Here is a 72,089-nt window from a genome sequence, read left to right as displayed (position 1 = left end):
CCTTTTTCCTTAAGTAGCAATTGTAGAAACAACAAGTAAGCTGTCTCGACCCCAAAATCTCAACGAGATTCAGCAGCAAAGGGGCAGGAACGCGAACTAATGCTCGACTTCAACAAACCTTGAATCGACAACCTCACTTTCACGACATCGATGATGAACTCTCTCGAAATTGCATTACAAACAAATACCAAAATCTTCGTCCACCTGCTGCGAACTCAAATCCAACGACCTTCGGATGGAACTCGAACCGAAAACCAACGATAGTACCTCGACGAACGGCTGAAACGAAAACTCGGACAATGACCTCCGACGAACTCGAAGCTCGCCGGAAAGAGATGCTAAACGAGCTTGAGTTGATAAAACTTACTAGCTGTTTTGTTTCATGGGTGGCTATGGAGGGTGGTCGTTTGTGAGGTGAAGCTTCACCGGAGATGGCAGCTTCGCGGTGAACGGAGGCCCGGCGACAACAACTGTTGGTTTGGTGTCTTTAATGGCTGAAAAAGGCATTGGGGTGTGAAGGAGACGACGAAGTCAGGGGGTGGGTCGCCGATCTCTTTTGTGCAATGGCCGAAGCTTTTTTCTCTTCAGGGATGCTGGTTCTCCTTTCTCATGAAGAAGAAGACCTCTAGGGTTCTTTTGTGTGCTGCTGTGTGTTCTCGGTGTTTCATGGTGGTTTCAATCCATGGCTGCTTGTGGGTCCGTTATGAAGAAAATGTCCGTGGAAGGGGGGGGGGTTGTCGAAGAAGACGACGTAAAGGGGGGTCGTACTGCGCAGCTTCTCAGCTTTTCGTTCAGCCTTTTTTCGTTCTTTTTTTTTCTCCTTTTGATTTTTTAAGCACTTATTTATAGGTAGAGTCTAGGTCTAGGTGTATCTTTGTGTATTTTGCCCATTAGTCCCTAGGTATTTTTTGTTAAGTCCTTAGGGTTTTCTTTATTTATTTTTTATTCCAAAGAAGAGTCTAGAAGGGTCCCTAGGCTTAATGGACTAATCCGAATTGGGCCAAGAATTGAGTTCTAAAACTCTTAAAATTATGATCCAACACCTTAATTGACTCATTTTAAAGTAAGATAAAAATACTACACAATCCAAATCTAATCCTAATTAATTAAACTAAACATGAAACTATTTTTGTGTTTTCGAAATTATGTAAAGATAAAAATAAGGTACCATTTTTATATATTATACTTTATATTTTTTTTAAACAAATTATGAAAAATACATAAACTAAAATATATTTTTTGTGACTTTCATTTTTCTTGTAACAAAATAAAGTAAAAGAGTCAAAATGAGTTGAAATAGCCATATTAGGCGTAAAATAAATATTTACACGCTAAAATATATAAAATCTTGGGGAGGGTCAAAAATTACATGTCTACAGGTCGCCTGCTTCTTATCGCATTGTGGGGATTGACCTCTTAAGCGTCTTTTTTCTCTTTTTGTTGTTAGGCTGAAGAGCTTCGAGGAGGTCGAGGACTCCTACTCCTGCGTTCCGCCAAGTGAGTACTACGACAGGATCTGCTCTTGCTGCGACTGTGGACAAGCCTACCCAACCAACCACTTCTGCTTGGCCTCCAGCTTTGACTAGTCGACCGTCGGTGCTCTCAACAACAAAGACTTCGGCTTTTCCCATGGTGTACTTAATAGACGAATCATCGCCGAGTGAGGAACACCTGATTCCTCGTAAAAGGAGGTCGGCGGATGTGGGTAATGGGACCATCCGAGCAGTGGATTCTTCAAGGGATGATCATGAGCCGACCACTGCCATGTTTGAAACTGACGCTGGCCCGCCGTCTGAAGTTCCTCTATCAACGGGGGTCGTGGAAGGCATGCCTTTTCCTGAGGCTGGGGTTGGAGTTGGCGGGTCACATATGGAAGTCAGAGGCATTGTACTGAGAGTTGAGCCATCGTCCTCGAGGCCAGTCGACGTTCCCACCACAACTGCCTATGAGAGAGGCGAAGGGGTTACCGAGGGCAGCTATGAGACGGGGTCCCGTCTAGATTCTGACGAGATCCAGATGTCGAGCGAGGAGTTTACTCGCGTTGAGGTTAGGTTAGATGGGTCCTCGAAGACCATCATGGTTCCTATGGTTCGGGACTTATTGGTGAATACAAAGGCCGTAGTTCCCTCCTTAGGTCCCCTTTGCTCCGATGTGGAGGGCAGGACCCTCGAGATGTTAGAGGATGGTGCCCTGTCATCGGGCATTTCATGCCTCGCCCTTAGTGTAAGTTTTTCGACCTTTCTAATTTTCGTGCCTTGCACTCTACTCTTTGATTTGACTGATTTTCTTCTTCTTTTCCTCCTTTCTTTTCAGACCATTATTCTGGAGATTGAGAGTGCTCGCCGAGAAGAGAGGTGCAAAACCATTTTTAAGAAGATGGAGAGGAAATACCTCGAATATCGTACCAAGTACCGCGAGATCTGTAGGCGGTTTTGGCGAGAGTGGCAACTTCCAAGCCATCAGGGACGAGCTAAAGCAGAAAGATAACGAGTTGATGAGGGTTATCGAAAAGTGCAACGTCCTCGATGGGGCGTTGAGGGACAAAGAAGAGGAGCTCGAAGTAATCAAGGGAGTTGAGGCACAATGTGCGAACCTTCAGGCCCAAGTGGTTTCTCTCCGAGCCGAGCTCGAGCAATGCTTAGTTAAGGCCGATGCTTTGAGTGGTGAAGTTGCCGAGAAGACGATGGATTTGGAGAAGTACGAGTTGGCTCGGTTGGCGGCGTTAACAAAAGTGGAGGCTTTGGAGGACGCAATCCGTGTTCTTTAATCTGAGTGGGCAAACAATTTAAAGATGGCCAGTCTCAGAGAAGAGCGGCTCGGAGAGCAAATAGGGGGGCTAGAAAAAGTGGTCTCGAACCTTGGCAACCAAATCGTCGTTCTTGAGGCCGAGAAGACGTAATTGGTTGCTCAACCATCCTCTTTTCACACTTCTGCTTATCCTGATGTTCTGCGAGATTTATATGAGAAGTGGATACACGCCGAGGCCCAGCTGGATATATTCATAGATTTGATGACGGCGGGGAAAGTTCTTGAGGCCGATTTTGAGGATGCTCGTACTAAGGCGCGTGCAGCTCGGATCGCCTGCAGTTATTACCTTGCTACACCGGGGGACGACAATGGCGAGGAAGATTTTGATGGGATTGAGCAGGGCGTGTGGTACGTGGACAAATATCCTGATAGTGATTGCGATGGTGGAGATGGCATTACTGGGTTAGGTCGCGAGTAATTATTCTTTTTATTTGTAATATTTGTGCACACTTTTGTGGGAGTCTGTCTAGCCCTTGTAAAGAATATTTTTGAAGCATTAAACGCTATTTTCGTTGCTTGTATCTGATTTATTCCTCTGTTTGGTCTTGTATGCTTCTCTCTTTTGTTTTATTGTTTGGTTGCCTTAACCATAAAAAAATTGGTTTTGGTCATGGCCGGGGCCGATAGGTGTTAATTATAATGAGGTCGAATGTGAGTTGATTCAAGCAAGGTCGAATTCCACTTTAGTTAATTCTAATAAGGCCGAATGTGAGTTAATTCGAGCGAGGTCAAATGTCACTTTAGTTAGAAGTTGAACGTTACTTTAGTTAATTCGAGCGAGGTCAAAAGTGTTAATTCGAGCGAAGTCAAATGTGTTAATTTGAGCGAGGTCGAATGTGAGTTAATTCGAGCAAGGTCGAATGTGAATTAATTCGAACGAGGTCGAATGTCACTTTAGTTTATTCGAACGAGGTCGAATGTGAGTTAATTGCGGCCGGATTCCGAGTAGATATTGAGGCGATGTTGCTCTTGCCAAAACATGGACAAATTTCATACACTTGTGTTTTGCTCATATATTTGGAGAAATTTACATGTTTTTCATGCCGGCATTCCAGTCCCTATTTATCCAGTACCTTCATTGGGCTACCTGGAAACGTGTTGAGAGGTTGAGTAATGAATTGACTGCCCGGTGTCCTTTTTCCGTTTGTATTTCAACTAGAAGCATCCCCCTTGTCGTCTCGTTAAAAACCTCCTTGAGAAAATCCAATTGGGACAAAACCCAAGTGAGGAAAAATGAGTACGACTTAGAGGACGTTTTTTCTTAAAAGTTGAAGTACTTAAGATGAGCGACGTTCTAGTTGTTTGGAAGTAATTTTCCTTTTATTGTTTCTAGTTGAAACGACTCTTTATTTGCTGCTATCGTGATTTTGTACCTTCCCAATTTGTTCCTAGTTTGCCTTTCCGTGGGTCTTTACTTGCTTGTGTTTTGGCCTTGAACACGTAGTCCCCGACTTTGAGTGGTATTACTTTTGCCTTTTTGTCATCCCTCCGCTCCTCGGCTTCGTCGAGCTCTTGCCTTCTGCTTTCGTAGTTCCTCGGCCCGCTCTCATGGGAATATCTCATACTAGGCTCTCCTACTTCGACTGGTATTACTGCATCGGTCCCATAGGCTAATGAGTAGGACGTCTCTCTTGGCATTGTGCAGTAGGCCCAAAGTACTTCTGGCAATAGCTCCGGCCATGGTCCTTTGGTGTCCTCAAGCTTTTTCTTCATGATTATCAGTATTAATTTATTATAGGACTCCGTTTACCCGTTGCTCACGGGGTGATATGGCATGGAGAGTATTCTTTTGATATGCCACTTCTCGAAGAACACGATGACCTTTTTTCCAACAAATTGGGGTCCATTATCGCAACTGATCTCTTTAGAGTGGCCGAAGCAGCACACAATGTTTTTCCATATGAAGTCGATCACTTCTTGTTCGCGTATCTGGGAAAATGCTCCTACTTCTTCCCATTTAGAAAAATAGTTAGTTAAAACCAAAAGGAATCGTACGGTACCTTGCCTCGCGGGGAGGGGGCCGTCGATGTCCATTCCCCACTTGATGAAAGGCCATGGCGAAGTGACTGAGTGGAGATGCTCGACCGCTTGATGGATCATTGGGGCGTATTTTTTACATTGCTCTCACTTTTTCACGAAGTCAGTGGCCTTTTTTTTCATAGTAGGCCAGTAGTTATCGGCTCATATGAGGCATCTGACCAGAGCTCGCTTGACGGAATGGGCCCCGCGGTGGCCTTTGTTGACTTCCTCTAGGACACGCCACATTTGATTTGGGCCTAAACATTTCGCTAGGGGGCCGCCAAACATCCTCCTGTATAGGCTGTTTTGAATGATACTATATCCCGTCGCTTGCATCCGAAGCTTCTTGGCTTCCTTTTTATCATCTAGGAGTACGCCATCCTGCAAGTATGAAACAAAACGGTTGCGCTAGTCCCAAGTCAAATTTATAGTCCTTACCTTGACTTGATCTATCAATGAGTGGAGGAGGGTGACCACGTTTCCTTCTCCGGTTATGTTTTTAGTGGCTACCGCTAATTTGGCGAGACTATCTACTTTGATGTTTTGTGCCCAAGGGATCTGGTCGAGCCGGTATTCATCAAACTCGGGCAGCAGCTTACAGATCTCGGTCTGGTATTTTTGCAACCTTTGTTCTTTGATTTGGAAAGTCCCTGTGACTTGGTTGACGACGAGTTAAGAGTCTCAACGTAGTGTTACCCGTCTCGCCCCGTATTTGAGTGCTAGCTTCAATCCTGCAATCACGACCTCATACTTGGCCTCATTGTTAGTCATATCCGGCCATCTTATGGACTAACAAATCACTTTGCCAGTCGGGACTTCAAGCACAAGTCCTACTACAGAACCCGATGCATTAGAGCGTCGTCTATGTACAAAATCCATAGATCTTGCATTTGTGGAGAAGCATGGGCGACCTCTTTTCTTCGGGCATTATATTTGCACTGAAGTCGGCGACGAAGTCATCAAAGGCTTTTGATTTCATTGTCGTTCACGGTTCATATGTGATATCATGCTCACTTAATCCTATGGCCCACTTCTCTAATCTGCCCGATAGCTCGAGCTTATGTAAAATGCTTCTCAAAGGGAAAGTTGTGACTATCGAAATGTCGTGGCACTAAAAATAGGGTCTAAGCTTTTGTGAAGCTACGACCAAATCCAGGGCTAAGTTTTTGAGGTAGGGGTACCTCGTCTCGGCATCGACTAAGGTTTTGCTAATGCAATAGATTGGAGATTGTGAACCTTTATCTTCTCGGACTAGGACCGCACTCACTGCCACTTCAGATACGGCAAGGTAGATGAGGAGGTGATCCCCAAGTTCTGCTTTAGAGAGTAACAACGATGATGACAGGTAAGCCTTTAACTCCTTCAGGGCTTGGATGCACTCCGAGGTCCACTGAAGACCGTTGTCTTTCTTTAGTACGCCAAAGAACTTGTGGCTTCTATTGGATGACCGTGAGATGAATCTTGACAGGGCGACGATACAACCAATCAGCCTTTGAACTTCTTTTTTGCTGGTTAAGTATTCTGGTATTCCTTCTATGGCTTTGATTTGGTCGGGGTTGACCTTGATGCCTCGTTGTGATACTAGGAATCCTAAGAATTTTTCCGAGGCCACGCCGAATGCACACTTTTTAGAGTTTAGCTTCGTGTCGTACCGTTTGAGTATTTCGTATGCTTCTTTCAAATGGTCGATGTGATTTTCTTTCCTTTTGGACTTGACTAACATATCGTCTATGTAAATTTCCATGGTCTTGCCGAGTTGATTTTTGAACATTTTGGTCACCAACCTTTGGTATGTCGCCCCACATTTTTAGTCCAACGGGCATAACTCTGTAGCAGTACGTTCCTTGGTGGGTGATGAAGGTAGTCTTCTCCTGATCCTCCTATTCCATGAGGATCTGATTGTAGCCCAACTAGGCGTCTAAGAAGCTCAGCAGTTCATGCCCGGTCGTCGCGTCAATAAGCTGGTCGATATGAGGTAGTGGGAATGAATCTTTGGGACACGCCTTGTTTAAATCTGTAAAGTCCACGCACATTTACCACTTTTCGTTCTTCTTTTTCACCATGACCACATTGGTAAGCCATTGGGGGTATTTTGATTCCCTAATGGAACTATTTTCCAGTAATTTTTGACCTCCTCGCGGACTACATCATTTATGGCGGAATTGAATTTTTGCCTAACCTGTATCAGTGGGGGTGGAATGGGTCGACGTTCAATTTATGTGTGGCAATCTCTTTTGGGATACTTGGCATATCTGCATGGGAAAAAGCGAACAAGTCTGCGTTAGCAGTTTAGAATTGACAGAATTTACCTGGATCTTGAAGTCTGCAGCCGACGTAGGCTTTCTTGGCATATCTGCATCGAGGTCTTCTATGGTATATCCCACAACCTTCACTATTTCAGATCTTTGATGACGTCCTCTTTTTCTTCATAGCTCGACCTTGGCCCGGTTAATTGCTATGCCTTTTTTGCTTTTCCCTTCATTTGTTGGGTAGTTGTACAATCTAGGGCGATATGGTAGCACTCTCAAGATGTGCGTTGTTCTCCCTGTATGTTGAATATTCCCCACGGGGTTGGAAATTTGATGACTTGGTATAAGTTGGAGGGAATGGCCCTCATGGCATGTATCCAAGGTCGTCCTATTATGGTATTGTATGCGGTATCCTGATCTATGATATGGAATGTGGTTTCCAAGATGACGCCGCCGGCCAGGACGGGGAGTGTGATTTCTCCAGATGTTCGTTCAACTGCATTGTTAAAACCAGTTAACGCAATGCAGCGTGGCATTATCTTATCCTCGAGGATGGATAATGCACACGCCGCTTCCATCGTCCACCATAATGCGTATTACATCTGTATCTAATAATTGTAAAGTTATAACAAGGGTGTCATAGTGAGGGAAACTTAAACCGTGAGTATCCAGCTTATCGAAGATGATAATTTCTTCGAGTTTGTCATACCATTCATGAGTGATCGACCGCTTGATATTGTAGGTTGTGGTGAATTTTACGATGTTGATCGATGCGTTATCGCCGCCTCCGATGATCATTTGAATGGTGCGATTTGGGGAAGGTGTTTTTGGCGGTCCCTGGTGTTGTTCACGTCCTCGGGCAAAGTTGGTCCTTCCTCGGTCGCTCAGAAATTCTTTCAAGTGCCCTTGGTGAAGCATGTTAAACAACTTCCTACCTTATAGCGATACAATCCTCAGTTTTGTGACCTCGCTCTTGTTAGAACTCGTAAAGGGCGTTTGACTTTATGGTGCTTGGGTCCGACCTCATCTTTTACGGCCACTTCACCTTCGGTCCGAGCTTCTCCAATACGTACATTATTTCTGAAGCCGACATACAAAAATTGTGAGTGGATAATAAAGGGGGCACACCTCTCTCATTCCATTGAGTCCCTGTCCTTGGCCTAGATGAGCTTTCTTCGTGGCGGGAGGGGGGCATGATGGTGCTTCTGACATACGGCTAATGCCTTCCTCGATTGGGTCGTGGAGCTGATAGATCCCTCATAGCATCGTTTCTTCCATCATTCCTAGGCTCGGCCTGTACCAAGGTCAACTGATGGGTCAGCCTATTCAGTTCATCTACATCAGCACGGACCTCGATATAGTAGACATTGTGTATTTCGTCCCAAGTGGTTAGAGAACACTTCATAAGTCGACTTAACAATTTTCTGGTCGCCCTTGAACCATTCCTGTTCAGCCCGTTTTGGAAAGCTACTATAGCCATGCCCTCTGATACATTTGGCAATGTCATCCGTACTCGGTTGAAACGGGCGAGAAAGTCCCTTAATCCTTCTCTGAGCGATGTTTGATGGCAAATATATCGTTCACTCTTGCCTCCGCCTTTTTGGCCCTAGCATGGGCCATTACAAACTTGCCGGCCATATCTTCGAACGTTTCGATAGAGCGCACAGGCAGTTTTGAGTACCAAGTCAATGCTCCTCCAATGAGGGTCTCACCGAACTTTTTCAACAAAATGGAGGATACTTGTTCTTTGGCGATATCATTTCCTTTTACCGCCATAACATAGTGAGTCACATGGTCCTCGAGGTCGGTTGTGCCGTCGTATATGCGGGGCAGCTTCATCACTGTAGGGTTGTTCAACAAACCGACCACCATCTCTTTTCGGCAAGAGTTTTAGGGCACCCGACATTTTGTCGACTCTTTCTTGGTGCTCTCTCATTTGATCCTGAAGGATTTTGTTTTCATTTTCCATTTCTTCCATCTTCCTCAGATTGGATGTGAGGGTGTCGTCACCTGCGTTATTAACATTATGAGTGATATCTGTTATTGGAGGGTGAGGGCCGTGCTGCTCGGCTATTACTGGTGTAATGCAAGTCCTTGTATTTTCTATAGCCGCCTCATGGGCGGGCTTATCGAGGATGCTGGTCAGCGTATTTGTCAGCCACGCCTCAAGTAATTTTTTCACTACTGGTGGTGCCTCTTCCATTGTGGACGTGGAAGCTCATTTGTCGCATGACGCCGTGATACTGCCGTGTGGAATGGGAGATCTGCCTCGCCTAGGAGAGATGTTAGGCGTTATGTCTTCGCCTTCTATTTCAATAACCTCATTGATGGTGTTTAAGAGGTTGGTGGCGAGATTGGTTTTGCCTTCATTCTTTCTTCTCTATTACCTGCCATATTAGATCTGTGTGTACAAGGAAGTGGGAGTTTTGATTTTTCTTTTTGGAACCGCGCTAGTTATAGATCTAAAAGAAACTAAAAATTTAGCTAGAAAATTCTCAGAGATGGCGCCAAATTGTTTGACCAAAAATTACAAACCCTTGGTTAAACTAATTAATTTTGTGTAATGAGGGGTTAAACTCAATTAATGATAATAGTCTCAGATCTATAATTGGTGGTCATAAATAATAAAAGGGCAGTAGTGAGAGGAAATTAAATATGGTGTGCATTCAATGTCCCAATATGATTAATGATGATGGACTATCGATCAATAAATAACATTAAAGTAAATAAGGAGAAGAATTCACCCAATATTGAATGAGGTGGATAATTCCTTCTTCTGACAAGGATGAATGATAGATAAATACTAGAATATTGGGACCCTTCTCGGATCTGATGGAAAAGTGTGGAATAATAGACAATCGAATCTCTTTAGAAAGGTAATGCTTGTATTTTATCTAGATAGAGCCTACTTTTCAACGAGTTGTTCTTATCAGAGAATATTACTTGTCTTTTACCTTTCTCTCTATCTATTTATATGAGACATATCCCTAATCAACCCTAAAAATACAAGTACAGAAATATTCAATGGAATATTCTCCTAAAAGATCCTATTACAAAACTAGTTGTTACTATTGCTCCTGACATTTGATCTCGGCCATCATTAGTTGTCCGACTATGAAAATTATGTACTAGTCTACCTCGACCAAATTACTTTTCGTAATACCTCTTCATGTTAAATTTCTTGAGGCAGATTTTGGCCATACACACTTGGAGAAATATGTAGAAATAAGGTTTTGATAATATTGTTTTAAAAAATTCAGTCTTTGGTTGAACGCTTATGACAGCGTGTCTTAAAGATTCTACAATATCTATTGCAATCCGAAACAGTAAAATCTTGGATTATCGCGAGAACAGACGCTGTGAGTAGTATAGAGTAATAAGATAGAAGAATGGTAGGCGGTCCTGATGTGTATTTTCGGAAAAGGAGGTTCTATTTGGAGAGGATATTTAGTATACTATTTTTGCCAAGCCGTCTGGCAATGTACAAAGATTTTGAATATTTGAAACAAGAGTTGCAGATTACTTCAGTAATTTGCAGCTACAGTAGAAGTATGGTTCCTCTTCAGTTGTCATCTATCATTTTACAATCTTCAAATATGTCCCCAAGTAACCGGTGTAAGGAATAAATTTTGTAGCCTAAAGTCAAATTTTATGAGAGGCCTTAACTTTTTGTTTTAAAAGAATTATCATTTTTTTATTTGAAATCTATTTCTATAGTTTTTTTTATGTAAAGTTATTAATAATTTTCTTATAATTAATTGCTTCTAATTAGTCTTTCTCAATTGGTAATATTGTTCATCCATTTAACCTTTCTTGACACAACTGTTGATCTTAGGTTAGATTTATCAATTTTAATTTAGAATTTGTTTTTTCCGTTGAAGCAACACTAACATGAATTATTAACATTATTCTATAAGTAATATAGTCATTTGGAAAAGAATCAATTTTTTTATTTGATTGAGTATATCAATTAAACTATTATCTTCTAATTGTACTATTTTTCTTAACACTTTTAATTCAAATAATGAATTTAAACCATCAATATCAGATTGATTATTATGCTTAAGGACCATTACATTAAGGCAATATTTTTTCAAATTTTTCTCATCTAGTGATCTCAATTTTTTACCGCTAAATAGAAAATTAAAAATATTTTAATATGCTTCGAATTGCTTAAATCTATTTTGAAGTATAAAAAAATGTCTTATCTACCATGTATAAATAATAATAATAATAATAAAAAACTCTAAAAGACTCTCCGAGAGATTTTGAGATTTCATTATAAACATTTTTATTAAATTATTTGTTCCTATATGTCATATATTTCTTACGAAATTCGCATTTGATATTTATTTCAAATGCAATTTTCTTGGTAACAATCATAGCATTTGCAAATTATTCTTCTCTATATTTATTAAAAAAAAATCAAACCTATTTTATTTCACATAATTTTTTTTAAAACTTATATATAGCCTGTTAGCTGTAAAAAAAAAATAGGAAAGAGAGGAGTAAGCAATTTGAGATGGTCATACATAGGAAAGAGAGGAGTAAGCAATTACAAAGAGAGGAGTAAGGTGAGGTTAAATATTGTAGATTAAAACCTTGTTGAGTCTTAAATAGATTGTGAGCAAATTAGTCCAAGCTTTTGTGGTTGAAGATAATAGGGTAATAAGTTAAGCACCTTGTATTGGTTCGCATCGTTAAACCACTCTTAATTATTTATTTCTTTTAGTTCCAATGCGTAGATTTAAGATTTAACAGTAAGAACTCCAGTACTTCTACTATCTAGATACAAGGAGCTAGCACATACCCAACATAAAATGAGAAAATTATGTTTGAGATGGTCATACATATATAGGTGTGCAAAGGTGGTATATAAAAGTGTTCAAATGGAATTTGGTATATCTAAAATACATGGAGGAAGCTGCCTCAAAACACTGAAATCCACCTACTTTTCAGTGGAAAATAAAGTTCAATCTAAGAGAAAGATTTATATGAGCGAGACCTATTAATTGAGATTAGGGGTGTACAAAAGAAACCAACAAATCGCACCAACTCGATAATTCGAGTTAAATCGGAAAAAAAAATCCGACTATGATTTGGTTTGATTTGATTTGGTGTTGGAAAAAAAAACCCGACCATAATTGGTTTGGTTTGGTTTGGTTTAGTTTTAACTAAATAAAGTCAAACCGAAATCAAACCAATCCGACATTACATATATAGAAATTTAAGATATATTTAATATATATAAATATACTTATTGTGATGTAATTTATAAATATTTCTTAAAAATTTTCATAATTTTATTTTTTAAGGTATTATTTCAAGGTTGGACTTAGAACTTTTGTATGCTCCAATAAGTTTTATAGCCATTAATATTAGTAAATTAAATAATGCTAACAAAAGCCCAAAATAAAATCAAATCAATACTAATGCTAACAAAAGACATTCAATTTAACATTACGAACGAGAATGTATTGAATATCTATTTTTTGTTTTGCAATAATTTAGATGAAAATGCATAACTTTTTTTTATTTTTCTTTAGCATTTAGTCATGTAATTAATACTCCCTTATTAGTCTATTTAATTTATTTTAGCATGACTTAGTACTTTTAGATTATATTTAATTTTATTATGGCTTTTTAATTAACAATATTTATATTACATAATTTTATTGTCTTTATTGTTGAATATTTTAGGATAATGTCATGACACATCTCATTGGTTTGGTTTGGTCTTTAGATTTAATAACCCGACACAATTGGTTTGGTTTGGTCATTGTAAAATCCGAACCAACCCGACCTATGTACATCCCTAATTGAGATTATGTGTCACGTGCATAATTCGCATACACTTTTAGACCTCGTGCTCTCTAGGGGCAATAGGCCTATCCGAAACTTATATGCCTGTAAAAGATAAAGAAACTTTTACTTATATTTAGTACTAGGTAGTGATAGCACATGCCACGGGCCCAATAATTTAGAAGCTGAATCTTTTATTTTTGATCAACTTTATTTTGCAAAAATTGAAGCATTTAAGTAACTATCAGATCAAATAACAATAGTACGTAACTGATAATACTAATTGATGGATACTATTGTCATGATCCTAGACCCGGACCCGATCGTGATGGACCTCTCGTGAAGACAAGACCGGCCGACACGTTATCAATTCATTTTTTAAGCAATTAAGTAATAAAACTAAGTTTTAATTATAATCATAAATCCCAAAATAAGGTAAATAAATATAGTTTGCGGAAAAAGACATAGCCCTACATCGGGGTGTCACCAGTCATGAACATCTAAAATAATATTACAAGTCTGAACGAGTCTACTCCACTATTACATAACTAAAACAGAAGGAAATAAGATAGAGGGAGAAGAACTAGGCAGCGAATCGCCAGACAGCTACCTAGTGAATCTTCGGAATCTGCTGGACAACTCTCAACCCTCGCCAGTAGGACCTGATGCGCCTGAATCTGCACACGGGGTGCAGGGAGTAAAACGAGTACTCCAACTCATTGAGTAATAATAATAAATGCAGACTGAGTAATACGAAACCACGTAAAGGCAAGTCAACATGCTATAAAGAAGCAATAAAAACAATGAAGCAATAAAAATATGTGAAGTCACTTTAGCTCAGTTTAAACTTATTAAAAATTCCTTTTTAACAATTAAGCAAGTAAGTGACAAGCAACTAGAAAAGGTAAACACATAAAGAACCACCCCTCGGCACAATGTCAACAAAAATCCGCCCCTCGGGCAATATCATAAACAACGCCAGCCCCTCGGGCTATATCTCACATCACAGTAGGTATCTGCGCTCACTGGGAGTGTGCAGACTCCTGGAGGGGCCCCTTACGGCCCAAGCGCAATATCAAGCCATCTCGTGGCATAATCACATAGGCTCTCGGCCTCATATAAACAAGCCACCTCGTGGCGTACAAATCTCAGGCCCTCGACCTCATAGTCATAATTAGTGTTTTCTCACAACATAGGCCCTCGGCCTTACTCAGTCAAAATCTCACAAGCCACTCGGCAACAGTAAAACATGATGCTCAGCCCAAAATATCATTTAAAATATCATTTTAAGTGTTAAAGCAGAGTAGACATGACTGAGTTATGAAAACGGTAGAATATAGCATGACTGAGTACAAATATAAAGTCAAAATAGTGAAAAAATATCAGTAAAAATCTCCTAAGGGTCCAAATAGTTGACACGAGGCCCAAATATGGCATTCAACCCAAAACATGATGAAAGCAAATAGTTTTCAAACAAATACGCGGTAAAATATTCATCCGGGATGGACTAAGTCACAATCCCCAACGGTGCTCGACCCCGCGCTCGTCATCTAGCGTGTGAGTCACCTCAATATAGCACCACAATGTGTAATCCGGGGTTTTATATCCTCAGGACAACATTTACAATCATTAATCACCTCAATCCGGTCCAAACTCTAGCCCGCGATGCCTTTGCCCCTCGAATCGGCCTCAACTCGCGCCGAATCTATCCAAAATCAGAATCACGACGTCAAATATGCTAAGGGAACGAAGCTAATGCGAAAATAATCAATTTACAGCACAAATCCCGAAATTACTAAAACCCGACCCCCGAACCCACGTCTCGGAATTCGATAAAATTTACATCAATAGATTCCTCATCTCCCCACGAGTTCATACATATCAAAAGTCTAGGTCTCCAATACCAAACCCTAATTTTCCCAATTTTATCCCTTAATCTTTAATAATACCATGATTAACCAATGAAAAAATGATCATAAACTCAAGTAATGAAGCTTAGGGAACTTACCCAACTGATTCTCTTCGATTTACCCTTAAATTCACTGCCCTAGCTTGATTCCCGTCTTCAAAAATGGAGAACTTAGCCAAAAATTTGCGAAGGAAACATTTATACTTCTGGTCCAGGGACTCCGCATCTGCGGCCCTTTTACCGCTTTTGCGGTATCGCTTTTGCGGTCAATGAACCGCTTCTGCAGTTTTTCGCTTAAGTCCTAAATTCCACATCTGCGATGCACACTCCGCACATGCGCCATCATAGATGCGGTTACCCAACTGCTTCTACAGTCATAGCCTTCCTAGCCTCATTCTGCATCTGCGGCTCCTTTCCGCATCTGCGGGGGTCGCACCTGCGGCCTCCAATCGCAGATGCGGTTATGACAGCATTCTACAACTTCTGCTGCCATCTCAAATTTCCATTCTTTCCGACAACCACCCGAAATTACCTCGAGGCCCCTCGGACCTCAACCAAAGGCATAAACAAGTGACATACCACCATCCAAACTTGTACCAATCTTCAAAATACCTCAAACAACATCGAATCAACCAAAACACATTGGATTCAAGCCGAAGTTTCCAAAATCTTCCGAATTACGCTTTTGATCAAAAACTATACCAAAGCATATCTGAATGACCTGAAATTTTGCACACACATCCCAAATGACACAATGGAACTACTGAGACTCCCGAAATTCCATTCCGACTCCTATATCAAAATCTCACCTATCAATCAAAAAACGCCAAAAATCCAATTTCGCCAATTCAAGCCTAAATCTACTCCGGACCTCCAAAACACATTCCGATCACGCTTCTAAGTCCCAAATAACCTCCCGAAGCTATCTGAACCATCAGAACTCACATCCGAGTCCTCTAACACATGTCAATATCCGGTTGACTTTTCCAACTTAAGCTTCCTCAAAAGAGACTAGGTGTCTCAAACCTTACCAAATCCTTTTCGAACCTGAACCGAACCAACTCGATCATATATAGAACCGATAATCAAAGCAATAAGAAGCAAAAATGGGGAAAACGGAGCGGTAACTCATGAGACGGCTGGCCGGGTCATCACATCCCCCCTTAAACAAACGTTCCTCCTCGAACAAGTCAAGAAACATACCTGAAGCCTCAAACAGGTGAGGATATCTGCTTCGCATCTCCCACTCAGTCTGCCAGGTAGCCTCCTCCACTGACCGACCTCTCCACTGCACTTTCACTGAAATTATATCCTTTGAGCTCAACTTTCGAACCTGACGACCCAAAATAGCTACTGGCTCCACATCATAAGTCAAATCATCATCTAACTGAACCGTACTAAAATCCAGAACATAAGACGGATCCTCAATATACTTCCGGAGCATAGAAACATGAAATACCGGATGCACACTCGACAAGCTGGGTGGCAAAGCAAGCTCATAAGCCACTTCCCCAATCCTCCGAAGCACCTCAAAAAGCCCAATGAACCGAGGACTCAATTTACCCTTCTTCCCAAACCTCATAACACCCTTCATGGGCGAGACCTTCAACAGAACCTTCTCACCAACCATGTAGGACACATCCCGAACCTTCCTATCAGCATAACTCTTTTGTCTCGACTACACTGTACGAAGCCTCTCATGGATCACCTTCACTTTCTCTAAAGCATCCTGCACCAAGTCTGTCCCCAATAGCCTAGCCTCACCCGGCTCAGACCAACCAACTGGAGATCTACACTGCCTCCCATACAAAGCCTCATATGGAGCCATCTGAATACTCGACTGGTAGCTATTGTTATAAGCAAACTCTGCGAGCGGTAGAAACTGATCCCATGACCCTTCGAAATTGATGACACAAGCACACAACATTTCCTCCAATATCTGAATGGTACGCTTGAACCGCCCGTCCGTCTGAGGGTGAAAAGATGTGCTCAACTCAACCTGAGTACCCAACTCTCACTGTACAGACCTCCAAAATTGCGATGTAAACTGAGTGCCCCTATCTGAAATGATGGAAACTAGGACACCATGCAAACGAACAATCTCCCGTATATAGATCCCTGCCAACCGCTCTGAAGAATAGGTAGTACATACAGGAATGAAGTGCGCGGACTTGGTCAGCCGATCCACGATCACCCAAATAGCATTGAACTTCTTCAAAGTCCGCGGAAGTCCCACTACAAAATCCATAATGATCCTCTCCCACTTCCACTCTGGAATATCCATCTGCTGAAGCAAGCCATCCGTTCTCTGATGCTCGTATTTCACCTACTGACAATTGAGACACTGAGCTACTAATCCCACAATGTCTTTCTTCATTCTCCTCCACCAATAATGCTGTCTCAGATCCTGATACATCTTTGTGGCACCTGGATGAATGGAATATTGCGAGCTATATGCCTCATCCAGAATCAACTCCTGAAGCCCATCCACATTGGGCATACAAATCCGGTCCTACATCCTCAACACCCCATCATCGCCAATAGTCACATCTCTAGCATCATCGTGCTGAACTATGTCCTTAAGGACAAGCAAATGTGGATCATCATACTGGCGCTCTCTGATGCAATCATATAAGGAAGACCGAGAAACCACACAAGTCAATATCCGATTGGGCTCCGAAATATCCAATCTCATGAACCGATTGGCCAAGGCCTGAACATCAATTGCAAGAGGTATCCCCCTAACTAGAATATATGCCAAACTCCCCATACTCACTGCCTTTCGGCTCAAAGCATCGGCTACCACATTGGCCTTCCCCGGATGGTACAAGATAGTAATATCATAATTCTTTAGCAACTCCAACCATCTCCGTTGCCTCAAATTGAAATCCTTCTGTTTGAACAAGTGATGGAGGCTACGATGATTATTAAACACCTCACAAGACACGCCATACAAATAATGCCTCCAAATCTTCAGCGCGTGAACTATGGCAGCCAACTCCAAATCATGAACAAGGTATTTCTTCTCATGGGGCTTCAACCGACTTGAAACATAAGCAATAACTCTACCCCCCGCATCAATACGCACCCAATACCAACTCTCGAAGAATCACAATACACGGTATAAAAACCTGAAGCTGATGGAAAAACTAACACTGGAGCTGTGGTCAAGGCTGTCTTGAGCTTCTGAAAGCTCTCCTCACACTAATCCGACCATACAAATGAAACACCCTTCTAAGTCAACTTGGTCAAGGGAGATGTGATAGATGAGAATCCCTGAACAAACCGGCGATAATAACCCGCCAAACCAAGAAAGCTGCGAATCTCTATGGCTGAGGACGGTCTGGGCCAACTCTGAACCGCCTCTATCTTCTTCGGATCAACCTGAATATCCTCGTTGGACACCACGTGCCCCAAGAAAGCCACTGAACTAAGCCAAAACTCACACTTGGAGAATTTTGCATAAAGCTTCTCCTCCTTCAATCTCTATAACACAACTCTCAAATACTTTGTGTGCTCCTCCTGACTACGCGAATACACCAGAATATCATCAATGAAGACTATGACAAACGAGTCGAAATAAGGCCGGAACACGCTGTTCATCAAATGCATGAACTCTGTTAGGGCATTGGTCAGCCCAAAAGACATCACCAAGAACTCATAATAACCATATCAGGTCCTGAAAGCTGTCTTAAGAATATCCGAGTCCCTGATCTTCAACTGGTGATAACCTGAACGGAGATCAATCTTAGAGAACACTCTCGCTCCCTGAAGCTGGTCGAATAAATCATCAATGCGAGGCAAAGGATACTTGTTCTTTACTATTACTTTGTTCAACTACCTATAATCAATGCACATCCTCATAGTGCCATCCTTCTTCACAAATAGAACCACCGCACCCCAAGGTGAAATACTAGGCCGAATGAACCCCTTATCAAGGAGTTCCTGAAGCTGCTCCTTTAACTCCTTCAGCTCCGCTGGTGCCATACGATACAGCGGAATAGAAATGGGCTGAGTGCCCGGCACTAGGTCAATACCAAAGTCAATGTCCCTATCCGGCGGCATGCCCGACAGGTCAGTAGGAAACACATAGGGAAAATCCCTCATAACAGGAACATAATCAATATTGGGAGTCTCTGCACCGACATCCCTCACAAAGGCTAGATACGCAAGGCAACCCTTCCCAACCATACGCTGGGCCTTCAAGAATGAAATAACCCTACTGGGAACATAATCAGTCAAACCTCGCCACTCAATCCGTGGCACACCCGGTATAGCCAATGTCATTGTCTTAGCATGACAGTCCAGGATAGCACGACACGGAGATAACCAGTCCATGCCCAAAGTGACATCGAAGTCTACCATACATAATAACAATAGATCCTCTCGAGTCTCCAGACCCTCAATAGTCACCACACACGACCGATACACACGGTCTACAACAACAGTATCACCCACCAGAGTAGATACATGAACTGAAACAAGGGACTCACGGGGCATATCCAAATAACGAGCAAAGTATGATGACACATAAGAAAAGGTGGAACCGGGATCAAATAATATAGAGGCATCTAGCAGACTGAAACAATACCTGTAATAACAACATCAGAAGCAATAGATAGGGTCTAGCTGGAAGTGCATAAAAATGGGCCTGACCACCACCTGATCGACTTCCCCCTCTAGGGCGACCCCTAGCTGACTGAATTCCACCCCTAGCTAGCTGGGTGGGTGATGGTGAAGTAACTGGCGCTGAAGTCGATGGCTGACTCCTCTACTAAGATGAACCCGTAAGGCGACGAGGACACTGCCTCCACGTATGATCCATCTCTATACACTCATAACAACTCTCAGGTGCTGGAGATGGGGACTGAAGGGAATCCCTAGCACCAGAATGACTAGCAGATGCACCTGGCATAGAAGAGCCCTGAACTGATGGAGCACGGGACAAACTCTAAGCTGGAAGGGCACTAAGTGATGACTGGCCCTGATGAGAACTGTGAGAACATGACCCAATAACGCCCCACAATAACCTGGGCAACCTGGCTGAGCATGCCTGAACGGACGGCCTCTGCTGTGCTGAAACTGACCTCTTGAAGGAGCACCACTATAACTACCAGATCCTCGAGGCCTCTTGGCCTCCCTCTCCTGACGACGAACTGACTCAATCTCTCGAGCAATGTCTACAACCTCCTCAAAAGTAGAACCAGTCATCCTCTCTCTGGCCATAAGAATACGAAGCTGATAAATGAGGCCATCAATAAACCTCCTAATCCTATCTCTATCTGTCAGAACCAACCAAATAGCATGACGAGCTAACTCGGAGAACCTCATCTCATACTGCACAGTCATCTCTCCCTGACGCAACAACTCAAACTGCCTGCGCAGCTCCTCTCTACGAGATTGCGGCATATACTTCTCCAGAAAGAGAACGAAGAACTGCTGCCAGGTAAGGGGTGCTGCTCTAACAGGCCTACGTCTCTCAAAAGCCTCCCACCAAGTGAAGGCAGCTCTATAAAACTGATAAGTAGTGAAAGCGACCCCGTTGGTCTCTATAATACCCGCTGTACGAAGCATCCTCTGACACTTATCCAAGAAACCTTGGGCATCCTCGCCCTCTGCACCACTAAAAGTCGGAGGCTGAAGTCTGCAAAACCTCTACAACCTACGTTGCTCGTCCTCTAGCATGGCAGGAACTACATAGTCTTGAGCAGCTGCAACCGGCTGGGCTGGATATACCCCCGGTGTTTGAAGTCCCTGCATGACCTGCTCAGGTGTGCGAGCGGCAGGATTCTGATTCCTCCCCCGACCTGAGAAATAGCTGCGACTGTAGTAACTAAGACCGCTTGAGCTATGCCAGTGCATACTGATAGAATCTGAGCCAAGGCCTCCTGAAGACCCGGAATCACAATGGGCATGACTGGTGCCTGAGCTGGAGCGTCCACAACTGGGACCAATCCTGAACTGGGGCGGCTGGTGGATCTGCAAGTGCTGCCCTAGCTGCTGTACGGGCCACACCCCTGCCCCTACCGCGACCACGACCGCGTACTCGGCCTCTAGTGGCCACAGTTGGTGGTCATCCATCCTGATCGGTAGCGCGTGTCCTCACCATATGTGAGAGAATAGAATAATAGAAGTTTAGCTCTCGGATCAACAAATTCGCACGACAAGAATTTCAAGAATGTGAAGCTTTTCCTAAAGGTTCTTCAGCCTCTCAAGGATAAATACAGATGTCTCCATACTAATTCGTGAAACTCTACTAAACCTGCTCATGACTCGTGAGACCTATGTAACCTAGGCTCTGATACCAACTTGTCACGACCCTAGACCCAAACCCGGTCATGATGGCGCCTCTCGTGAAGACAAGGTCAGCCGACACGTTCCCAATTAATTTTTTAAGCAATTAAGTAATAAAACTAAGTTTTAATCATAATCATAAATCCCAAAATAAGGTAAATAATATAGTTTGCGGAAAAAAGATATAGCCCGACATAGGGTGTCACCAGTCATGAGCATCTAAAATAATACTACAAGTATGAACAAGTCTACTCCATTATTACATAACTAAAACAGAAGGAAATAAGATAGAGGGGGAAGCATTGGGCTGCGAATCGCTAGGCAGCTACCTAGTGAATCTCTGAAATTTGCTGGACAGTTCTCAACCCTCATAAGCAGGACCTGATGCGCCTGAATCTGTACACGGGGTGCAGGGAGTAAAGTGAGTACTCCAACTCAGTGAGTAATAATAATAAATGCAGACTGAGTAATAAGAAACCATGCAAAGGCACGTCAACAGGCTATAAAGAAGCAGTAAAAGCTAGTAAAAACAATGAAGCAATAAAAATATGTGAAGTCACTTTATCTTAGTTTAAACTTCTTAAAAATGCCTTTTTAACAATTAAGCAAGTAAGTGACAGACAACTAGCAAAGGTAAACTCATAAAGAACCGCCCCTCGGCACAATGTCAACAAAAAACCGCTCCTCGGGCAATATCATAAACAATACCAGCCCCTCGGTCTATATCTCACATAACAATGGGTACCCGCGCTCACTAGGGGTGTGCAGACTCCTGGAGGGGCCCCTTACGGCCCAAGCGCAATATCAAGCCATCTCGTGGCATAATTGTATAAGCTCTCGGCCTCATATCAACAAGCCACCTCGTGGCGTACAAATCTCAGGCCCTCGACCTCATAGTCATAATCAGTATTTCCTTACAACATAGGCTCTCGGCCTTACTCAGTTAGAACCTCACAAGCCACTCGGGCAACAGTAAAATATGAAGCTCAGCCCAAAATATCATTTAAAATATCATTTTAAGTGTTAAAGTAGAGTAGACATGGCTGAGTTATGAAAACAGTAGAATATACCATGACTGAGTACAAGTATAAAATCAAATCAGTGAGAAAATATCAGTAAAAATCCCCTAAGAGTCCAAATAGTTGGCACGAGGCCCAAATATGGCATTCATCCCAAAACATGATGATAACAAATAATTTTCAATCAAATACGCGGTAAAACAGTCATTCGAGATGGACTAAGTCATAATCCCCAATGGTGCGCGACCCCACGCTCATCATCTAGCGTGTGAGTCACCTCAATATAGCACCACGATGTGCAATCCGGGGTTTCATACCCTCAGGACAACATTTACAATCATTACTCACCTCAATCCGGTACAAACTCTAGCCCGCGATGCCTTTGCCCCTCGAATCGGCCTCAACTCGCGCCAAATCTATCCAAAATCAGAATCACGACGTTAAATATGCTAAGGGAATGAAGCCCATGCGAAAATTATCAGTTTACAACACAAATCCCGAAATTACCAAAACCCAACCCCCGAGCGCACGTCTCGGAATTCGATAAAATTTACATCAATAGATTTTTTATCTCCTCACGAGTTCGTACATATCAGAAGTCCCAAAATCCGACACCAAATGGCCCCTCAAATCCTCAAGTCTAGGCTCCAATACCAAGCCATAGTTTTCCCAATTTTAACCCTTAATCTCCACTAATATCATGATTAACCAATAGAAAAATGATCATAAACTCAAGTAATAAAGCTTAGGGAACTTACACAACTGATTCTCTTCGATTTACCCTTGAATTCACTGTCCCAGCTCACTTCCCGTCTTCAAAAATGGAGAACTTAGCCAAAAATTCGCGAAGGAAACTTTTTATACTTCTGGACCAGGGATTCCGCATCTGCAGCCGTTTTACTGCTTTTGCGGTCAATGAACCGCTTCTGTGATTTTTCACTTAAGTCTTAAATTCCGCATCTGCGATGCACACTCCGCACCTGCGCCATCGTAGGTGTGATTACACAACCGCTTCTGCGGTCACAACCTTCCTAGCCTCATTCCGCTTCTGCGACTCCTTTCCGCATCTGCGGGGGCCTCATTCTGCTTCTGCGACTCCTTTCCGCATCTGCGGGGGTCGCACCTGCGGCCTCCAACCGCAGATGCGATTATGATATCACTCTACAACTTCAGCTGCCATCTCAAATTGCCATTCTTTTCGACAACTACCCGAAATCACCCAGAGGCCCCCGGGACCTCAACCAAAGGCACAAACAAGTCACATACCACCATCCAAACTTGTACCAATCTTCAAAATACCTCAAACAACATCGAATCAACCAAAACACATCGGATTCAAGCCTAAGTTTACAAAATCTTCCGAATTATGCTTTTGATCAAAAAGTATATCAAACCACGTCTGAATGACCTGAAATTTTTCACACACATCCCAAATGACACAACGGAACTACTGCAACTCCCGAAATTCCATTCCGACCCTTATATCAAAATCTCACCTATCAACTGGAAAACGCCAAAAATCCAATTTCGTCAATTCAAGCCTAAATCTACTTCGGACCTCCAAAACACACTTCGATCACGTTCCTAAGTTCCAAATCACCTCCCGAAGCTATCCGAACCATCAGAACTCACATCCGAGCCCTCTAACACGTAAGTCAACATCCGATTGACTTTTCTAACTTAAGCTTCCTCAAAAGAGACTAAGTGTCTCAAACTTTACCAAATCCTTTCTGAACTCGAGCCAACCAACCCGATTACATATAGAATTGATAAACAAAACAATAAGAAGCAGAAATGGAAAAAACAGAGCGGTAACTCATGAGACGGCTGGCCTGATCGTCACAACTATTTACATCCATATAGAAACAAAATATCCATTCTTGGATGTTGCATGGTTGAAGATGACAAATTCTTTACATCAATGAGAATATTATTTACATAGAGACAACATGTGATGCATTCATAATGCTATGATCAGTTTTCTTTGCAGTCTTCGATGATAACGGCAGTGTAGACACCTGTAGAAGCAATAAATAATGATGTGTGAGAATGTCTCAAATATTGAATATGATGGCAACTTCCAAGAAATTCAGTCCTCGAACCAATTGCTTCCATTAAATCCGTCAAACCAGTTGGGAGGCCACGAACTTACCACCAAAAGAGGCAGCTATCAGTATCTAACAGTTCAACTCTTTGTACATATTTGATTTTCTATGCACATACATTACCATTTGTTGTTCCTGAAAATACATCAAACCCAAATTTCTGTAGTTCTAGTCCACCATAAGGCTATAAGCACTCTACCTATATATTTTTTATGAAATGTGGAAATTAAGTAGTTGTTTTCAAAGTCGACTTCCATCTGCATTTGCTCGACTTGTTATACATGGCATTCTTAACTAAATTAAACACCTGAAAAATATGTGCTCAGATATAACCAGAATAGAAGTCTTTTTTTCCTTTTGAAAAGTAAATGGTTGTGGGGTGAGAGAGACTTTATCTCTCAATCTTAGAATTACTCTTTACACAAACCAAAATACGTTAATACAAATTAAGTCATGAAAAAAAATGAGGATCATATCTTCTATGTTGTGCACATTGATCTTTTCAGAACGGTAGAGAAACAAAGAGAAGAAAATATTATTACTTAAACATGAAGAAAAGATAACTGTCTGGCAAAGATCTCTTAAGTTATATTATTTTTTCTTGCAGCCAATTCTTCATGAGTAATATAACAATGTGCCCGAAACGAATAGGTACCATCCACTTCTTTTATATTTATATACAATATTCACTAAAACACAGTTAATAAAATATCATGACCAAATATATGAAAAATAAAGTAACAGAAAAAAAACTTCTAACAGTTTACTGAGGAAACGAAAAGATCATTTCTTGCCTCTTAATATGAGTCATCCACAATTCCCAATCAACCAGATCATGCATCTTAATGACATCGGTGTTGCATAAACCTTTGAACGGATTCATATCCGGCACTAACATATAATAAAACAACATAATTTCAGAAATTACATATCATCAAGAAAAAACCAAAATATTTGATTTATAGTTTTATATCATGGAAATAGAGAGCGACAAGCAAGGAAACCAAGTTCCCTCACCGTATAATACGACAGTACCAATTTATACCAGTGCACGTACTTTTCCTCAGTATATGCATCAATATCAGCACCTCCTTCAGCCGCACACATAAAATTTTGCAAGTAGCTCTAATATTACAGCGAAAAAAGAATTCAGAAGGCAAAAATACAACACATAAATTGCATACTCCTCACTGCCTGTTAGGTCCCTGAACCCCAGATAATTGGCAATTTCGCATAAGGGACGTTTGCATTACATTGCATCTTGTCACTACCTCCTTTGGCCTATGTCGACATTTAGGTCAAGAACTTTCTTCTTGGATCAATTTCATTATATTTAAGACACTAAATGATAAAACATAAAAAGTACCACTTAAACATATCTCACTTCAATTTGTGTTCTATCCCGAAGGTCAGAAATGTGAACCATTCATTTGTCTGACATACTCTTCTATAAGCTATGAGGTTGATATTCCAATACATGTGAAACCAATAAGTATCCATCAGCTTGTCTCATAAACTAAAATTTTGATACCCCAATCAACGAAATACATGACCATCCATTAAAATTTAAAGCACCTACAAAACTTCTAATAGTTACCTAGGAAGTGAGAAGTTCATCTCTTACCTATCAAATATGAGCTACCTATTATCCATAGTAGCTCCCTCTTCTTCTTGAGTTTCACAGGAGAGACCAACTCTCCAACTCTTGCATGATTAGAACTTCACCTTTTCTAGCTCCTCATTCAACAACTCCTCACACCTAATTTCATGAAGAACTGCAAAAGTTCTCTACAGTAACTGTACTGGGAAAAAACTGTGTCTGAATATTGAAGATAACGTGTCATGACACGTGGACTGGTCAAAAGGTCAAAACGTAATAAATAGCCAAGAGGCACGGGCGACAACAGATATGGGGAAAAGAAAGCAACATAGGTGTGGACCGTTACTAAAGTAGGTACGAGTCTCGTACCTATTCGAGTCATTTAAAGATCAAAGATCGGAAAAAGTTGAAGATACGAATCTGATGACGTAAAAGAATCTAAATACAACATTAAATATCAAATACATTAGAGAATCTGAATTAAATAGAAATGATTGTGTAGCGTTTCTTTTAAATGTCATTTATTGCTCATAATTGCCTCATTAAGACAAAGACATTACATCTTCTGCTAGAATCAACTATAAAAGGAGAAAGACTCAACATCTGTAAGGACAAGAAATATTATTGAGATTATACTGAAATACAAAATTACTTATTATTCTCTAAAGTCTTTTATTATTTTCGTCTCTAGATTATCAGTAACCCGAATTTCTCTATATTTCTAAAGCTTTGACCAAAGACTCAAATTTTTGGTTAAACAAATTGGTTCCGTTACCGTAAATCTGATAATCTTCTCTTTTAAGCTACATTCCAGCCGTTGTTATCATCATGTCAAACAACAATAACAGTGAAAACACCTTGGGAAACCATGAAAATCAAATCCATCAAAATCAAGGAGATTTACAGAACATCGACGTGGTTCCCTCCCCTCAAAATTCACCACGTCAATCTCGTGAAGGCACTCCCGCTCCTGAATCTCGTGCTGATCAACAAGAGCAATCTGAACATTTTGAAGGGGTGGATGAAGCTTTACAAAAAGTAATTGATGCACGGGTTAACAAAGCTCTTCAGGCTCTAGTTAGTCGATTACCTGTTGCACCACCCACACCTACACCTAATAATAATACATTGGAGAATCCTCGTTCTGGCCTTGTTAATTCTGGAGATGGAGGAACCCCCAATGAACCACAGGAAGGTGAACCAGGTAATTCAAATAATTCTCATTTGCAAAATTTAGTATTAACTTTGCAGAAACAACTTAAGGAACAAAATGAGCGCATTGAGTAAATCCCTGGAGTTTCCCCTGTAATTAAAGGAGTGGATGTGGATAAATACTCACAACAACCTTGGAAACCAAGTGCTGCTCCCCTTCCAATCCCTAAAAAGTTCAAAATGCCAGACATCTCGAAATATGATGGCACAACAGACCCACATGATCACGTAACTGCATTTACAACAGGCGTGAAAGGCAATGACTTGACCAAACAAGAAATTGAATCAGTACTGGTCAAGAAATTTGGAGAAACACTCACCAAGGGTGCATTAACCTGGTATTCTCTTTTACCCGAAAATTCTATTAATTCTTTTGTTGAGCTTGCAGATTCTTTTATTAAAGCATACTCGGGAGCTCAAAAAGTTAAGAAAAGAATGGAGGATATTTTCAAAATCAAGCAAGGGGATTCCGAGTTGCTCAGGGATTTTGTTGATAGATTCCAACGTAAAAAAATGACTTTACCTCGTGTACCTGATAACTGGGCTGCAATAGCTTTTGCAAGCAACTTAAATGACAAAAGCTCAGAAGCCACGAGAAGACTTAAAGAAAGCCTTCGAGAGTTTCCTGCAACCACGTGGAATGACGTTTATAACAGGTATAGTACGAAGTTGCAAATTGAGGAAGATACCGTACCTCAGTTTCGTCATGAAGAGAGGAGCAATTCCAGGAGATCAGAAACCGAAAAAAGATCAGGTAAAAACAGGTACGATCCATATATGGGACCTGCAGGGAAAGACTCACGATCAAAGCAGGATAGTCAACGATATGATCAAAAATCGAGGAACAGGGAATCTGGTTCTTCATCAAGGTTCAGAAATGACCGAAACAGACAAGAGTCACGTGATAATAACAGTAGTTTAAAGGCAAGGTTCGGCGGATATAACTTTAATGTCACTACCTCCGAGTTCATAGTTGTTTTGAGGAGCATAGGAGATAAGGTACGATGGCCAAAAGAGATGCGGTTAAATCCAAATAGACGCAATCCAGACCATTGGTGCGAATTCCACAATGATCACGGGCATAAAACTTCAGAATGTAGATTCTTACAAAGTGAAGTGGATCATCTATTGAAACAAGAGTATCTCACTGAGTTATTTAGTGAGAAAGGTAAGCAAGCCTATATGAAAAATAGGCAGGAGCCACCAAAACCCCCTTCACCCAAGAGAACTGTGAATGTTATAAGTGGGGGTGAAGATATTCACGATGTAACTTATACGACTTCCAACAAGGTTTCTAAAGTAACGATAACACACGGGAAGCGGGTACGGCAAGTTTTAGAAAACGAAAGTATTTCTTTCGATGATGCAGATACCGAAGGAATAATGACCCCACATAACGACGTACTGGTAATATCTTTACTTGTATATGATACTAATGTAAAACGAGTTTTGATTGATCCAGGAAGTTCCGTGAATATTGTACTATTAAGGGTATTACGTGAAATGCAAGCTGAAGACAAAATGATACCTAAGGCGCATACACTATCCGGGTTCGACAATTCAAGTGTGGTAATAAAAGGAGAAGTAATTCTAACAACTTTTGCTACAGGTGTTGTTAAAGAAACTAAATTTCAGGTAGTAGATATGGAAATGGCTTACAATATGATCGTGGGGAGACCTTGGATTCATGATATGGATGCTGTCCCATCAACTTTACATCAAGTTATTAAATTCCCATCACCGTGGGGAATTTGCCAAATTCGTGGGAATCAGCAGACAACCAGAAGTATCAACGCTGTAACAGATACGAGCACCGTAAATAAAGAAAAATAGCAATTACATGAAACAGTTGAAGGTATCAAGGATCAAAACTCAATCGAACAAGAAAAGACAGATTTAGACTCGAGACCTGATACAATTCAGGAACCTGAAGAGAATGAAGATATCAAAACAACAATTGAAGAGCTCGAGGCTGTGATATTATTTGAGCAATGGCCTGAACGGAAGGTTTATGTTGGAGCCAATTTAAGCTCAGACATGCGAGGTATGTTGATTGAATTTTTAAAAGCTAACGTGGACTGTTTTGCTTGGTCCCATGCTAATATGACAGGGATACCACCGGATGTGGTGACTCACAAACTAAATGAAGACCCATCCTTCACACCAGTAAAGCAAAAGAAAAGAAAGCAAGGAGCTTTCAAAAATCAGGTGATTCAAGATGAGGTCCAAAAGCTATTAAAAATTGGGTCAATACGCGAGGTAAAGTATCCTAATTGGTTAGCAAACACAGTTGTTGTACCTAAGAAAAACGGTAAGTGGCGGGTTTGCGTGGATTATAAAGATCTTAACAAAGCCTGCCCAAAAGATTCTTTCCCTCTACCACATATAGATCAGTTAATTGATGCAACTGCAAGACATGAACTTTTGAGTTTTTAGATGCATATTCGGGGTACAACCAAATTAAAATGGACCCCAGTGATGAAGAAAAAACTTCTTACATCACAGACAGGGAGACTTACTGGTATAAAGTAATGCCCTTTGGTCTCAAAAATGTTGGAGCAACCTATCAAAGGTTGGTCACCAAAATGTTCCAAGAACATTTAGGAAAAACCATGGAGGTATATATAGATGATATGCTCGTCAAAACCCAACATTCTCGTGATCATATTTCTCATTTATCTGTTACATTTGAAATTTTAAGAAAATTTAATATGAAACTCAATCCAGAGAAATGTGCATTTGGGGTTGCCTCAGGTAAATTTTTGGGGTTTCTCGTTTCTAACCGTGGTATTGAGGTAAATCCAGAGAAATGTGCATTTGAGGTTGCCTCAGGAAGAATTGCGGTCTTGGGAAGATTTATTCCCAAATCTTCAGAAAAATGCTTTAAATTTTTCTCCGCACTCAAAAAGCAAGTTCATTTTGAATTGAACGAAGATTGCCAACAAGCCCTTAGAAATTTAAAAGCTTACTTGTCAAATCCACCACTATTGGCAAAACCAAAAGAAGGAGAAAAACTACTCATCTATTTGGCCATGTCAGAAGTCGTGGTAAGTGCTGTTTTAGTCCGTGAGGACCAAGGTAAACAATCTCTTATCTATTATGTAAGCAAGTCTTTATTAGATGCTGCAACACGATATCCACAACTAGAAAAGTTAGCATTAGCTTTGATCATGGCATCTAAAAAATTAAGACCTTATTTTCAATGTCATCCCATTATTGTAGTTACTGCTTTTCCATTACGAAACATTCTGCATAAACATGAATTGTCAGGGAGGTTAGCAAAATGGGCTATAGAATTAAGGGAATACGAAATCATTTATCAACCTAGGACTGTAATAAAATCTCAAGTATTAGCCGAATTCGTAGCTGATTTTAGCCAAGGGATGCATTTAGAAGCAGAAAAAGAATTACAAGTTTTTAATGGTGCAAACCCGGGGACTTAGATTTTATTCACTGATGGTTCGTCTAATATAAAAGGAGCAGGCCTAGGGGTAGTTCTCATACCACCTACGGGTGAGGCTATTAGACAGGCTATAAAATGTCATTCTATAACTAACAATGAAGCAAAGTATGAGGCTGTAATTGCAGGTCTAGAATTGGCACGAGAACTCGGCATAACACAGATTATAATCAAGAGTGATTCTCAACTCGTGGTCAATCAAATGCTGGGGACTTATACAGCCAGGGAGACACGAATGCAAGAATATCTCGAAAAGGTACGAGAACTAATAAAGCAATTACAAACTTGGAAAGTAGTGCAGATCCTAAGAGATGAGAATGTGGAGGCAGATGCTTTAGCTAATCTCGTATCTGCAGCAAACATAGCAAACGATGCAAATGCTACAGTCGTACATTTATTTCATTCCGTTCTCAAACCTGATAAGAACGAGGTAAATTTTAATCATTTAACATGGGATTGGAGAAACAAAATTATTGCTTTTCTACAGCGCGTAACTGTGCCTGCTGACAAAAGAAAAGCTTATGCACTTCGCAAAAAAGCTGCTCGTTACTGTTTACATCAAGGGAATCTTTATTGAAAGATATTCGGTGGGCCATTAGCAAGGTGTCTCGGACCTTCCCAAACAGAATATGTGATGAGAGAAGTACACGAAGGACAATGTGGAAATCCCGCAGGAGGAAGGTCGCTGGTAAAAACGCTGATTCGAGCAGGGTATTATTGGCCTAAAATGGAAGAAGAAGCAAACGGTTTCATGTCCAAGTGTGATAAATGTCAAAGATACGACAATAATATGCATAGACCAGCTGAGCTACTGCACCCTGTTATAGACCCGTGGCCCTTTATGAAATGGGGAATGGATATCGTAGGACCATTGCCACAAGCAAAAGGTCAGGTGAAATTTCTACTTGTACTTACAGATTATTTTACTAAATGGGTAGAAGCAGGAGCATTTAAACAGGTACGAGAGAAGGAAGTTAAAGACTTCATTTGGAGAAATATAATATGCCATTTTGGAGCACCAAAGGAAATCGTGTCCGCAATTCATAGGAACTCAAATCACTGAATTTTTTCAAAGTTGGCAAATTAAAAGGATAACATCTACACCATACCATCCAGTGGGTAATGGACAAGCAGAATCCACAAACAAGGTCATTATCAACAATTTGAAGAAAAGGTTACAAGATTCAAAAGGTAATTGGCCTGAGGTATTACCTGGAGTATTATGGGCTTATCGTATAACGACAAAAACAAGCACGGGAGAAACACCCTTTTCAATGGTTTGTGGTGCGGAGGCTTTAATTCCAGTTGAAATAGGAGAACCGAGCACACAGTACGTTCAAGCAACGGAGGAATCAAATGATGAAGAGATGCGGGTGAATCTTGATTTGCTCGAAGGAAGAAGAGAAGCTGCACTAATAAGGATGGCAGCACAAAAGCAAGTAATTGAACGGTATTATAACAGGAAAGCACGCCTCAGATTCTTTAAAATTGGGGACTTCGTGCTTAAAAAGGTGTTCCAATCTACAAAAACTGCTAATTTAGGAAAGCTAAGTCCAACATGGGAAGGACCCTACAGAGTTCGTGACATTGCGGGAAAAGGAGCATACGAGTTGGAGACAATGAATGACAAGGTTCTACCCTCGCATTGGAATGCTGTCCACCTAAAGCGATATTATTTCTGAGAAAGTACCTACGATCAGGTATCATTGTATTAGAATTTTTCTTTGAATTGTTAAAATTTTACTAACGATTTTAGATGCTAGACAAAAACCCTAACTCGTACCAAATGATGAGTCACGACCTGCACGACAAAATGGAATATTCTAAAATTCCCAGCCCAGGGTTACAAATTAATTTGATGGAAATATACACGGGTTAGGCAGTCTTCATCTCTAATCGCACCTCCGAGTCCCGTATGTTTTTCTGTTTCAGGAAAATGACCAAAATTGAGAGAAACAAACAAGTGCTCGAGGCTTCATACTTCACCGCTCAAACACTTGGGGGACTACATATACACAGATACGTGCAAAAAAAACAGATACGAAAATCGAACGAAAATCGAACAAGATTGAGCAAGATTTAAGAGAAAAATCAAGCTACAAAGTGACAAGTGTTGAGCAAATGTTATGGAGTTTTCAACATTCATCATAGTGTTCTTTCCCATTAGAACAAAGGGAGATTTATATCATCATAGTATTTTTTCCCATGAGAACAACAGAGTCACCTCTCAAACTCATGAGAACAACGGAGTCACCTCTCAAACCCTTCTTAATACATGAAGATAGGGTCATGACTATGTACTAAAACGGGTTATGAGGAAAAACCTTGTTTATTTTATATTTATTTTGTAAAAATCTGTTACAAGAAAAACAGTTACGAGAAAGTTATAGATGTATTTTAATACATGTAATATTCAAAAGCTTGTCCAAGTCCATGAATAAAAACTTGTCAAAGTTGTTTCAAACAAAACATGTGTATTCCTATTTCTTTCATCGTATTGTAACACCATTATAAAGTTGAGACGTCTTCTTCATTAAGTGTCGATATATATAAAAGGGTCCTCTTTTATAAACTTCATGTTAATAAGTCATGAGAAGAATCATAAAGCATTTTCAAAGGATAAAAATGCTAAACTATTCTATAAGTCCTAAATAGATAAGGAAAAGGCAAGAATAGAACACATTGAAGTACTAACAAACTTCTTGATATAATTAAAAAGACTAAGTAGAAACTTAGTCAACAAAAAGTTTATACAAGTGCCCCATTATGATAACTGGGGACTTTCACCAAAAAATCCCTTAAAAAATAACTAAGGGATAAAACCATCATCTAACAAAGAAAGTAAAAACAAAGTCTGGAAATTTAACTGGTCACTGAAGGGGTTGGCACATCAGAAGTTGCAATATTAATTTCACTTTCAGAAACAGCCACAAGCACAATGGCAACTTCTGAAGAAGCAGCAACATGAGCAGTTTCAGCTGGGCTTGAAGTGTTAGGTTCAACGAGGGGAGCAAGAGTCACGGAAGTTTCAGCTTCCATAGACTGAGTCGTAGAAATTTCACCCTCGGGAGCTGGAATTGCAACATCTTCAACTTTAACTACCACAGCAACGGCTTCGTCATTTACAGGGTCCTTAGCCACGGGAGCTTCAATTGCCAGAGATGGAAAGTCAAATGATTGTTGGGTTCTTTCAATGGTCTCTAAAACTTTGGCCAACTCTGAGTCTAAGTCAAAGTTTTCTTGACTGGCCTCCATTAAAGCATCACGACGAGAGTTCAAGAAAGCCCAACTCACCTCTAAATCAAACTTCTCCTCAAAAAGTCCATACTCCCTTTCCCACATAGCAAGATCATTCTTTAACACTTGATGTTCAGCTAAATGAGAATCAAGGGAAGCTTCAAGGGAGGCATGAGAACTTTCTAAGGCATGTACTTTGTCAGATGAGATCTTTAAATCAGCTTGAACTTGAGTCAAGTTCTGCACTAATTCTCCTGCATATTCTTCTTTCTTATCCAAGAGTGCCTTAAGTTCTCTGATTTCTTCACTTGACTTTGATAATTGTTCTGAAAAGCAACATTCAAGCGCTCCTTGTCTTTTTCAAATTGACTTGAGGAAGCTTTGGCAACTGCTAGCTCAGAAGTCAGACTTCGGTTTTGCTGCTCCAGGTGATTTCTACTCTCTTGCAATTCTTCTATGGTTCCCTGAGCATTCTCAAACTGCTCTTTCCAATTATCTGCTTCTAGCTGGGCTCTCTTGGCTATTTCCTCATCCTCGTGGATAGACTTTTCAGACTCACGAGTTTTCTTTTCCAGAAGGGAAATTCTTCCCATCAATTCTGTACCAATGAGGTTAGTCTACAGAGACAACTCATAGAATTAAGAATTTAGAAATAAAAAAAAAAGATTGTTAGTAAGTAGGAAAAAAATACCTTCAAAGTAGAATGAACTATGTCATTCACCAGAGTTAAGCAACTGTGACTGCTCATCTTCTTCTTCTCAATATCTCCAATCAAAGGCCTAAGCCAGGCATCTGCTCCACCAGACTTCCTTAAAAGACTGTTATTAGCAGGAACTTCAAGTGTAACGCTCCTCATAGCCAAGCTTCTGCTACTGGAACCCTCCCCTGCATGTTGAACAGAGGGAGGGGGAGCTATAGAAGGAGGAGCGGTAGAAGAAGTGAAAATAACAGGAGTCGAAGGACTCGAAACAGGTAAGGAAGAAGAGACAGGCAAGGGAACAGAAATAGATAAGGGAGCAGGAACAAATAGAATGGGCAAGGAAGCACTTGAAACCAATGGAGGAACAGAGGAAGAAAAAGGAACTTCATCTAAAACTGGACCTAGTTCTCCACTTTCAAAACCACTAACAAAGAGGCATTGAATAGACTCATTGGTGTCCCTCAGAGTGGTTTCATCATCCGAAGGAATGCGAACAGGTTCGGTAAGAGAGGCACGGACAGGGGTAACTTCAGCTTCATCCTCGAAAATGATGCGTCTCCTAACTCTTGGTCTAGCTATTAAAGAGGTGTCTTCATCTTCATCATTCTCAGAATCCTCTTCTACAACTTTCCTCTTTGATAGCGTAGCTTGAGTTCTCTCCAAAGAGAGTGAAGTACCAGAAGAGGCTCGAAGGGCAATAGCTACTTCAGTTGTCATTCCTCGAATAGCAAATCCTGACAAAAAGAAGGATGAAAAAAAAGTTAGAAACAAGAAGGGACTAAACATACAAAAAAAGCATAAAGGGATGCATACCGTGAGTTTTTACTTTCCAACCATGTAAATTGGAAATGGATTTCCAAGTTCTTGCCTCTATAGGCACGACTTTCAAGATTGAATCTACCCAACCACGAAAATTAGGAACGGGTTCCACATCTCCCATAGTTGCTATAGAAAAGCAAAAGAGACGAACTTAGAAAAGAAATTGAAATTCTTAAAGATAGGTACGGTAAGTAAAAAAAACTTACGTGCAAAGTTCCACTTCTCAGGGAAGGGGATATTTGTTTCACCCACCAAATCAACTGTGCGAACAGCGACATAACGAGTGTACCACCCACGATTCTTGTCATCTTTAGGGCTTACCAAGACCCTTTTACTTCTTGCAGTTAAAGTAAAAACCCCATGGCGGAATAATTTGGGGTAGTAAAGATGAATAAGGTGGGGCAAGGTAAAGCTAACATTGGATTTTACAGACAAATATCTCAAACAAGCCACTGCTCTCCATACCAGGGGGCCAATTTGTCCCAAGCAAATTTTGAAAAAGTGACAGAAATCAAGTATAACCGGGTCAATAGCAGGATTAAATCCTAAAGTGAAGGGATAAGTATAAACAAAAGAAAATCCAATCCTAAAGGAAGATATTCTTTGGTTTGGATTAGGGATCACTATACAAAGATCACTTCTCCAGTTGCAATCTTTTCGAACCATAGAAATCAAAGGTTCAGTGATTAGAGAAGGAAAAATGTCAGCTTTCTCTAAATTAACAACTTGATCACGAAGAGATTTCCTATCATTCTCAAAGGACAAGTCATTGGGTACTATTTCCTCAACTAAAGGCTCTTGAAGAGGCTCAGAAAGTTCTTTACCTTTAGAAGAAGATTTCTTAGTGATAGAACCTCTAGAAATAGTGCTAAAACTAGAAGAAGGAGTGATGGAACTAGAGGAACCACCACGAACGGATCCTAGGCTACGAAGCCTGCCACCTCTACCCCTTCTATGTCTTACAAGGGCATTGGGGAAGCTATCAAGAATTGGGATTCTCTTAGGGTTAGGGTTCGGAGATGCCATTGCAGAGAAAAGATGAACTAAAGGAGAAAGGAACAAAAGTAAAGAGTAAAGTATCTGTTAAGGGTTTATGAAGAAGAAGACAAAGGAAAAAAGGTTAAATATGTGTATAACAGCGACCGTCAAACAAAGAAGCGTAATGATGGAAAGCCTATAATAAAGGCAACTATCACTTCGTAAATAGGGGGATGAAGAAGCCTTGGAAAAAGGCTGTAGAATTACATACATATCAGAAGGTGACACGTGTACAGAGCATTAAATAGAAAAGATAATTGAAGCGTCAGTACTGACATAGCATTAATTACGGCAAAAATTCCTTTTTCGTGAAGATCCACTTCCCAAATATTTAATTGATAAATAAATGGAAAGGGGGGGACTATCTGTATTGGGAAAAAACTGAGTCTGAATATTGAAGATGACGTGTCATGACACGTGGACTGGTCAAAAGGTCAAAACGCAATAAATAGCCAAGAGGCACGGGCGACAACAAATATGGGGAAAAGAAAGCAACATAGGTGTGGACCGTTACTAAAGTAGGTACGAGTCTCGTACCTATTCGAGTCATTTAAATATCAAAGATCGGAAGAAGTTGAAGATACGAATCTGATGACGTAAAAGAGTCTAAATACAACATTAAATATCAAATACGTTAGAGAATCTGAATTAAATATAAATGATTGTGTAACGTTTCTTTTAAATGTCATTTACTGCTCATAATATCCTCATTAAGACAAAGGCATTACATTTTCTCCTAGAATCAACTATAAAAGGAGAAGGACTCAATATCTGTAAGGACAAGAAATATTATTGAGATTACACTGAAATACAAAATTACTTATTATTCTCAAAAGTCTTTTATTATTTTCGTCTCTAGATTATCAGAAACCCGAATTTCTCTATATTTCTAAAACTTTGACCAAAAACTCAGATTTTTGGTTAAACAGCAACAACGAAGAAGCAATTCATTATAGTTACACTTTACTTTTGAGTTAGCTGTGAGACTCCAGTGCAACAAACAATCAATGAAAAGTTATAACCAATGAGCAATATACATGATGAACATAACAAACTCTTTAATAGCAGGAGAACATCAAAGAAGGTTGAAGAAACTTGTCTTACCAAGAACATCATAAGAGCAAGACAACTTTCAGGTAAAGACAATGTTGAGATCTAATATAATGGACGTCTTTGCCATATTACATAGAGATCATGAATTGAGTAATGCAGTTGAGGTTTGAGATTGAGGCTTGCTGAAATAATTAAAATTCATTAAGTAAAAGCATGCCTAAATGAACATTAATCTAAACAAACAATAATGTAAACTATCTAGCATGTATGTATTTATTGATATGCTGCAATGGAACCATGCTATTTAAAGTTAAGGGCCATATGGTAGGAACTGAGAGCTAAAGTTTTCATATCACATGTACCATTGTTACAGCAACCCGACTGTTTAACCAAAAATGTGATTCTTTGGTCAAAGCTAAAGACAAATAAAAATTCGGGCTACTGATAATCAGGAGACGAAAAAGAAATAATAGACTTTTTGAGAATGACAAATAAGCAGTAAATAGATTTGTATTCCAATGTAATGTTTATGATCTCCTCTTCCCTTACAAATGACGAGACCTCCTGTTTTTATAGTTGATTCTAAGTACAGGAGTAATACCTTAGTCTTAATGAGACAATTATGAGCAATAAATGACTTTAAATAAGACGTTACATAATCATTCCTATTTAATACCAATTCTCTAACGTATTGGGTATTTAATATTTAATTTGGACTCCTTTTCGTCATCATATCCATATCTTCAATGACTTCTGATCTTTTGGCTTTAAATGACCTAAATAGGTACGAAGCTTGTATTATTCGAATTGCCTCTCGTGCCTATTTAGCTTTTCTTTCCCCGTATCTGTTGTCACTCGTGCCTCTTAACTGATCATCATGTTTTGACCATTCCTCGTGTCATGCCACGTCACCTTCAATGTAAATTCAGTTTTTTCCAAATACAGATAGTCCCCCCACTTTCCATTTATTTATCAATTAAATATCTGGGAAGTGGATCTTCATAAAAAGGGAATTTTTGCCGTAATTAATTCTATGACAATACTAACGCTTCAATTGTCCCTTCTAATTAATGCCTTTCACACGTGTCACTTTCTGATTGGTTCTGCAATTCTGCACCCTTTTTTCAAGGCTTCTTTATTCCCACTATTCACAAAGTGATAGTTGCCTTTATTATAGGCTTTCCGTCATTACACTTCTAAGTTTGACGGTTGTCATTATAAACATATTTAACCCTCTTTCTTTTGTCTTCTTCTTCATAGACCTTCAACAAGCAATTTATTATTCACTTTTGCTTTTTCTCCCCTTTAGTTCATCCTTCTTCAACAATGTCATCTCCAAACCCTAACCCTAGAAAAGTTCCAATTCTAGATCACTTCCCCAATGCCCCCATAAGACATAGGAGAGGCAGAGGAGGTAGGCTTCGGAGCTTGAGCCTAGGATCCACTCATGGTGATTCATCTGGTTCTTCTTCTTCTTCTTCTTCTTCTTCTTCTTCTGGTATTAGGAGTTCTATCCCAAGGACCCCTTCTTCTAAAGGTAAAGAACTTTCTGAACCTACTCAGGAACCTTTAGTTGAAGAAATCGTACCCACTGATTTATCTCTTGGGAATGATAGAATATCTCTCCAAGAACAAGTTAAAAATTTAGAAAACGTTGACACCTATCCTTCTTTAATAACTGAACTTATGATTCCTACTGTTAGGAAAGATTGTAATTGGAGAGATAATCTTCGTATGATGATTCCTGCCCCAAACCAGAGAATTTCTTCTTTCAGAATTGGATTCTCTTTCGTTTATACTTATCCCTTTACTTTGGGATTTAATCCTGCCATTGACCCAGTTATACTTGAATTTTGCCGCTTTTTCAAAATTTGCTTAGCACAAGTAGGTCCTCTTGTTTGGATGTGGCTTGCTTAAGGTATTTGTCTACCAAAGCCAATGTTACTTTTACCTTTTCCCATCTTATTCACCTATACCACCCCAAATTATTCTGCCATGGAGTTTTTACCTTGACTGCAAGAAGCAAGAAGGTTTTGGTAAACCCCGAAGATGACAAGGATCGAGGGTGGTATTGTCGTTACGTTGCTGTACGTACGGTGTATTTGTTGGGTGAAACAAACATTCCCTTCCCTGAGAAGTGGAATTTTGCACGTAAGTTTTTCTTTTTCTTACCGTATCTACTTTTTAAGAATTTTGATTTCTTTTATAATCTCGTCTTTTTTTGGCTTTTTGTAGCTACCATGGGAGATGTGGAACACGTTCCTAACTTCCGTGGTTGGGTAGATTCAATTTTGAAGATTGCGCCTATGGAGGCGAGAACTTGGAAATCAATTTCTCTTTTGAATGGTTGGAAAGTGAAGTCCCATGGTATGTATTTCCTTATGCTTTGCCGTATATTGAATTCTTTCTTATTTTAATTCTTTATCCCTCTTTTTATCAGGATTTGGTATCAGGGGTATAACAACTGAGGTAGCCGTTGCCATTCGAGCGTCTTCAACCGCTTCACTTGATTTGGAAAAGACTCAGGCCACGCTACCAAAAAGAAAAGTTGTAGAAGAAAGTTCTGAGAATGAGGAAGAAGAGAATACCTCTTTGATAGCTAGGCCAAGAGCCAGGAGACGCGTCATTGATGGAGATGAAGTTGAAGATGCTCCTGCTCGAGCCTCTATCTCCGAGCCTGTTCAAATTCTTTCTGATGAGGATACCACTCCAAGAGGCTCTAATGAATCAACTCGACGTCTCTTTGTTAGTGGTTTTGAGAGTGGAGAGTTTGGACCAGTTCTTGATGAAACTCCCATCTCTTCTTTTATTCCCATTTCTTCTATTCCTTCTATTCCTTTGACAACCACGAGTATTTCTTTGCCTATTTTATCGACTCCTGTTTCTTTATCTGTTTTGGTTCCCTTATCTGCTCCTACTATCCCTGCTTTGACTCCCACAACTCACATTGTTTTTACCTCTTCTACTACTCCTTCTTCCATTGTTCCCCCTCCCTCTGTTCAGCATACAGAGGCGGGTTCTAGCAGCAGAGGCATGACTATGAGAAGTGTTACTCTTGAAGTTCCTGCCAATCATAGCCTTTTGAGAAAGACTGGTGGAGCTGATGTTTGGCTCGAGCCTCTAATCGGAGATATTGAGAAGAAGAAGACAGAGAGCCACAGTTGCTTGACTCTAATGAATGAATAGTTCATTCTACCTTGAATGTACTTCTCTTTTAACTTACAAGTTTTTTATATCTCTCTATATTCCCACATTTGATGCCTTTCCCTTGTAGGCTAATCTTATTGGTACTGAGTTAATGGGAAGAATCTCCACTCTAGAGAAGAAGGATCGAGAGTCTGCGAAGGCTATCTTTGAGGCTAGGAGAATAGCCGAGGAAACCCAGCTTGAGGCAGCAAACTGGAAGGAGCAGTTTGAGAATGCTCAGGGGACCATAGAGGAGTTGCAAGAAAGTAGAAATCACCTGGAGCAGCAAAAGTGTGGTTTGACTTCTGAGCTAGCAATTGCCAAGGCTTCTTCAAACCAATTTGAAAAAGATAAGGAGCTTTTGGAGTACTCATTTTTAGAACAATTATCAAAGGCCAGTGAAGAAATCAGAGAGCTTAAGGCACTTGTGGAGAAGAAAGAAGAATATGCAGGGGAGTTAATGCAAAGCTTGACTCAAGCTCAGGTTGACTTAAGGATCCCCTATGACGAGATACGTGCTTTGAAGAGTTCTCATGCCTCCATTGAAGCTTCCCTTGATTCTCACTTAGCTGAACACCAGATATTGAAGAACGATCTTGCTATGTGGGAAAGGGAGTATGGACTTCTTGAGGAGAACTTCAACATAGAGGTAAGTTGGGCTTTTCTAAAATCTCGACGTGATGCTTTGATGGAAGCTACTCAAGAAAACTTTGATTTGCAATCTGAATTAGCCAAGTCTTAGACACTATTGAAAAAAGCTAACAACCAGTTGATACTCCTTCTCCTGCACTTGGAACTCCTGGGGCAGAAGAGCTTTTAAATGAAGAAGTGGCTGCTGCAGCAATTGGAGTTGCAATTCCGGCTCCCGAGGGTGAAACTTCTATGACACAGTCCATGAAAGCTGAAGCTCCCGTGACTCTTGCTTCCCTTGGTGATTTTACCACTCCAGGCCCAGTTGAAACCGCTCCTATTGCTGCTCCCTCAGAAGTTGTTACCGTGCCTGTGACTGCCCCTGAAAATGAGATTGCAACTTCTGATGTTCCAACCCCTTCAGTGACTAGTTGAATGTATTTCAAACTTTACTGTTTTTTTTTTATTAATTGGTGGTGTTATCCCTTAGCAACTTTAAGGGATATTTTGATGAAGTCCCCAGTTATCATAATGGGGCATTTGTAAAAAAACAAATATTTTGCTGACTAAGTTTGTACTTAGTCTTTTATATTAAGAAGTTTTATCGGTACTTCTGTATATTCTATTCTTGCCTATTTATCTAGGACTTATAGAATAGTTTAACATTTTTATCCTTTGAAAATGCTTTATGATTCTTCTCATGGATTATCAACATGAGGCTTATAAAAGAGGGCCCTTTTATTTTATCGACACTTAATGAAGAAGGCGTCTCAACTTCATAATGGTGTTATAATACGATGAAAGAAATAAGAATACACATGTTTTGTATGAAACAACTTTGACAAGTTTTTATTCATGAACTTTAACAAGTTTTTTGACTATTACATGTATTAAAATACATCTATAACTTCCTCATAACTGTTTTTCTTGTAACAGATTTTTACATATTATAAAATAAACAAGGTTTTTCTTCATAACCTGTTTCAGTACATAGTCATGACCCTATCTTTATATGAAGAGTTTGAGAGGTGACTTCGTTTATGAGTTTGAGAGATGACTATGTTGTTCTCATGGTAAAAACATTATGATGAATGTCTTATGTTTGTTGAACACGATGATGAATGCTGAAGACTTCGTAACTTTTTCTCAACACTTGCCTCTTTGTGGCCGACTTTTGTTCGATATTCGTATCTATTTTTCTACACATATCTGTGTATAATATGTAGTCCCCCAAGTATTTGAGCGGTGAAGTATGAAGCCTCGAGCACTTGTTTATTTCTTTCAATTTGGTCCTTTTCCTGAAACAGAAAAATATACGGGACTCGTAGGTGCGATTATAGATGAAGACTGCCTAACTCGTGTGTATTTCCATCAGATTAATTGTAACCCTGGGCTGGGAATTTTAGAGTACTCCATTTTGCCTTGCAGGCCGTGACTCATCATTTGGCACGGGTTAGGGTTTTTGCCTAGCATCTAAAATCGTTAGTAAAACTTTAATAATTCAAAAGAAAAATTTTAACATGGCGATACCTGACCGTGGGTACTTTCTCAGAAGTAATATCTCTTTAAATGGACGACATTCCAATGCGAGGGTAAAACTTTGCCGTTCATTGTCTCCAACTCGTATGCTCCTTTACCCGCAATGTCACGAACTCTGTATGGTCTTTCCCACGTTGGACTTAGCTTTCCTGAATTAGCAGCCTTTGCATATTGGAACACCTTTTTAAGCACAAAGTCCCCAATTTTAAAAAATCTGAGGCGTGTTTTCCTATTGTAATATCATTCAATTACTTGCTTTTGTGCTGCCATTCTTATCAATGCAGCTTCTCTTCTTCCTTCAAGCAAATCAAGGTTGACCCGCATCTCTTCATCATTAGATTCCTCCGTTGCCTGAACGTACCGTGTGCTCGGTTCACCTATTTCAACTGGAATTAAGGCTTCCGTACCATAAACCATTGAAAATGGTGTTTCTCCAGTGCTTGTTTTTGTCGTTGTACGATAAGGCCATAGTACTCCAGGTAATATCTCAGGCCAATTACCTTTTGAATCCTGTAACCTCTTCTTCAAGTTGTTGATAATGACTTTGTTTGTAGATTCCGCTTGTCCATTACCCACTGGATGGTATGGTGTAGATGTTATCCTTTTAATCTGCCAACTTTGAAGAAATTCTGTGATTTGAGCTCCTATGAATTGTGGTCCATTGTCACACACGATCTCCTTTGGTGCTCCAAAGCGGCATATTATATTTCGCCATATGAAGTCTTTAACTTCCTTCTCTCGTACCTGTTTAAATGCTCCTGCTTCTACCCATTTAGTGAAATAATCTGTGAGTACAAGTAGAAACTTTACCTGACCCTTTGCTTGTGGAAGTGGACCTACGATATCCATTCCCCATTTCATAAAGAGCCACGGGGCTATAACAGGGTATAGTAACTCAGCTTGTCTGTGCATATTATGTCGTATCTTTGACATTTATCACATTTGGACACGAAGCTGTTTGCCTCTTCTTCCATCTTAGGCCAATAATATCCTGCTCGAATCAATGTTCTTACCAGTGACCTTCCCCCTGTGTGATTTCCACAATGTCCTTCGTGCACTTCCTTCCTCACATATTCTGTTTGAGAGGGTCCGAGACACCTTGCTAGTGGTCCACTGAACATCTTTCGATAAAGATTTCCTTGATATAAACAATATCAAGTGGCTTTTTTGCGAAGCGCGTGAGCCTTCCCTTTGTCATTAGGCATGGTTCCGTGCTATAAAAAAGCAATAATTTTGTTTCTCCAATCCCATGTTAAATGATTAAAATTTACCTCATTCTTATCAGATTCGAGAACAGAATGAAATAAATGTATGACTGAAGCATTTGCGTCATTTGCTACGTCAGCTGCAGATGCGAGATTAGCTAAAGCATCTGCCTCCACATTCTCATCTCTTGGGATCTGCATTACCTTCCAAGTTTGGAATTGCTTTTAGTTCCCGTACCTTTTCGAGATATTCTTGCATTCGAGTTTTCCTGGCTGTATAAGTCCCCAGCATTTAATTGACCACGAGTTGAGAATCACTCTTGATTATAATTTGTGTGATGCCGAGTTCTCTTGCCAATTCTAAACCTGCAATTACAGCCTCGTACTCTGCTTCATTGTTAGTTATAGAATGACATTTTATAGCTTGCCTAATAGTTTCACCCGTAGGTGGTATGAGAACTATACCCAGACCTGCTCCTTTCACATTAGCTGAACCATCAGTGAATAAAATCCAAGTCCCCGGGTTTGCACCATTAAAAACTTGTAATTCTTTTTCTGCTTCTAAATGCATCCCCTGGCTAAAATCAGCTACGAAATCGGCTAATACTTGAGATTTTATAGCAGTCCTAGGTTGATAAACAATTTCGTATTCACTTAATTCTATAGCCCATTTTGCTAAACTCCCTGACAATTCATGTTTATGCAAAATGTTTTGAAGCGGAAAAGCAGTAACTACAACAATGGGATGACATTGAAAATAAGGTCTTAATTTTCTAGATGCCATGATCAAAGCTAATGCTAATTTTTCTAGCTGTGGGTATCGTGTTTCAGCATCTAGTAAGGACTTACTTACATAATAAATATGAGATTGTTTACCTTGGTCCTCACGGACTAAAACAACACTTACTGCAACTTCAGACACAGCCAGATAGATGATAAGCTTTTCTCCCACCTTTGGTTTTGCCAATAACGGGTGGTTTTGACAAATAAGCTTTCAAATTTCTAAGGGCTTGTTGACAATCTTCGTTCCATTCAAAATGATCTTGCTTTTTGAGTGCAGAGAAAAACTTAAAACACTTTTCTGAAGATTTGGAAATAAATCTCCCCAAAGTTGCAATTCTTCCCGTTAACCTTTGAACTTCCTTTTTATTAGTAAGGATATCAGGGATTTCTTCTATTGCTTTAATCTGAGAAGGATTTACCTCAATACCACGGTTAGAAACAAGAAAACCCAAAAACTTACCTGATGCAACTCCAAATGCACATTTTTCTGGATTGAGTTTCATATTAAATTTTCACAAAATTTCAAATGTAACAGATAGATGAGAAATATGATTATGAGACTGCTGGGTTTTGACGAGCATATCGTCTATATATACCTCCATTGTCTTTCCTAAATGTTCTTGGAACATTTTGGTGACCAACCTTTGATAGGTTGCCCCAGCATTTTTGAGACCAAAGGGCATTACTTTATAATAGTAAGTCCCCATGTCTGTGATGAAAGAAGTTTTTTCTTCATCACTAGGGTCCATTTTAATTTGGTTGTACCCTGAATATGCATCTAAAAAACTTAAAAGTTCATGTCCTGCAGTTGCATCAATTAATTGATCTATATGTGGTAAAGGAAAAGAATCTTTTGGACAAGCTTTATTAAGATCTGTATAATCTACACAGACTCGCCACTTACCATTTTTCTTAGGTACAACAACTGTGTTGGCTAACCAAATTAGGGTACTTTACCTCGCGGATTGACCCAATTTTTAATAGCTTTTGGACCTATCTTGAATCACCTGGTTTTTGAAAGCCCCTTGCTTTCTTTTCTTTTGCTTTATTGGTGTAAAGGATGGGTCTTCGTTTAATTTGTGAGTCATCACATCCGGTGGTATCCCTGTCATGTCAGCATGGGACCAAGCAAAATAGTCCACGTTAGATTTTAGAAATTCAATTAACATACCTCGCGTGTTTGAGTTTAAATTAGCTCCAACATAAACTTTCCGTTCAGGCCACTGCTCAAATAATATCACAACCTCGAGTTCTTCGATGGTTGTTTTGATATTTTCATTCTCCTCAGGTTCTTGAATTGTATCAGGTCTCGAGTCTAAATCTGTTTTCTCTTGTTCAGTTGAGGTTTGATTGCTGACACCTTCAACTATTTCCTGTAATTGCTATTTTTCTTTGTTTAAGGTGCTCGTATCTGTTACAGCATTGATACTCCTGGCTGTATGCTGATCCCCTCGAATTTGACAAATCCCCCACGGTGATGGAAATTTAAGAACTTGATGTAGAGTTGATGGAACAACATCCATATCATGGATCCAAGGCCTCCCCATGATCATATTGTAGGCCATTTCCATATCAACTACCTGAAATTTAGTTTCTTTAACAACACCTACAGCAAAAGTTGTTAGAACTACCTCTTCTTTTGTTACCACACTTGAATTGTCGAAGCCTGACAAGGTATGCACCTTAAGTATCATGTTGTCTTCAGCTTGCATTTCACGTAATACCCTTAGTAGTATAATATTTACGGAACTCCCTGGATCAATCAAAACTCGTTTACGTTAGTATCATGTACAAGTAAAGATATTACCAGTGCGTCATTATGTAGGGTTATCACTCCTTCGGTATCTGCATCATCGAATGAAATACTTTCATTTTCTAAAACCTGCCGTACCCGTTTCCCATGTGTAATTGTTACTTTAGAAACCTTGTTGGAAGCTGTGTAGGTTATGCCGTGAATATCTTTTCCCCCACTTATCACATTCACTATTCTCTTGGGTGAAGAAGGCTTTGGAGGCTCTTGCCTATTTTTCATATAGGCTTGTTTACTTTTTTCACTAAATAACTCAGTGAGGTACCCTTGCTTCAATAGATGATCCACTTCGCTCTGCAAGAATCTACATTCTGAAGTTTTGTGCCCGTGATTATTGTGGAATTCGCACCAATGATCTGGATTGCGTCTATTTAGATTTGACCGCATCTCTTTTGGCCATCGTACCTTATCTCCCATGCTTCTCAAAACAGCCACGAGCTCGGAGGTAGTGACATTAAAGTTATATCCGCCGAATCTTGCCTTTAAACTTCTGTCATCATCTTGTGACTCTTGTCTGTTCTGATCATTTCTGAATCTTGATGAAGAACCAGATTCCCTGTTACTCGATTTTTGATCATATTGCTGGCTATCTTGTTTTGACCGTGAGTCTTTTCCTGCAGGTCCCATATATGGATCATACATGTTTTTACCTGATCTTTTTTCGGTTTCTGATCTTCTGGAACCGCCCCTTTCTTCATGATGAAACTTAGGTACGGTATCTTCTTCAATTCGCAGCTTCGTACTGTACCTGTTGTAAACATCATTCCACGTGGTTGCAGGGAATTATCGAAGGCTTTCTTTGAGTCTTCTCGTGGCTTCAAAACTTTTGCCATTTAAATTACTTGCGAAAGCTATTGCAGCCCAGATGTCAGGTACATGGGGTAGAGTCATTCTTTCACGCTGGAATCTATCAAAAAAGTCTCTGAGCAACTCTGAATCCCCTTGTTTGATTTTGAAAATATCTTCCATTCTTTTCTCAACCTTTTGAGCTCCCGAGCGTGCTTTAATAAAAGAATCTGCAAACTCAGCAAAAGAATTTGTAGAATTTTCTGATAAAACAGAATACCAGGTTAATGCACCCTTGGTGAGTATTTCTCCAAATTTTTTGATCAGTACTGATTCGATTTCTTGTTTGGTCAAGTCGTTGCCTTTCATGCCTGTTGTAAATGCAGTCACGTGGGTCTGTAGTACCATCATATTTCGGGATGTCAAGCATTTTGAACTTTTTCGGAATTGGAAGGGGAGCAGTTGGCTTCCAAGGTTGTTGTGAGTATCTGTCCATGTCTACTCCTTTTATTACAGGCGGAACTCCAGGGATTTGCTCAATACGCTCATTTTGTTCCTTAATCTGTTTCTGCAAGGTTAGAACTAAATTTTGCAAATAGGAATTATTTGAATTACCTGGTCCCCCTTCCTGTGGTTCACTGGTGGTTCCTCCATTTCCAGAATTAACAAGACCAGAACGAGGATTCTCCAATGTATTATTATTAGGAGTTGGTGTGGGTGGTGCAGCAGGCAATCGACTAACTAGAGCCTGAAGAGCTTTGCCGACCTGTGCATCAATTAGCTTTTGTAAAGCTTCATTTGCACCTCCTTCAAAATATTCAGATTGTTCTTGTTGATCATCACGAGATTCAGGGGCAGGAGTGCCTTCACGAGATTGACGTGGTGAATCTAGAGGGGAGGGAACCACGTCAATGTTTGGTAGGTCTCCTTGATTTTGATGGATTTGATTTTCATGGTTTCCCAATGTGTTATCACTGTTATTGTTGTTGTTGTTGTTTGACATGTTGATAAAGACGAATAAAACGTAGCTTCAAAGAAAAGATTATCAGATTTCCGGTAACAGAACCAATTTGTTTAACCAAAAATGTGATTCTTTGGTCAAAGCTAAAGACAAATAGAAATTCGGGCTACTGATAATCAGGAGACGAAAAAGAAATAATAGACTTTTTGAGAATGACAAATAAGCAGTAAATAGGTTTGTATTCTAATGTAATGTTTATGATCTCCTCTGCCCTTACAAATGACGAGACCTCCTCTTTTTATAGTTGATTCTAAGTAAAGGAGTAATACCTTAGTCTTATTGAGACAATTATGAGCAATAAATGACATTAAATAAGACGTTACACAATCATTCCTATTTAATACCAATTCTCTAACGTATTGGGTATTTAATATTGAATTTGGATTCCTTTTCATCATCATATCCATATCTTCAATGCCTTCTGATCTCTTGGCTTTAAATGACCTAAATAGGTATGAAGCTTGTATTATTCGAATTGCCTCTCGTGCCTATTTAGCTTTTCTTTCCCCGTATCTGTTGTCACTCGTGCCTCTTAACTGATCATCATGTTTTGACCATTCCTCGTGTCATGCCACGTCACCTTCAATGTAAATTCAGTTTTTTCCCAATACACCGACTACAGTAAAGCAAGAGTATAAGCCTTTTCAGCCAAGTAGGCACTGTTTTTGTTGATGAAAAAGACGACACGAATCAATGTATTTTATGTAATGTAATTCAGTAAAGGCTTAGGCTACATTGTTGAAGCAAGGCAAGTTGTAGTTACCTGATATGAGAAGTTTCACCTTTGTCTAAAAGCGCATTTTCTTTTTCGTCCTAGTAAATAGGCTGTTGATTCTATATATATAAGTAAAGGTTAAAATCTCACATTACTTTAGATTTTTTTTTTAAAATTGGCTTTCCCAAATTTTTTATCAGAACTTTAGACCATTGTGGACCGATTATTTCTGTGACAAGCTGGACTCATATTGGTCTAATCAGTATTGGCTAATATAGAGATGAGCACATTCATATTGAGTTATATTCCTTTACATTTCAACTGATGGAATTGCTAGGGGGTATATTTGCTTAGGTATTATTAATTTCTTATTTAGTAGTAGTATTTTCAACCTATATATAACTAACTAATTAATTAGCCCGCCTTTTGCGCGGTCAAAAATATCCATAGTAAATTAGTTGATATAGAAAAAATAAAAGTATATATGTATATGTGTGTGTGCGCGCGCACCCTCGCGTTTAAAGGTAAAATATCAAATGAATAAGAAAAAATAAAATTGGGAAAAGTAAAAAACGTCCATTAAATAAAAAAAATAAGAGCATCGTGTACCCTTTTGAAATTTAATATTAACAGAATTGCTAGAGAACAATCATAATTTAGGAAGGAAAGTTAACTCTCATTTTACAGAGAGAGAAATATACTATCGTTTTAATTAATTGATGTTCATAATTAGTTATGGTAAATATTAATAACACATACTAATATTTCTTTTACGGGAGAAACTTTTGATCTTACGCAACTCCTCTCTCTTTCCATTATATTTAATTAATTTTGATTCTTTTTAAGTCCTTTATAATTTTTTTGACAGAAGGAATATGTAAGGACATCTCAAATCAAATATGAAAAAACTCATTTACACTAGTATATTCGGACATGAATAAGGGGAAAAAAATACATAAATTTTTGTAGTTGATACGTAAAATAAAGGTATCGATATTAATCCCTATATCTAGCTTAAACATTCACTCTAAGAAATGTCATTTTTTAAATAAAAATGCGTGAAATAGAGAACTAAGAAGAGAAAACAAATTTATTAGCCTCAAACCTGTCCTGAGAGCAATGACGTAAAAGAAAAAACATAAAAGATCAAGATTCTAAAAGATTACAACCCCATAAGTACAAAATAGAAAAATTTAAGAAAAAGGTACGAAAATTACCTCCGTATTGACTGTGAAACTGATACAATGTTTTCCAATTATATCACAAAGAACCGTCATCAACTACAATTAATCAACAACATACACATGCAACAAATCAATTTAAATTGCAAACTCGTATCATTGAACAAATACATTAAAGGATTTGGGAGAAGAATGGAGTAAGAGATATTTATAAGTGACTGAAATCTGAAAAAGTTCAGAATTAACATATAGGTGTCTGACTCCTGTTGTGAAAAAACTTGTTGTTACCTTCCTCCCAATTTATCCCCAGTAGATATCACGGGCTTATATTATTTGCAGGCTATTGTTTAGAAAAAGAAAAAGTAGAGTTACACTAATTCACACCGTGAATTTTTATATAGTAGTTTGCAGGCTTACACCGATTCATAAATATTTTCTTTAATTGTTACAACTGTTCAACTGTACTGAATATAATGCCGTCCTCTTTAATTGTTACAACAGTTATAAAATTTAAAAGGATGAGTTGGTTACGAATACGAAGGAACTCAATGTTAGAAGAGAGTTTTTTTGGACATATTAAATTTATTTAAATAAGATAAATAGAGAGATAAGTCAAAAAATACCAAAAAAAGAAAAAAAAGATAAATGTGTTTTTCGATCAAAAGGCATGCCACATCACCTCCTTAAATCCTAGCTATATATATAGAGAGAGATTAGCAAGAAAACAGAGCTCAAACGTAAAGTGACCAATATTGCACTATTATTCGCCTAGTATATTGTCTCAAGTGATATTATCATATTGTCGCTATATGTTCACTTTCACTAAAAAAGAAACTAAATTTTGTTGAGGAGCTTTAGCGGATAGGAGACACAATCATCGCCCACAAGTATACAGTGGCAAACATCCTATCAAGCTGCCTATACACCTCTTTTTATCAAATAGGTTCTTAAGTTTCCGTTTTCGCTTAATTAGTAGCTTAATTAATAGATTAAAAAAAGAAAAAGAAATATCAGGTTGAAAATATTACTATTTTTTGAAGAAAAAAAAACCTAAAACTTTATAAAAGAAATCTAGAACAAACACTCCTGGTGAAAAAGCAAAGATGATATTTATAGTTGGAAAAAGCACCGCATGCTAATATTTCCAAAAGTATATAAACAATAAAAAAAAGCATCGACATAAGCCATAAGCAACTAATTTTAAGCAAATATATATAGCCTGGTATATAATGGTCACAAGAAGTAGTTATAGAAAACCCTAATTAAAGAATTCAGAAAAAACGTTTGAGCTCACCGCAAGCTAGAACAATCAAATCCAGCACAGCCGATGGAAATAACCCTGAACCTAAACCATGAGCAAAAAGTAGCAGATGAAGGGAACAAAGAGAAACCGAGGGATGTACTATACACATGCTAATTAACTGATAGTAAATGACATTCCAGGTTCTAATATTAGAACCCATCATAGCTTACAGTTCTAAGAAGCTGAACCAAGTAACAGATAGCAGGTTTTAAAATATCTTAGCATAAAAGAAAATCTTGTCATGACATACAGACAACTAACGAGCCTTGAATATGTTGCTACAAAACTTGCTTGATAAGCTAATGAAAAGATCATTTAATTTAGCCATTTCTCAGAACACTGTTTTTAAGAATATTAGCAAAACATGACCCTATCATCATGAATCCTGACACTCCCTTAAAGTCAAGTCTAATATGAGCGAAGCCAAAGATACCACATAATAAATGTAATATTACTTGATAAACTGATACCATGGATGCTTCATTTAACATTAAAAAAAAAAAATTAGCATTGCAGTTGAAAAAACTATTTCAGACGCTCAATTATTTCCTAATAATATATTAATGTCACAAAAGAAAAGCACACAAACCAAGCAAAAATGTTGTCTGGGACGAGTTCATGTTGTTTAACTGTTCCATATGCATCTTCTGACATTAAGGAAGGACATTATGTTCATCATCCTACAACAATTATACTACATGAAGGGACACAGGATATTAAAGAATGCCTTTTCAAGCATTATATGTCTATAACAACCATATGACCAATGTCCATAGGATAGGTTTCTTTCACAAAAAAGTAAATAAATCTTGAAGACTAAGTGCAAGAAAATATGTTATAATCATCTTGGACATTCATATTAGTTTAAGGATATAGGAAAAAAGTTCTAAGACATTTTATCCTGTCTTAAAGGGAACTTGCATTGGGTGCTGCAAAAACTCGAATATCTCTAAATATTTGGTGCAGGCAAATACATGAGCAGATCTCTATCCACATCAAAAAGCAAAATTTCGGTTGCATAGACATTGTTATTAGTAGAACGCCCACTCGCAGCAAAACTTTGATCGTTAGATTATTCTATCCCTTGAGATAGACAGGTGAAACTTGGTTGGGAATCTAAATCACAAATTACATGGCTCTTTTCTGAATCCTCAAAATGATCTTATTTTATTTTCTTCTTTTCTGCAACACTACCAACTCTTCGACAGCCCGGCCAAAAAAAAAAATATTCTTCCAATTTCATCCATCAAAACCCTAACTCGAAAAATTCCGATTCTTGTGTGAGTTAATTGATATTAAAGAGTAAGAGATTTAATTCAAGAGATTTGAGAAAGAAAGTAGGAAAATTCAGCACAAATCACAGGTACAAACACAACTCACAGGCCAACAAATACCAAAATCAAAGAGAATGGATTAACTAAGTAGTAAAGCTGATACAGAGTAATAATCGAGCAAAATAACTTTGAATCAAACTCAAATCTGAACTTCACAAAGAAATTTTTACCTGATTGAATTGGTCTTGTGATGGATCATTTCTCTGTTACTTTTTCTTGTGTCTGCTTTTCTAAGGGATATATCGAAAGAGAAGAAAAACATATATGTGGGAGTAGCCAAAAATGTACGCGTATATCTGCAGAGAGCACAAAAGGACACATATAGAGCTGATGAGAAATGACTGAAGTGCCCTCAAGCTTCTTTAAAAAGACACTAAGCAGACATGTCGAAGATCTTTCTCTTCTAATATATAGAAATATTATTGTTATTGTTATATGTATTGGGGAAAGTTGAGTTAACATTTGAAATTAATTATGTGGCTGACATGTCAAGACACATGGATTAATAAGAGAGTGACAGCTGGCAAAGAGTATGCAAAGAGACGCGAGTCTTAAAAGGTACGGGCAAAGGTTTAAGAAAACAAGAAGGAACGGTTACTCGGATCTCTTGATAATTTGAAGAGACATCTATGGAATGAACCAAGACAGCAAAAAGTACATATACGTAATATCTGCAATTAATGAGCATAAATGATGGGGAACGTTATAGAATCTTCACGAAACTGTTACGATTGCCAATTATAACTTTTTATTAATGTCAATTAATTGCTCATAATGGCTCTATTATGAGAGGAAAGAAACGTAGTACTTAGAAATAGCTATAAAAGGAGAGAAATAATATTTGTATTGGACACACTAATTACTATTGGAATATACTTATTAACATTTCTTTAAATTGCTTACTCGACTACTTTTCAGTCCAATTTTACTTCTCTTGTTACATAATTATTTTCTTATCTGATTATCAGTAACCCGAGTTCTTCTAAAATTACACTTCGACCGAAATTTCTATTTTCTGGTTAAATAAATTGGTTCCGTTACCGGGAATCTGATAATATTCTACTTTTTAAATTAACTCTTTTGTCAAAACAATCATGTCAAATGTCAACGACAACAACCAACAAAATTTACAGCACCAAGAAAATCAGCAACATCAGGAGAATCAACAAGGTGATGGAACTCCAGTCCCCTCACAACGAAACTCTCCTCGACAATCTCAAGAAGGATCTCCTGACGGATCTGAATCAAATATGAACGAGCAGTTTGAGAATGATCAGGTTATTGATGAAGCTTTGAAAAAAATAATCGCTCAACAGGTCAGTAATGTTTTTCAAGCTTTTTCTAACCAGTTGGCGGCTGTACCACCAACACCAACTCCAAACAACAACACCTTAGAAAATCCTCGCTCAGGACTCGTTAACTCAGGTTGTGGAGGAACTACCAGCGAATCTCATAATGGAGGGTCAGGTAACCCAGTTAATTCTAATTTATAAAGTTTAGTACTAACTTTGGAGAAATAGCTCAAGGAGCAGAGCGATTGCATAGAGCCGATACTTGGAGTGCCACATGTAATCAAGGGGATAGATATGGACAAATACTCTCAACAACCTTGGAAGCCAAGTGCCACTCCTTTACTAGTTCCAAAGAAATTCAAGATGCTTGATATTCCGAAATACGATGGAACAACTAATCCACGGGATCACGTAACTGCATTCACAACTGGTGTAAATGGCAACGATTTGACCAAGCAAGAAATTGAATCAGTGCTGGTCAAAATATTTGGAGAAACACTTACGAAAGGAGCATTGACATGGTATTCTCTTTTACTTGAAAATTCTATTGATTCTTTTGCTGAGCTTGCAGATTCATTTATCAAAGCTGTAACGACCTGACCGATCATTTTGAGAATTAACAACCCGATGCCTTATTAACTTCTTCTCCCGTGTTTGTTTCTGCTATTTTGATTTGTCGGGATGTTTGGTTTTGAGTTTCAGAGTGTTTTGGGATACTTAGTCCCTAAAAGAGAGCTTAAGCTTTAGAATTTGGACCGTAGTTGGAGCATTGTGAAGACGATCTTGGAATGGAATTCAGTCGGTTCCGTTAGCTCTGTTGGGTGATTTCGAGCTTAGGGGCATGTTCGAATTGTGTTTTGGAGGTCCGTAGCTTATTTAGGTTTGAAATGCCGAAAGTTGAATTTTTGAAGTTTCCGGTTCGATAGTGAGATTTTGATATCGGGGTCGGAATGGAATTCTGGAAGTTGGAGTAGCTCTGTAGTGTTGAATGTGACGTGTGTGCAAAATTTCAAGTCATTTAGACGAGGTTTGATAGACTTTTTGATCGAAAGCGTAATTTGAGTGTTTTTAGAGTTCTTAGGCTTGAATCCGATGTTAAATTGGTGTTTTGATGTTGTTTTGAGCATTCCAAAGGTTGGAACCAGTTCGTATGATGTTTTAGGATTGGTTGGTAGGTTTGGTTGAGGTCCCGGAGGCCTCGAGTGAGTTTCGGGTGCTTAACAGAAGTTGAATTGGACTTAGGAAAATATGGAGTTAGCTGAACCAGTCATAACCGCACCTGTGTGTATTGGACCGTAGGTGCGGCACTGCAGAAGCGGTTGAAGTACCGTAGATTCGGTTTGAGGTAAAATGGGATTTGACCGCAAATGCGGCCCAGGCACCGCAGAAGCGGTACTGCATCTGCGAAAAGGAAGTCGCAGGTGCGAAAATCTTCGTTTAATGAAAAGTCGCAAGTGCGACTTGGTATACGTAGAAGAGGAATCGCAGGTGCTGTCCCAGAGCCGCAGATGCGGTTTTATTGGTCAGAAAAGGGGCAGAATCAATGGTTTAGTCTCTAAACCTTATAAATTGATTTGGGAGCTCGGGATTTGTGATTTTGAGATAGATTTTCACCTAGGTATTTTGGGTAAGTAATTCTTACTCGATTTTGATTAATTTCCACGAATCTATGCTTAAATTTATCCTTTGAATTCGAATTTGGGATGAAAACTTGGATAAAAATTGGAAAAGTTCCTAGGCCTAATTTTGGGGTTTTGATCTAGATTTTGATGTTGGATATGAATAATTTTGGTATAAATGAACTCGTGAGAGTATGAGTATTCTGAATTTATAAATTTTACCCGATTCCAAGATTTGGGCCCGGGGGCGTTTTGGTCATTTCTCCTAATTTCGCGTATTAACTTAGAATTAATTAGTGGAATTAGTTACTTGAATTTATATTTACATTATGCAATTGATTTGGGCCATTTGGAGTTGAGTACTCGTGGCAAGGACGTGGTTGCGAGTTGATTTTGAGCCGGTTCGAGGTAAGTGGCTTGCCTAACCTTATGTGGGAGAACTCCCCTTAGGATTTGGTATTGTTGATATTTGAAATGCCTTGTGCGTGAGGTGACGAGTGCGTAGTTGTGCTAATTGTTGAAAATCCTATTTTCATTAAGTAACTATAATTGTGTTTCCTTTCCTGTTTAGACTACTTGCAATTTAAGCCTGATGTTAGCTTAAGAAAGCATGTCTAATTGACTTAATTGCTTTACTTGCTCAAATTGACTTATTTGAATTATGTGCAGCGTGCTAAGTTAGGAATCCTATTTTACCTTGGTATGAAATTTAAATTGAATTGAGTATTCTTTGTGTTCGAGTATTCTTTGAGTTACTGCTGTGTGTTTACTTTGGGACTATGGGACAGGACGGTATTCCGGGAGATCCCCCTGCCTGTTTACTTTGGGACTACGGATTTGTATTCCGGGAGATTCCATGCACATATATTCATTTGGACTATAGTGCGGGATACCGATGGATCCCCAGCACGTATATTGAGGATACTAAGAGATCCTCAGGATATCGAGAGATCCCCAGCACGAATATTGAGGATACTAAGAGATCATAGGGATACTAAGAGATCCCCAGCACATATATTGAGGATACTAAGAGATCCTCGGGATACCGAGAGATCCCCAGCACACATATTGAGGATACTAAGAGATCCTCGGGATACTGGGAGATCCCCCATTGTTATCTCTGTGTTGAGTTGTATTCCTTCTTAATTATTCTGTCTTTGTTATAGTTGTTGTTATTCTTATTATCCTGTGTTACTTCATACTATTAGCATTTGATTATATTGTCATAGTCTATACCGTTTTACCTCATTTTTTAGCTATAATCAGTAGGGCCCTGACCTTCCTTGTCACTACTCGACCAAGGTTAGGCATGACACTTACTGAGTACCGTTGTGGTGTACTCATGCCCTTTCTGCGCATGTTTTCCATGTGCAGATCCAGGTACTTCGACTCAGTCCTACTACCCTTAAGGCGAGGTGATCCTCTAGAGACTTCAAGGTATATCTGTCACGTCCGTAGACCAAAGAGTCCCTTTCCACTCTCTCTTATAGTTTTAGCCCTTCTGTATTTATCTTGATTTAGACATTCTAGAGTTAGAGCACAATGTAGTATTCATAGCTTGTGATTTCATTAGATTACGGATTTTGGAAATTGTTCAGTTTTTGAAATCTTGTATTGGTATATGCCGAGCGGCATCTAAACACTTCAATATTTGTTTATCTTCAATTTTTATTAGTTTTTTCGCATTTTAGTTCTTTTTCCGCAATTGTTAGGCTTACCTAGTCATAGAGACTAGGTGCCGTCATGACAGTTCACGGAGGGCGAACTTGGGTCGTGACAAGTTGGTATCAGAGCTCTAGGTTCATAGGAGTCATAAATCACAAGCCGGTTTATTAGAGTCTCGCGGATCGGTACGGAGACGTCTGTACTTATCTATGAGAGACTATGTAACTGTTAGGAAAATTTCCACTTCATTTGATTTCCTTGTCGTGCAAGATTTTTGATATCACAATTCTAAAAATTCTGTCTTCTGTTCTCTCTCAGATGGTGAGGACACGTGCTACCAGAGATGATCAGGCACCCGCGCCCCCTACTGGAGCCATCAGAGGTTGGGGCCAGGGTAGAGGCCGAGGACGCACATGTGGTGCAGCTAGAGCACCCGCGCGAGCTGCCACCGAGGTGCCACCATCAGTTCCAGCCGGAGTACGGGAACTTGATACGCCTACTACTACTACTACTCCATCTCTCCAGGAGACTCTTGCACAGTTCATGAGCATGTACACCACTCTGGCTCAGGCAGGGTTGCTTTCCCTTGCTGCAGCTACATCTTAGGCTGGGGGAGGAGCACAAACTCCAGCCGCCCGCACTCCTGAGCAGCGAGTGCATGTTGATCAGGTCCTAGAGATTATTCCTGTATGGCCTACAGTCCCAAATCATCTCGAGGGTAGGGCAGCAGCTTCCGAGGATGAGCAACTGAGGCTTGAGAGGTTCAAGAAGTACAAGCCTCCTATATTCAGTGGTTTAGCATCAGATGATGCTCTAGGATTTCTAGATGAGTTCTACCGTGTCCTCCGTACCATGGGTATATCCGGATTGAGCGGGGTTTCTTTCACTACCTTCCAGCTTCGAGGAGCCGCCTATGAGTGGTCGCGTACCTATGAGTTAAACAGTCTGGATGAGGCAGCTTCCCTGACTTGGACTCAGTTTTTAGATATGTTCCTGAGAGTGTATGTTCCATAGAGCCTCAAGGCATATGGCGCACAGAGTTTGAGCATTTGCGCTAGGGTACTATGACTGTCTTGGAGTATGCTGTCCGTTACACTAGCTTGGCTAGACATGCCCCAGCCTTGGTTTCTACTGTTCACGAGAGGGTTTGCCGGTTTATTGAGAGGCTTATTCCCAGCGTCAGCTCTAGCATGGCTCGTGAGTTGGAGATGGATATTTCCTATCAGCAGGTGGTGAGCATTGCAAGTAGGATAGAGCGTATGCATGCTCGAGACATAGAGGAAAGGGAGTCCAAGAGGTCTCGAGAGTCGGGACATTATTCTGGTGCCCGTGCTCCTGCTACAGTTCGTCATGGTAGAGGTTATATGAGTCGCCCCGTTCATTTAGCTCTTCTAGCAGCCAGTGGTATTCTAGCTCCTCTTAGGCCTCAGGAGCCTTATTATGCACCTCCAGTATTTAGTGCGCCTCCTGCGTGAGATGTTTCAGAGGTCAGTCCAGCAGACTTGGACCAAGCTAGTCACAACCGCCATGTCCTCCCAGAGCTTATTTTGAGTGTGGTGACACATGCCATGTGGTGAGGGATTGGCCTAGACTTGGTAGGAGTGCACCTCCACAGACTTCTTAGCCACATCGTGCCCCGCAGAGTTTTCAGGCTATGGTTACAACTCTAGTTGCTACCCCACCTACTCAGCCAGCTAGAGGTGGAGGTCGGGGAGGTAGAGGTTGCCCTATAGGGGGAGGATAGGCCAGATATTATGCCCTTCCTACCCGTACCGAGGTTGTCGCCTCTGATTCTGTCATCATAGGTATTGTCCTGGTTTGTCATAGAGATGCATCAGTTTTATTCGATCAAGGCTCCACTTACTCTTATGTGTCTTCTTTTTTTGCCCCGTATTTGGGTGTATATCGGGATTCTTTGAGTTTCCCTATTTATGTTTCTACTCTACTGGGGGATTCTCTTGTTGTGGACCACGTTTATCGGTCGTGTGTGGTTGATCTTAGTAGTTTTGAGACCAGAGCCGATTTATTATTACTCAGCATGGTAGATTTTGATTTTATCTTGGGCATGGACTGGTTGTCGCCCCATTATGCTATTCTTGATTGTCACGCCAAAACCGTGACGCTGGCTATGCTAGGTGTACCACGAGTAGAGTGGAGGGGTACCTTAGATCATACTTCCAATAGAGTTATTTCATTCCTTAAGGCTCAACGTATGGTTGATAAGGGGTGTGACACTTATCTAGCTTATGTGAGAGATATCAGTATTGATACCTATACAGTTGTTTCAGTCCCAGTAGTACGGGATTTTTCTGATGTGTTTCCAGCTGATCTTCCGGGCATGCTGCCCGATAGAGATATTGATTTTGGCATTGATCTGTTGCTACGCATTCAGCCCATTTCTATTCCTCCGTATCGTATGGCCCCTCCTGAGTTGAAGGAGTTGAAGGATCAATTACAGGAATTGCTTGATAAAGGGTTTTATTCTGTCTAGTGTATCACCTTGGAGTACTCCTGTCTTGTTTGTGAAGAAAAAGGATGGTTCTATGCGTATGTGCATTGATTATCGCCAGTTGAACAAAGTTACAGTGAAGAACCATTATCCGTTGCCCCGTATTGATGATTTGTTTGACAAGCTACAGGGTGCACGAGTGTTTTCTAAGATTGACTTGCGTTCAGGTTACCATCAGTTGAAGATTCGGGAGCCAAATATCCCAAAGACTGCTTTCAGGACTCGGTATGGTCATTACGAGTTCCTTGTTATGTCATTTGGGCTGACCAATGCCCCAGCAGCCTTCATGCATTTGATGCACGGTGTGTTCCGACCATATCTTGACTCGTTCATCATTGTCTTTATTAATGATATTTTAGTATACTCCCAGGTCGGGAAGATAATGAGCAATACCTGAGGACAATGCTTCAAACTTTGAGGGAGAAGAAGTTATATGTAAAGTTCTCAAAATGTGAGTTTTGGTTGGATTCCGTGGCATTCTTAGGCCACGTGGTATCGAGTGAGGATATTTAGGTGGATCTGAAGAAAATGGAGGCAGTGCAGAGTTGGCCCAGACCGTTCTCAGCTACAGAGATCTATAGTTTTCTTGGCTTGGCGGGTTATTACCATAGATTTGTTAAGGGATTTTCATCTATTGTAGCCCCTATGACCAGGCTGACCCAGAAGGGTACTCCGTTCCAGTGGACGGAAGAGTGTGAGGCGAGCTTTCAAAAGCTCAAGACAGCTTTGACTACATCCCCAGTTTTGATATTGCCTACATGTTCGGGGTCTTATACTGTCTATTGTGATGCTTCGAGGATTGACCTTGTAGCGGTATTGATGCAGGACGATAGGGTGATTGCCTACACGTCCAGACAGTTGAAGGTACATGAGAAGAATTATCCTATCCACGATCTCGTGTTAGCTACTATTGTTCACGCCTTGAAGATCTGGCGTCATTATTTGTACGGTGTGCCTTGTGAGATTTATACTGATCACTGGAGTTTGCAGCATCTGTTCAAGCAGAAGGATCTTAATTTGCACCAGAGGAGATGTTTAGAGCTGCTGAAGGACTATGATATCACTATCTTGTATCACCCGGGCAAGGCCAATATGGTGGCCGATGCTTTGAGTTACCGGGCAGAGAGTTTTGGGAGTTTGGCTTATTTACCAGCAGCGGAGAGGCCCATGGCAATGGATGTTCAGGCCTTAGCCAACAAGTTTGTAAGAATGGATCTTTCGGAACCTAGTCGGGTTCTAGCTTGCATGGTTTCTCGGCCTTCTTTGTTTGATCGTATCCGGGAGTGTCAGTTTGATGGCCTTCATTTGCTTGTCCTACAGGACAAGGTTCTGCATGGTGATGCCAGAGATGTGACTATTGGTGATGATGGGGTATTAAGGATGCAGGGTTGGGTATGTGTACCCAATGTTGATGGGTTTCGGGAGTTGATTTTAGAGGAGGCCCATAGTTCATGGTATTCCATTCATTCGGGTGCCGCGAAGATGTACCAGGATTTGAGGCAGCACTATTGGTGGAGGCGGATGAAGAAAGATATAGTTGGGTTTGTAGCTCGGTGTCTCAATTATCAGCAGGTGAAGTATGAGCACTAGAGACTGGGTAGGTTGCTTCAGCAGATAGAGATTCCGGAGTAGAAGTGGGAGTGAATCACCATGAACTTTGTAGTTGGGCTCCCACGGACTTTGAGAAAGTTTGATGCCATTTGGGTGATTGTGGATTGGTTGACCAAGTTCGTGCACTTCACTCCTGTGTGTACTACCTATTCTTCGGAGCGTTTGATGGAGATTTATATCCGGGAGATTGTTCGTCTGCATGGTATTCCAATTTCCATCATTTCAGATAGAGGTAATCAGTTCACATCACAGTTCTGGAGGGCCATACAGTATGAGTTGGGTACTTGGGTGGAGTTGAGTACACCATTTCACCCTCAGACAGACGGACAGTCCGAGCACACTATTTAGATTCTTGAGATATGCTCCGTGCGTGTGTGATTGAGTTTGGAGGGTCTTGGGATCAGTTCTTGCCATTGGTGGAGTTTTCCTACAACAACAACTATCAGTCTAGCATTCAGATGGCATCATACGAGGCTTTATATGGTAGGCGGTGTAGATCCCCGGTGGGTTGGTTTAAGCTGGGTGAGGCTAGATTATTGGGCACAGACTTGGTTCAGGATGCTTTGGAGAAGGTTAAAGTGATTCAGGATAGACTCCGTACAACCCAGTCCAGACAGAAAAGTTACGCGGACCGGAAGGTTTGTGATGTTTCCTCTATGGTTGGAGAGCGAGTTCTGCTTCGGGTTTTGCCTATGAAGGGCGTTATGAGATTTGGGAAGAAAGGGAAGTTGAGTCCTAGGTTTATTGGTCCTTTTGAGATATTGCGGCGTGTTGGGAATGTTGCTTATGAGCTTGCCTTACCTTCCAGCTTGGTAGGAGTTCATCCGGTGTTTCATGTTTTGATGCTCCGGAGGTATCACGGTGATCCATCGCACGTGTTGGATTTCAGTTCAGTCCAGTTGGATAAGGATCTATCTTATGTTGAGGAGCTAGTGGCGATATTGGATAGGTAGGTTCGAAATCTGAGGTCAAAGAACATTGCATCAGTGAAGGTTCAGTGGCGAGGTCAGCCTGTCGAGGAGGCGACCTGGGAGACCGAGCAGGATATGTGTAGCCTTTACCCTCATCTTTTCACTACTTCATGAGGATGTAACAACCCGACCAGTCATTTTGAGAATTAATGCCCCAATCCTTTATTAACTGCTTCCCCCATGTTTGTTTTCGCTATTTTGATTTGCCGGGATGTTTGGTTTTGAGTTTTAGAGTGTTTTGGGACACTTAGTCCCTAAAAGAGAGTTTAAGCTTTAGAATTTGGACCGTAGTCGGAGCAGTGTGAAGACGGTCTCGGAATGGATTTTTTTTGGTTCCGTTAGCTCCGTTGGATGATTTCGATCTTAGGGGCATGTTCGGATTATGTTTTGGAGGTCCGTAACTTATTTAGTCTTGAAATGCCGAAAGTTAAATTTTTGAAGTTTCCGATTCGATAGTAAGATTTTGATATCGGGGTCGGAATGTAATTCCGGAAGTTGGAGTAGCTTCGTAGTGTTGAATGTGACGTGCGTGCAAAATTTCAGGTCATTCGGACGAGGTTTGATAGACTTTTTGATCGAAAGCGTAATTTGAGAGTTTTGGAGTTCTTAGGGTTGAATTCGATGTTAAATTGGTGTTTTAATGTTGTTTTGAGCATTCCGAAGATAGGAACAAGTTTGTATGATGTTTTTGGATTGGTTGGCAGGTTTGGTTGAGGTCCCGGGGGCCTCGGGTGAATTTCGGGTGCTTAACGGAAGTTGAATTGGACTTAAGAAAAATATGGAGTTGGTTGAACCCGTCATAACCGCACCTGCGTGTATTGGACCGTAGGTGCGTTACCGCAGAAGCAGTTGAAGTACAGCAGTTGCGGTTTGAGGCGAAATGAGATTTGACCACAGATGCGACCCGGGCACCGCAAATGAAATGAACCAAGACAGCAACAAGTACAGATATGTAATATCTGCAATTAATGAGCATAAATGATGGGGAACGTTATAGAATGTTCACGAAACTGTTATGATTGCCAATTATAACGTTTTATTAATGTCATTAATTGCTCATAATGGATCTATTATGAGAGGAAAGAATTGTAATACTTACTATAAAAAGAGAGAAATAATATTTGTATTGGACACAATGATTACTATTGGAATATACTTATTTACATTGTTTTAAATTGCTTACTCGGCTACTTCTCAGTCCAATTTTACTTCTCTTGTTACATAATTATTTTCTTATCCGATTATCAGTAACCCGAGTTCTTCTAAAATTACGCTTTGACCAAAATTTCTATTTTCTGGTTAAACAAATTGGTTCCATTACCAGGAATAGGATAATCTTTTACTTTCTAAATCAACTCTTTCTGTCAAAACAATCATGTCGAATGTCAACGACAACAACCAACAAAATTTACAGCACCAAGAAAATCAGCAACATCAGGTGAATCAACAAGGTGATGGAACTCCAGTCCCCTCACACCGAAACTCTCCTCTACAATCTCAAGAAGGGTCTCCTGGTAGATCTAAATCAAATATTAACGAGCAGTTTGAGAATGATCAGGCTATTGATGAAGCTTTGAAAAAATTAATCGCTCAACAGGTCAGCAATACTCTTCAGGCTTTTGCTAACCAGTTGCTAGTTGTACCACCAACACCAACTCCAAACAACAACACCTTAGAAAATCCTCGCTCAGGACTCATTAACTCAGGCAGTGGAGGAACTCCCAATGAATCTCATGATGGAGGGTCAGGTAACCCAGTTAATTCTGATTTACAAAATTTAGTACTAACTTTGCAGAAACAGCTCAAGGAGCAGAGCGATCACATAGAGCAGATACCAGGAGTGCCGCCTATAATCAAGGGGATAGATATGGAAAAATACTCTCAATAACCTTGGAAGCCAAGTGCCTCTCCTTTACCAATTCCAAATAAATTCAAGATGCCTGATATTACGAAATATGATAGAACAACTGATCCATGGGATCACGTAACTGCATTCACAATTGGTGTAAAGGGCAACGATTTGACCAAGCGAGAAATTGAATCAGTGTTGGTCAAAAAATTTGGAGAAACACTCACAAAAGGAGCATTGACATGGTATTCTCTTTTACCTGAAAATTCTATTGATTCTTTTGTTGAGCTTGCAGATTCATTTATCAAAGCTGTAACGACCTGGCTGGTCATTTTGAGAATTAACACCCCGATCCCTTATTAACTGCTTCCCTTGTGTTTTTTCTACTATTTTAATTTTCCAGGATGTTTGGTTTTGAGTTTCAAGTGTTTTGGGACACTTGGTCCCTAAAAGAGAGCTTAAACTTTAGAATTTGGACCATAGTTAGAGCAGTGTGAAGATGATCCTGGAATGGAATTCGGTCGGTTCCGTTATCTCCGTTGGGTTATTTCGGGCTTAGGGGCGTGTGCGGATTATGTTTTGGAGGTCCGTAGCTTATTTAGGTTTGAAATGCCGAAAATTGAATTTTTGAAGTTTCCGGTTCGATAGTGAGATTTTGATATCTGGGTCAGAATGGAATTCTGGAAGTTGGAGTAGCTCTGTAGTGTTGAATGTGACGTGTGTGCAAAATTTCAGGTCATTCAGACGAGGTTTGATAGACTTTTTGATCGAAAGCGTAATTTGAGTGTTTTTAGAGTTCTTAGGCTTGAATCCGATGTTAAATTGGTGTTTTGATGTTGTTTTGAGCATTCCAAAGGTTGGAACCAGTTCGTATGATGTTTTAGGATTGGTTGGTAGGTTTGGTTGAGGTCTCGGAGGCCTCGAGTGAGTTTCGAGTGCTTAACGGAAGTTGAATTGGACTTAGGAAAATATGGAGTTGGCTGAACCTGTCATAACCGCACCCGTGTGTATTGGACCGCATGTGTCTCCGAGGCCTTGAAACCTCATTTAGAGTCACCTCAATTTGCGTGCCCAGTCCGGGCGTATAGCCGGAAAGCTTAAATATGATAATCTATGAAAAATGATAAGTTTTGACTGTAAAATGAATAAATTTGACTTCGGTCAATGATCACTGCTAACTCAACGCTACACTAAGGTAGGAGGAGCGGGTCGCTATAGCTTTTACCCAATATGAAGGTCGGGATCGAATTCCTCAAGGAGCTAGTAGTGGAGCTGGATTGTCTGTCAATCGTAGAGATGTGTTTGTACTCCTAATGTCACTTCAAATATTTTTGGGTTTTCAAATTATAATTATTTTTATAAAACTATTGATTAACACTAAATTATGCTACGAGAATATTGCTGAGTTGTATCTAATGGGAAGAAGGGCACTAGGGTCGTGACACTACCTAGGTGGCTAATTGACGGGTAGATGTTACTAAGGTTCGATTGACTTATTGGGGCTTATGCTATAACCGTTACACAATTTTACCCACTCTCATACTTCTCGGTAGAGAAAGTGACTTTGCCCAATTGACTCTCTCGAGACTAAATGGGTAGGCAAATTAGACCAAGCAACTAGGGTTCAAGTAGGGTAATTACTCTCTCGAGGTTTAACCCGTTAATTGAGACTATCATTTCTCATGAGTCCATCCTAATTCCTTGTTGGGTCAATTTTGGGGTTATAGACTCTCTTTCTCAAGAAGAGTTAAACCCACAAAGCTTGAATCAGTGTTTGCAACCACCAATTCTAGAATTAAACATAAAATCAACTCAAATAGCAAACACAATCCATAGTCAATCTAACACTAGATGGAAACACCCATCAATTACCCACACTAGGATTGAGCCATAACCCTAGCTAATGGGTTTAGCTACTCATGCTAGATAAAGAAATTGAAGAAATAGATGAAGAACTAAGCATATTAATTAATTGCTAAAATTAAAATACAAGAATCTATGGTAAATGTAAAGCAAAAGTGCCAAAAATGGCTACAAAATTCGTTCTCACGAGCGCAGCTGTTGTCTGATATGTCTCAGTACCTAAAAAAAATGGTAAAATATTCTATTTATACTAGGCTGGAAAAATTGAACAAAAATACCCATGCGGGGTCAGTGCCGGCCGCATTAAATGGACCGCGGCCGCACTGGGCTTCCTTCTGCTTCTCTGAAATTGGACACCGCGGACCGCATAGAACGGACCGCGGCCGCGGAGGGAGCTGGTGCGGTCCGCGCAACCATGACCACGGCCGCGGAGGGAGCTGGCGCGGTCTGCGCAACCACGACCGCGGACCGCATGGCACTGGCTTTGCAAACTCAATCTCTCTGAATCTCATGACTACGGACCGCACAAAAGAGTAGTGCGGTCGCGGAGCCTTCACCGCGGACCGCGAGATGTGTACCGCGATCGCACTTTTTCTAGTCCTGATTCACCAACTCTCTGAACCACCTAGTGCGGCCGCATTCCACTTTGCGCGGTCCGCACTAGGCCTTCTTTTCTCAATATTTCTTGGTCTTTGATACTTGAGCAGGTTTCACTCCTTTTTTAGCCAATCTTTGACATTTCATCACTTTGTCGATCAAACCTGCGATTAAGCACAACTTGTGAGCCTTTCAGGACTATTTTGTAACAATATATGATCAAAGCATAGGCAAGTAGGGGCATAAAACATGTTAAAATCCTAACTTATCAGTCAACATTTTGGGTAAACGGATCCAGATCCATGATTTGACGGTCCTGGAGGGTCCTTAGGAAAATATGGGACTTGGGCGTATACCCGAAATCGAATTCCGAGGTCCCGAGCCCGAGAAATGAATTTTTAAAGGTAATTGTTTCCTGAAATTTTTTAAGGAAATTTGAAATGAAGTTTGATTAGAAAGAGATGGTATCGGACCCGTATTTTGGTTCTGGTGCCCGGTACAAGTCTTATATATGGTTTAAGTCATTTCTGTAAAGTTTGGTTGAAAACGAACGTCGTTTGACGTGATTCAGACCTAAATTGCTAAATTTGATACTTAATGAAGTTTTAGAAAAACATTCTTGATTTTGAGATTTGATTCATTGTTATTGAGGTTAGTTTGGCGAATTGATCGCACGGATAAGTTCGTATGATGTTGTTGAGTTAGTACGTGTGTTTGGTTAGGAGCCCCGATGGCTCGAGTGCGTTTCGGATGTGTTTTGTCAAGTTTTGAACTTATGAAAAAGTTGCAGATTTAGAGAAGTTACAAGTCTCTGAAGTCAAGTCTCGCAGTCCGCGGTGGAAACTTCGCGGCCGCGGTGGGGACTCAGCGACCGTGGTGGGGTTTGTGCGGTCCGCGGTGAGAAAGGACAAGCCTCCGCGGTCGCGCTCGATTTCTTGCGGTCCGCGGTAGAGCTCCGCGACCGCAGTCCATTTTATGCGGTCCGCGGTGGAGCTCCACGGCCGCAGTCCTTTTTATGCGGTCCGCGGAGAGAGGCTGAGAGGAGTATATTTAAACGAACCTTTCAGTTATTTTTCCACTTTTCAAAACCCTAAAACATAAGAAGCGATTTTTCAAACAACCTTTTTTCTCCAAATCAATTGTAAGTCTTTTTTAACTAGTTTTCTTCAATCATTAACATCTTTTAACAAGATTTCAACTTCAAATCAATTATTTTCATGTGTGAAAATTGCGTGTTTTGGGTAGAACCTAGGTTTTTAAAAATTGGGGATTTGGACCTCGATTTGAGGTCCGATTTCAAAACAAATCATATATTTGGGTTCGTGAGGGAATGGGTAATCGGGTTTGGTTCGAACCTTGGGTTTTGACCATATAGGCCCAGGGGAGATTTTGACTTTTTGGGTAAAACTTTGGAAAACTCATCTTCATGCATTAGAATTGATTCACTTAGCATTTATTGTTATCATTAAGTAAATTGTGGCTATATACAAGCGAGTTGGTGGTGGAAACAAGAGGTAAAGCGGTAGTTGAGGCTTGAATTGTGTTCATTGCATCGAGGTAAATGTTTGGTCTAACCATAGCTTGAGGGATTAGGAGTTGTGTCCTATTTGCTATCTACTTCTTGTCGAGTACGACGTATAGGCATGGTGACGAGTATCTATACGTTGGTGTCAGACATGACCGTGGGTCTTATACGGTGATTTTCATGATTTCGTTGTATTATTCATGCCTTGGTGCAGATTTCTAATTGTTGTATAAAGTTTGTGGAAAGAATTGTGATCTACGAGCATTGATGAGCGTTAGCTCAAATTGTATAGTGAAATTTTAAAAGTATAAGTGATAATCGAACCTGTAGAGCATTGGCTCGAGTTGTGAAGCGAATTATGAAGTAAAAATTGAGAAAAGAGAAGAGATCATTATGTTGTCACCCTTTCCGGGCTATTGTTGATTTAAGTGTTGTTCCCTTGCCAGGATTTAATTGTTTAATTGTTGTTCCCTTGCCGAGATTTAATTGTTTAATTGTTTTTCCCTTGCCGGGATTTAATTGTTTAATTGTTGTTCTCTTGCCGTGATTTAATTGTTTAACTATTGTTCCCTTACCGGGATTTCTGTTATTATTTTGTTTATTCCCTTGCCCCTTTGTTTGTGATTGTTGTTTGGGTGAGGAAGAGTGTTAAAGCACGAAGGGTGATGCCGTGCATTGTTTGGTACTGTGAGGAAAGAGTGTAAAGCACGAAGGGTGATGCCGTGCCGCACGACGTACCATTCCGTGCCAATTCTATTGATTATATGGTGAGGAAAGAGAGTAAAAGCACGAAGGGTGATGTCGTGCACATTTTGATTATATGATTGTATTGGTAAGGACGAGAGTAAAAGCACGAAGGGTGATGCCGTGCACATTTTATTATAGAACTGCTTTGGTGAGGCTGAGAGTAAAAGCACGAAGGGTGATGCCGTGCAATTGTTGATTTCTGCTTCCGTGTTGATATTCTAGTTATGTTGTTTCTTTCCTTACTTGATGTCCTTCTATTCGAAACTATTATCTTTCCCACAGCATGTTCCCCCCCACTAACTGGTTATTTTTCCGCATTTCTTTTCCTTTGTATATACATTTGAACTGCACAGGTTTATTTGGAGTCTGGTCTTAGCCTCGTCACTACTTCGCTGAGGTTAGGCTAGGCACTTACCAGCACATGGGGTCGGTTATGCTGATGCTACACTCTGCACTGCATGCAGATCCAGGAGCAGCTTTCGGGCAGTAGTTGGAGGCTTCCTTCAGTCCACTCGGAGACCCAAGGTAGACCTGCAGGCGTCCGCAGGCCCTGACGTCTCCCTCTACCTCTATTTCCTGTTTCATTTCCTTTTGTTCAGGAACAGTGTATTGTATTTCTTTAGACCTTGTATGTAGTGATTCTTGGATAGTCTGTGACACCAGGTTTTGGGGTATTTGAGGTTTTAAAAGTTGTAATAGATGTAGCCTTAAGATATATAATTGTTGACTTCCGCTTATTTATTTAAAATTTCGCTTTTATCATATTATAGATTTGTGTTTGTTAAAAGAGGCAAAAATGAAAGTGTAGCAAGTAGTAAGGTTTGGCTTGCCTAGCTTCCACTGGTAGGTGCCATCACGACTCCCGAGGGTGGGAAATCCGGGTCGTGACAAGTTGGTATCAGAGCTCTAGGTTGCATAGGTCTTACAGTTCACAGACAAGCTTAGTAGAGTCTAAGGGATCGGTACGGAGACGTCTATATTTATCCCTCAAAGGCTATAGAGTAAGGAAAACCTTCACATTTATTCTTTCCTATCGCGCGGTTTTGTTTCTATATGCTAATTGAACTTCTACTCTGTTCTTTTGCAGATGGCAAGAACACGCGCTTCCTCATCCTCCGCTCAGCAGCCCGAGCCCGCAGTAGCCGCTCCCATGAGGGGCATAGGGCGAGAACGAGGCCGTATTAGAGGCTGAGGTAGGGGCAGATCTTAGCCCTGAGCAGCAGCCCCAAAGATAGAGCCTCAGGTTGATTTTGATGAGGAGGTTCCGGCTCCAGCAGTTCCGGTGGGCCCAGCTTAGGTCCCAGAGGGGTTTATTGCTACCTCAGTTCTTTAGGACGCTCTGGTCCGATTGGTGGGCCTCATGGAGTGTGTCACCCGAGCAGGCTTGATTCCTGTAGTACCAACCGTCTCTCAGGCTGGAGGAGGGGCCCAGACTCCTGCTACTCGCACTCCGGAGCAAGTAGCTCCTTACATTCAGACTCCAGCGGTTCAGCCAGTTAGAGTAGTACAGCCGGGTGTGGTAGCTCAGACCGGTGATGGAGCAGCTATGTCCACCGATGCTTTGTGGAGACTGGATAGGTTCACCAAGCTCTTCACTTCTACTTTTAACGATACATCTACTGAGGATCCCCAGAATTATCTAGACAGCTACCACAAGGTTCTTAGGAATATGGGTATAGTTGAGACTAATGGGGTTGATTTTGCTACATTTCGCTTGTCTGGATCCACCAAGACTTGGTGGAGGGATTATTGCTTAGCGAGACCAGTCGGATTGCCAGCCTTGACTTGGGAGCAATTTATAGTGTTGTTTCTGGAGAAGTTTCACCTCGTTACTCAGAGAGAGGCCTATCGGAGGCAGTCTAAGCGCCTCCTGCAGGGTTCCATGACTGTTACCCAGTATGAGACCAGGTTCATCGACTTAGCTCGCCATGCTCTCATCATACTCCCCACCGAGAGAGAGAGGGTGATGAGGTTTATTGAGAGTCTTATTCAGTTGATTCGTCTTCAGATGGCTAGAGAGGCTGGGAGTGAGATTACCTTTCAGGAGGCGGCCAATGTGGCCCGTAGAGTTGAGATGGTTTTGTCACAGGGAGGCGGTCATGGGTCAGACAAGAGGCCCCGTCATTTAGGTAGTGGTACCTCATCCGGAGGTCGAGATTCGTATGGTAGAGGCCATCCTCCTAGGCCCTTTCAGTCAGTGCTCCAGGTTTTTCACGGTACTTCAGGTGGTCATGGTCCCCAGATGCAGTATCCCGATCAGCAGTCCTACAGTGCACCACCTGCTCCTATCATTGCACCGCCGCTTTAGGGTTTTTGGGATGGCCATTCAGGTCGTCAGGGCCAACAGTCTTAGCAGCTGAGGGTTTGTTACACGTGTGGTGATCTGGGTCACATTGCTAGGTTTTGCCCTCGAGCACCGAGTAGATATCAGCATCAGGGTTCTCGTGCTATGGTACAGGCACTAGGTGTTACACAGCCTGCCCAGCCAGCTAAAGGTGGGGGTAGAGGTGCTAGAGGTGGAGGTAGAGGTACTAGAGGTGGAGCTCAGGCTGCCAGAAATGGAGGCCAGCCAGCTGCAAGCCGTCCCAGAGATGTAGTTCAGGGTGGGGGTCCCAGCCCCGATGTTACGCCCTTCTAACTAGGCCTGAGGCTGAGGCTTCAGATGCAGTCATTACAGGTACTATTCTGGTTTGTGATAGAGATGCTTCAGTGTTATTTGATCCAGGGTCTACCTACTCGTATGTATCATCTTATTTTGCACCATATTTGGTCATGCCTAGTGATTTATTGAGTATTCCTGTTTATGTGTATACATCGGTGGGTGATTCTATTATGGTAGATCGAGTCCATTTGATGTTATATTGGGGATGAACTAGTTATCATCTTACCACGCTATCTTGGACTGTCATGCCAAGACTGTGACCTTAGCTTTACTGGGCACGCCTCGTTTAGAGTGGAGAGGGACTCCTGGTCATTCTACCCGCAATGTTATCTCGTATGTGAAGGCTCGGCGTATGGTCGAGA

The 72,089-nt window shown here is 40.4% G+C and overlaps 1 protein-coding gene across 32 annotated transcripts; it reads right to left on the bottom strand.

Annotated features, from left to right (window-relative positions):
- Positions 1-23,933: 23,933 nt before the first annotated feature.
- On the bottom strand, positions 23,934-53,158 carry LOC107829777 (uncharacterized). Of its 32 annotated transcripts, XR_012709871.1 has the most exons (8): positions 35,440-37,367; positions 35,228-35,359; positions 34,406-35,148; positions 27,712-27,801; positions 27,541-27,642; positions 27,145-27,249; positions 24,253-25,096; positions 23,934-24,118 (listed from the first exon to the last, which is right to left on the bottom strand). XR_012709871.1 is itself a non-coding variant. In XM_075254141.1 (4 exons), exons 1-4 carry the CDS (start codon positions 36,257-36,259, stop codon positions 33,960-33,962), a joined length of 2,067 nt encoding a protein of 688 aa, XP_075110242.1. In that variant the 5' UTR covers positions 36,260-37,367; the 3' UTR covers positions 33,160-33,959. The 32 variants fall into 32 exon arrangements, 2 of the variants coding, with proteins under 2 accessions (XP_075110242.1, XP_016463984.2); XR_012709884.1 differs by lacking the exons at positions 34,406-35,148; positions 35,228-35,359; positions 35,440-37,367 and adding exons at positions 50,217-50,279; positions 51,475-51,525; positions 52,988-53,123 and having other exon boundaries at positions 27,145-27,642; XR_012709856.1 differs by adding an exon at positions 25,223-25,330 and having other exon boundaries at positions 27,145-27,801.
- Positions 53,159-72,089: the final 18,931 nt, after the last annotated feature.

The sequence above is a fragment of the Nicotiana tabacum genome, chromosome 1 (assembly GCF_000715075.1).
Source record: "Nicotiana tabacum cultivar K326 chromosome 1, ASM71507v2, whole genome shotgun sequence".
In the NCBI taxonomy this organism is placed as follows: Eukaryota; Viridiplantae; Streptophyta; class Magnoliopsida; order Solanales; family Solanaceae; genus Nicotiana; species Nicotiana tabacum.
The sequence above is the reverse complement of the archived record's forward strand: the minus strand, read 5'-3'. Positions and strand labels throughout refer to the sequence as shown.

What these genes read in the sequence shown, in the direction of transcription:
- LOC107829777 (XM_075254141.1), bottom strand. Translation starts at nt 36,259, where the DNA reads ATGGCATCTCCGAACCCTAACCCTAAGAGAATCCCAATTCTTGATAGC. An exon ending in TTGGAAAGTAAAAACTCACG is followed by an intron (nt 35,149 to 35,227) that starts GTATGCATCCCT and finishes TCTTTTTGTCAG; the next exon opens with GATTTGCTATTCGAGGAATG. An exon ending in TAGTTCATTCTACTTTGAAG is followed by an intron (nt 34,332 to 34,405) that starts GTATTTTTTTCC and finishes TTGTCTCTGTAG; the next exon opens with ACTAACCTCATTGGTACAGA.